Source organism: Ovis aries, chromosome 13 (genome assembly GCF_016772045.2).
Source record: "Ovis aries strain OAR_USU_Benz2616 breed Rambouillet chromosome 13, ARS-UI_Ramb_v3.0, whole genome shotgun sequence".
Classification (NCBI taxonomy): domain Eukaryota; kingdom Metazoa; phylum Chordata; class Mammalia; order Artiodactyla; family Bovidae; genus Ovis; species Ovis aries.
Window position 1 is genome coordinate 63,230,730 of NC_056066.1, and position 71,167 is coordinate 63,301,896.

The 71,167-nt window shown below is 47.0% G+C and overlaps 1 protein-coding gene and 1 long non-coding RNA gene across 2 annotated transcripts; one reads left to right on the forward strand and one right to left on the reverse strand.

Annotated features, from left to right (window-relative positions):
* Positions 1–1,384: 1,384 nt before the first annotated feature.
* On the reverse strand, positions 1,385–8,052 carry LOC105606908 (uncharacterized). Its single transcript, XR_001044681.4, has 3 exons — positions 7,858–8,052; positions 5,240–5,401; positions 1,385–2,011 (listed from the first exon to the last, which is right to left on the reverse strand). It is a non-coding gene; the product is annotated as an uncharacterized LOC105606908 (long non-coding RNA).
* CHMP4B (charged multivesicular body protein 4B) lies at positions 7,435–55,436 on the forward strand. Its single transcript, XM_004014502.4, has 5 exons — positions 7,435–7,762; positions 49,641–49,818; positions 51,437–51,551; positions 53,261–53,387; positions 54,567–55,436. The coding sequence occupies exons 1-5, from the start codon at positions 7,573–7,575 to the stop codon at positions 54,629–54,631; spliced, it is 675 nt and encodes a 224-aa protein (XP_004014551.1). The 5' UTR covers positions 7,435–7,572; the 3' UTR covers positions 54,632–55,436.
* The last annotated feature ends 15,731 nt before the right edge of the window (positions 55,437–71,167 follow it).

The window sequence follows — 71,167 nt, forward strand, 5'->3', positions numbered from 1 at the left end:
ACTGTTTCCACTGTTCCCCCATCTATTTGCCATGAAGTGATGGGACCAGATGCCATGATCTTCATTTTCTGAATGTTGAGCTTTAAGCCAGCTTTTTCACTCTCTTCCTTCACTTTCATCAAAAGGCTTTTTAGTTCCTCTTCACTTTCTGCCATAAGGGTGGTGTCATCTGCATATCTGCGGTTATTGATATTTCTCCTAGCAATCTTGATTTCAGCTTGTGCTTCTTCCAGTCCAGCGTTTCTCATGATGTACTCTGCATATGAGTTAAATAAGCAGAGTGACAACTCTCTGATTGGTGGTGGCTTATTCTGTGTTCCTTACCAGGATCTCCTGTCGTAAAACAACTCATGTAAATGGTTACTATGGTGCCTGGCGATGGCAGGTGGTTTCAGTCAGTGTGCTTCCCCTAACAGTTTCTGCCTCGGGGCCTTTGCACTTACCCCCTTTCTAGAATGCTCTTTCCCCAGATTTTCCTATAGCTGGCTCCTTCCCTCTATTCACTATTGTCCAAAAGTCTGCAGAGAGGTCTTCCCTGGCCAATCTGTTTAAAATAAACCCCACCCACTCCCATTATTCTCTAGTCTCTTACCCTGCTTCATTTTTATTCATCTTTGACATTATATTAGACATTTCCTTATTGTCTGTTCCCCTCATTAGAAGCCCACAAGTTCAAGGACTTTTGTCTGTTTTGTTTACTGGTATATCTACAGTGCCCAGAACTTCCCTGGAATTGCTCGATCAATATTTGTTGAGATAATCTGGGAAACAAGGTCCCCTCCACAATCCCCTCCTCCCACCTCACAGAGGCCAAGTTTCCCCAGTAAGAATCTTCCATGTAGGCTGAGAGAGAGCTGGGAAGTAATGTCTGATATGAAGGGCTCTTTCCTTTGTCTTAAAAGGGAGCTGAGAATATCTGGGACAAATGAAAAGGCGGTGGCTTGGAAGTCTCAGCTGACAGAGCAGGTGTCCTGCCTGGCCCAGGAGAACTGGTTGGACCCATTTTATCACCCCTGGGGAGGAGGGAGAGACAGCGGCAGTTGCAGATGCTCCCAGTCCCCAGGGTTGCCAGCATGTGCCCTGCGGGTTCTCAGGACCTGGAGGGGGTTGGTGTCACGGAGTTAACAATTCTACATCAGGGTTGGGGGTGACTCCCTCTACTGGCCAAGGGTCGCTGGCATATGGTTCGTCACAGAAGCTGAGGCAGGAGGTCAAGGCCCAACTTCACTGTGTTGAATCAGAGAGTGAACTGAAGCCCGGAGAGGGGAAGGGTCTTCTCAGGCTCACTGAGTTCAGATCCAGCTCTCCTGACCTGAAGGATCATAGTGACTCTGGCGAACCTGAGGTTCTTTGTTGGGAAAGAATTCAGAGACAAGCAGAGAAGTTAAGAAAGTAAGTGAAAGTTTATTTAAGCAAAGATATATTCTCAGAGGCAGAGGGGGGCAGACAGGTGAAGAACTGCTGCCCTAGGCCTCTTTGGCAATCTGGTTAGGAGGGGCCTACAAGTAAAGGGGTGGAATATTCACTGGGGAAGGAGGAGTTTGGGGGTCGGCTTCCCTGACTTTCATGGTTGGTGATGCCATCCAACCATCTCATACTCTGTGACCTCCTTCTCATCCTGCCTTCAGTCTTTCCCAGCATTAGGGTCTTTTTAATGAGTTGGCTGTTCACAGCAGGTGGCCAAAGTATTGGAGCTTCAGCTTCAGCACCAGTCCTTCCAATTCAGGACTGATTTCCTTTAGGATTGACTGGTTTGATCTCCTTGCAGTCCAAGGGACTCTCAAGAGTCTTCTTCAGCACCACAATTCAAAGGCATCAAGTCTTCGGTGCTCCATCTTCTTTATGGTCCAACTCTCACATCCATACATGACTACTGGGAAAAACATAACTTTGACCAGACGGATCTTTGTCAGCAAAGTGATGTCTCTGCTTTTCAATACACAGTCTAGGTTCGTCATAGCTTTTCTTCTAAGGAGCAATAATCTTTTAATTTCATGGCTGCAGTCACCATCTGCATATATGTCACCATACATGGTTACAAATTGTTTTTTTTTCTTGTGCTGAAGATATTTTCAAAAAGCAATCCCAGACCCCCTCCCCGCCAAAAAAAAAAAACCCTGACCTGAATCTGACTCCCTCACATTGTTATTCATGGGCACCTAGTCCCCGTGAACCACCTGAAACCATGCTGGTGGCTCACTGTAGAGACCGCTTGACTCCCACTCTGAATTGAGAAATGTACACTTGAACTTTAAAACAGATTCTCTTTGGGAAGGAGAGCCACAGGGCAAGCTGCTTGGCAGAGTGGCTGCCAGGGCGTCGTTCGGAGTGCATATTAATGACCCGAGAGCTGCCACTGGTCATGGGACGTTTGGGAGCTTCAGGAGCATTGAGGGCCAGCACAGGTCTCCCTCGTGAACAGGCATCCAGAACATGGGACTAAAAGGTGGGCTCCCAGGCTGAAAGCAGAGACCCTCAGGAAGACAATGTCACCAGCACGAGGCATGGGAATGAGTGTCCCTCTGGTCTGTGAGATCCAGGGGGTTATGCAACAGACACACAATGTCACAGTAGGTCAGAGGTTCCAACAAAGGAGCCCAGAGAGGGGCATGGAAGGAAGATGGCTCTATCTCTGGTGGCCATCTTGAAAAGGCCAAGTGTAGGTTTTGAAGCAAAACCAAAGGTCTGTGTCTCCCATCAGAATGATGCCTACAAGGTACCAAATATATGGCAGGGTGTCTTTAACCACACGACCTTGGGTGATTTCTACTTTGGTCGTTCTCAGTTTTCTCAACTGTAACATGGAAATGGTATAGTCATGCTTCTTTCATGGGGCTTTGGTGGATAGAGATGAGATTTTTGATTGCAAGATATTTGGTAAACAAATCAAAACTTTGTATGCTTCTATTGTTGTTTTTACTAGGGACATTTTTTAAACTTCAATGTAACATGTTTAGTTAAGTGTATAAAGTATGCAAAGGACACTGATCTTAAGTATAAAAATATATATTTGTATACACCCATGTGAACACCACTGAATCTGGATATAGAACCTGTCAGCACACCCACCATGGTAATTTTGCCTGGTATATACTATCCCAGGAAGTAACTACTATTCTGACTTCTGTCACCATTGATTATGCATGCTTTGCCTGTTTTTCTACTTTGTGTAAATGGAATCACACAGGCTTGTGTGTCTAATTTCTTTCAGTTAGCATATTGAATAGCAAGCTATTCAAGTTATTGCAAGCCATGGTAGCCCATTCTTTTCACATAGTTTTTAATGAGCTAATACTGAGGTAGGAGGTAGATGGGCCCCTGGGCTGGACAGTTGGTGTTTGTTAAGCGGAGTTAAATTCAAAGTTTGTTCTCACCCAGACACACTCCAAGGACAAAGCTAGTGTCAGAAGCTGAGCTTTGCTAAAGTAGAGATAGAGTGCCCACTCCTGAGGTCAAAGAAGACTTCCCTATCTGCACGTGTGCAAGAAGGCTTTTTGGGGGTTGAAAAGGGAGGCAATCCCACCCATAATAAATGTGGGTACGTGCCCAAAGTGTTTTGAGGTAGGATACATCTTAGAGAAAATTTGCATATGCATCTAGGGGAGGGTACGTCGACCAGTTAGGTGTGAAGAAAGAAACAAGATAATTGGCCAAATGTAGAGAAAGACCTTGAAGCACTGTCTTATATAAGTGACTTGAATATTTATTTATTTGGCTGTGCCGGGTCTTCACTGTGGCATGCCATGATCTTTAGTTACGGCATGCGTACTATTAGTTGTGGCAATGTGGGATCTAGTTCCCTGATCAGGGATCCAACCTGTGCTCCCTACATTCGGAGCACAGAATTTAGCCACTGGACCACTAGGGACCTTCCCTATATGAGTGATTTAAATGACCTTTTTACTGTGCTCCCCGTTCCGGACACCCGTACACCTCACTGGGTGTGTGTACCTGCCTAGCTTCTGACTTACCATGCTCCTCCTCTTTGGAGAGGAGGCCCATATCCTTTCTCTCTGGGTACATATTTCTGCCTTGCTTCTGTCTTAAACAAACTGTTTCTCTGGGCGCTCTCCTACATGTTATGCTATGTCTCTAATAATAAACTTTCCTATTTTCACAGTTTTTTGCCTCCTTGAAATATTCTTGCTTTCAAGCTTGGTAAAGAATCAGGGCCCTTTGCTTCTGGCCTCTAGCCCCTGGTGGTCTAATGGATAGGATTCCTGGGTTTTCATCCAGGTTACCCAGTTCAATTTCTGGGCAGGGAACTAAGATCTCTCTTCAGGAATGCTCACTGCTCTCCCTCTGAGATCAGTAACAGTTGGCCTCAGTTTGAAAAAGCTATGCATTTGCCCAAGAGACCAGAGCCCAGAAAAAATGAAGACTAGGGAAGCCCAGTATTGCCCTGAGAATCCCTACCAAGGCAGCTGAATCCTCAGTCATGATGGCAGCTACCTTGCCCATATGTCACCACCTCCCATCTCACACACACTAGGCAGACATCATGAATTGATCTCAGCATATTTTTACAAAATGTCCTGATGCAGACTCAGACTTCTTCTCAACCCAATAATCTGAGTGACCCACACCAACTGATTGTGGTTGGTATCAAAGATTAAGTGTTCTGCTATCATATCCCCAAGATGTTTTTCTGGGCTCCCAGAGTTATGACATGAGGGGCTCTGATAGCATCCATGGTTTTCCCCACAGTAATACGAGACTGGTGGTGGTGAGGTCTACAGAGTCTGGTCATTCAAATATTCTTTGGGTCATGGCTCAAACCGAGCAAGTGTTTGTTACCTGTGTGTCTGGTTGCAGCATGACTTAGCTAAGAGGGGAGAGGCTGATTGCTTAGATATGGAGGGGTTGTTCTACCCATTAGATGACTTGACGGAAACCTCCTTGTTTCTGTTTTTTATTTTGATAAAAATATTGTCATTGTTGTTTAGTCGCTCAATAGTGTCTGACTCTTTTGTGACCTGATGGACTGTAGCCCACTAGGCTCTTCGTCCCTGGGGTTTCCCAGGCCAGAATACTCGAGTGCGTTGCCATTTCCTTCTGCAGGGGATCTTCCAGACCCACAGATCAAACCCAAGTCACCTGCATTGCTGGCGGATTCTTTACGACTGGCAAAGCTTGTTAAAATACTGCAATGTCTCAATTACAAAACAAACTCAAGTCTGGCTTATGTTTCACAATTTATGTTGCTGAGAATTCTTGACAATTCTAGCATGTCTCTTACCTTTGAAAAAGTGTTTCCAACCTAGAAAGCTGGGTGAGACAGACTCTTTCATCCTCTGGAAATAGTTACCTGTAGGTGCAGGCTGGGGTTGTGGCAGATTACAGCAACAAAACATCAAGGATCACATTTAAAGCTTGTATTTGTCTATATGTAGATAATAGTCTGGGGAGGAGACAAGATTCATATATGTGAAATAATAGAGGAGAAGTTCCATTAAGCTCTCATTTATCTGAAACTCTGTTCCTAGGCAACAGAGTCCAGGAAGTGATAAAAAAAAAAAAAAAAGAAGAAGTTAAGTTTTTCTTCATAGGTAAGCACTTCAGCTCCTCATTCAGAACAGGTTTACTCAGAACTGGTTTACTAATGCAAAAGACTGGAAGCAACAAATTAGATTGGTGGGCTTGAGGGAAATATTGGCTACTAGACTCACTGCTAATAGACAGAGAAGTGATTCTTGACAGCAAAAGACAAAGGAAAATAATGATATGTGAACCCATAACATAGTTGGCCTTTGTAATGAACGGGCAAAAAAATAAAATAAAAACAACCCTCAATACTTCTGCTACTTTTGAAAGTTTTGAGTCTTCTCCTGGTTTAATTGCTATTGTGCATAATAATGACCTAGAATAAAATACACATTTCTGAGCACCTACTGTGCGAGGCCTATAACTCCCTATCTTACACAAGCTCAGAGGTGGTCCTGTTATCTCCAGTTAACAGTTTTGGAAAGGGACGCACACAGAGGAAGGGAGGTAACGTGTCCAAGTAAGTATTCAAGGAGGGTTCTGAACCTTTGCAGTCCAGCTTTGCTGTTAGCCTCTGCTAGGTTTCAAAGAATCAGTTAGGTGAATAAAGCACAGAAAGGCATTGCAGGTAGAGGAACAGCATATGTGAAGACATGGCTAGTAAGTTAAGCTAGTCAGTCACTCAATTTCTGAGTCTTGGTTGTTACTGTTCAGTTGCTAAGTTGTACCCAAAGTTTTGCGAACCCCTTGGACCGTAGCCCACCAGGATCCTCTGTCCATGGGATTCTCCAGGCAAGAATGCTGGAGTAGGCTGCCATTTCCTCCTCCAGGGGATCTTCTCTAACTAGTGATCAGCCTGTGTCTCTTGTTTAGCAGGTGGATTCTTTACTACTGAGCCACCAGGGAAACCTGAGTCTTGCTGCTGCTGCTGCTGCTGCTGCTGCTGCTGCTGCTGCTGCTGCTGCTGCTGCTGCTAAGTCGCTTCAGTTGTGTCCAACTCTGTGTGACCCCATAGATGGCAGCCCACCAGGTTCCACCGTCCCTGGGATTCTCGGGGCAAGAACACTGGAGTGGGTTGCCATTTCCTTCTCCAACGCATGAAAGTGAAAAGTGAAAGTGAAGTTGCTCAGTCCAGTCCGACTCTTCCCGACCCCATGGACCGCAGCCTACCAGGCTCCTCAGTCCATGGGATTTTCCAGGCAAGAGTACTGGAGTGGGATGCCATCGCTGTTACCTACAAAATAGTAAGTCCTAAAGGAGATCAGTCCTAGGTGTTCATTGGAGGGACTGATGTTGAAGCTGAAACCCCAATACTTTGGCCACCTGATGCGGAGAGCTGACTCATTTGAAAAGACCCTGATGCTGGGAAAGATTGAGGGCAGGAGGAGGGGACGACAGAGGATGAGATGGTTGGATGGCATGACCGACACAATGGACATGGGTTTGGGTGGCCTCCGGGAGTTGGTGATGGACAGGGAGGCCTGGCGTGCTGCAGTTCATGGTGTCACAAAGAGTCGGACACGACTAAGCTACTGAACTGAACTGAACTGAACTGAAAATAGTAAGAGTATTATTTCACACAAGCTTATGATAAGTAAATGTGATAATGCAAGTAAAGCACTTCACAATGTTTGGATCACAGAAACTGCATAACGTTAATTACTGTTTTATAAAATATTCTTACTTCTCTTCCTGTTTTTCCACCCCCGCCCCGACAAAACTAGTTCCAAGGAGACTACATTTCCCAGCATGCCACCCCGCCCTTTGATCCTAGCTAGACCAAAAAGACGCGCCGCCGAGTGTCTTCAGCCGGAAGACTATAGTCTCCCGGCATGCAGCGCGCCTCCTTCCATTAGCTTTGAAGCACGGCCGGCGCGTTGCCTACCGGGAGTTGTAGTCAGCGGCGTGTTTCCCTGACGCCTGCCGGGCCGGGCGTGGGGGCCTGTGGGAGGTGGCGCGGCCGGGCCCAGCTGCGGGGCGGAGGTGAGGAGAGGCCTGCGACGGCAGGGAGCGGCGGGGAGAGGAGCGGGCGCCCGAGCCGAGCCGAGCCGGAGCGGACGGCGTAGGCCGGCGCGGCTAGCAGCAACCATGTCGGTGTTCGGGAAGCTGTTCGGGGCTGGAGGGGGTAAGGCCGGCAAGGGCGGCCCGACCCCCCAGGAGGCCATCCAGAGGCTTCGGGACACGGAGGAGATGCTAAGTAAGAAGCAGGAATTCCTGGAGAAGAAGATCGAGCAGGAGCTGACGGCTGCCAAGAAGCACGGCACTAAAAACAAGCGCGGTGAGTCGGCCGGGCCCCCTCAGACTCCCTTGGCCGGACTCCACCTTCGTCAGACTTGCTCCAGTGTTTGCTCGGGACCTGAAACTCTTTCTTACCTTGTCAGACTCCCTTCCTTGCCTTTCTGGGTCCGGGACCCCTCCCCATCCGACTGCCTTCAGTGTCTCCCGGAGCCTTGGACCCCTGCATCGTCACACTGTCATCCCAGCCCTCTCGTCTCAGGCTCTCCGCTCTCTGCCAGGCCCCTTCAGACCCTAATTTCACAGCACTTCTCCCTCTTCCGCCTTCACTCTGTTCTTTTTCTTCCGCCTTTTCCTCCTCCCTCTTGCCTGCCCTCCCCCCCCCCCCCCCCCCCCTCAGATACTGCCGTCGCCTCCTTGGCTCATTTCAGCCCTCCATCCCAACACTTGTGTCCTTCCTGGTCCCACCCCTGCCCTCTCCCGATTCCTCTGTGAAGTCCATGAACTGTCCCTGGCCTCTCCCCATCTCCTGTTTCAGAATTCTCCTTGAGAAGCCTAGATGGAGAGGAAAGGGAACTAGGGGAGAGGAAACTCCCTGGTTCCAGCTCTGTTCACTTGCTGAGTGAACTTGAGCAAGTTACTAATCTTCTTGAGCCTCATTTCCCCCATCCATCAGCCAGGGTTTGTCCTCTGTAGGCCTAAAGTGCCTTCCAGCTCTTGTGATTCACTTCTTGTTGCTTTATCAGAGTTTCACGTAGCTCAAGCCTTCACCCGGTGACTCACCGCTTCGCGATCCCTGTGTACCAGAAATAAGGATTCCTTGCCTCCATTGGCCCTGACTCCTCCCCCAGTCCCCACTACTGTGGTTCTGGGCGGGGCTGTTGAGCTCTGAGGCACTTTACTTACTGTTGTGTGGCTTTCTGGGCAAGCGATTTGTATTCCTCTTAAGTCAGGTGAATGTAAAAATGCTTTAATAACTATAAAGCAATTTAGAAATATTTGATTTTTCTCGTTGTTATGGCAATAGGAGGGTGAACCGTAGCATGACAACCCTTCCCCTGAGAAGCAGGAAAGGTGAGACGGGTTTAGGAGCTTGACAAACAAGTATTTAACTGAGAAATCTGCAAGTCACTAGCTGTGTGACCTTGAGCTAGTGAATTTACCTCTGAAGGGAAGATGGTGGATTTACAGTGCCCAGAATATAGTAGGGGTTAATTCGATGTTTTCATCATTCTAACAAAGGAGCAGAATAACCCACCCTGAGGATGCTCCTTTGCTGATGATAGTCAACAGATACTCTGGAAATTCTTTTGGGTGGCTTACTACGTGCATGGTATTCAGAGGGTGAACAGAACACAGCTTCCACCCTCATGAGGGAGAAGACAGGAATATAGATGAAGAAAATATTGTCTAGTGGTGGAAAGTGCTAAAAAAAAAAAAACCAAAACGGGTTGGGAGTGATGGGGTAGGAAGGGGTGCCACTTTAGATAAGGTGGTCAGGGAAGTCCTCTTGAAAAAGGTCAAGTTTGAACTGAACCTTGAGAAGTTATTAGTTCTGTAGAAATCTAGGGGAGAATCCTTCCAGGCAAGCAGACAGCAGTGGAAAAGGCCCAGAGATTGGCCTCTTTTAAGAAACAGAAGACCTCTGTTTATGGAATACAGTGACTGAAGAGGAGAGAGGTGTAATGCAAGTGGGTGTGGAGTGGACTTTGAACTTCCTGGTGAAGAGTTTAGATTTTATTCCAAGTGGATGGAAAACTGTTGGAGGATAATTATGGCTGTCCTGATCATTCACATTGTTTTAAAAACACATTGGGCCTCTCTTTGGAAAACAGACTTGTGGGGGTGAGAATGGGAATGGGGGGTGCGAATGGGAGAGGGGAGACGGGTGAGGACCAAGGCAGCTGGGCATTTGCGGCTTGGACTCCAGTTGTAGTTCCGGAGCTGGAAAGCAGGGTTAGATTTTGCTGTCTTTAGCATTTTTCTTTCATGACTCTCCCTCAATCAGGATCCTCTGTTGTTCACAGAGGTAGTGACAGTCGGTGTTTTGACCAGTCTGCATTTGGGGAGGGCTTTGCCCATTGCTGGACGGAGGAGGGCATCAGTTTACATCATCTCCCATCTGAGAGGGCAGGTCTCCTGTGGTCTTTTGGTCTGGAGCTAGTTTTGTTTCTGCAGTTCTAGAGGTGATTGAATTGTCAGAGAGATTGCCAGCCAGCTATGAGACTACCAGGCTCAGCTACCTGTGAGAACATTTTGGAAAGCAGTCTGTTTTCTTGAGTTTACCTGAGAGGACAGGAGCCACCTCCCCTTCTTTTTAGTGTCCTCCAGGGGAAAAGTTGTATTTGCTTATAGGGACAGTGCTATGAGGTGTTAACACCACAACCTATCATTCATTTAGTCACTGATTGACTCGAACTGTGCTGGGACTTGGAAGAGATGAAAATACACTGTGCCTGCCCTCCTTTTGGAAGTGTGTGTGTGTGTTGTTTTTTTTTTAGCTTGTGTGTAAGAGCTTGAAGAGGAGAGAGGAGGAAGAGTGGGAAAGGAAGGAGGAAACACCAGTCAGTGCTGAGATATGAGTGTGTGTGTTTACATGGGGCTCAGGCTGCCGAGAAGAAGACTCTTGTCTGGAGGGCAAAGGGCAAAAGCAGCTTGGCTGAGGAGGGAGATGTGAAGTGGTCAACAAGGGTACTGGGGAGCCCCGAGTGACAGCATCCCCTGGTGGGAGTCTGTTGGGCAGGAGAGCAGGTGGGTAACCCTAGGGAGTGACCTGTAGCCTTGAGACTTTGACCTGGAGATGGTGAGGAGCATTGGCTATCTTAAAGCAGGAGAGATCCGTCAGCTTGGATTTCTGAAAGCACTGCAGCTGTTTCAATGAAGGAGTGTCAGCTGACCAGGAAGGGACTGGGAGCAGGAGTCCAGTAAAGGGTCAGGGTGGAATCTCATGGACAGTGTGTTTGAGCTAGCTTCGTCATGAACCATGTCTCGGGCAGGTCACTCTGTACCTCAGATTCCTCCTCTTATCAGTAGGGGTACTAGTGTCTACCTTATCGGATTAACTTATGATATGCATGTAAAGCTCTTAGTAGAATGCCTGGCATACAGTGACCAATCAATGGTGGCCATTATCATTATTACAGAGAGACTCCAGGTGGGAACAAAGGGCCTAGAGAAGCATGGAAGACCTGACAGGAAGTAATAAACATCAGAGGCTTTTCTGAAGGAGAATCAGAAGGCTGGTGGTTGATCACAACTGTGGGCACGATGAAGGAGAGGGAGGAGTTGAAGGTGATTCCTAAGCTGATAGCTCAGACAGTGGGTGGATAGCGATGCCATTAATCAAGTTTGGAAACACAGAGGCGGGGCAGGACTTCATAACTGTGAGTCCTTTGACATTTGTGAAACTCCTTTTTTCTCATGAGTCTCATGATATTTCCTTGAGACTGAGCCCCATGAGACAGGATATGTTAGTCATGTTCATTACTGTGTCTACTGGACTTGGCACAGTGCTTGCATGTAGTATTTATGCTCAGTAAGTATCTGTTAAACGCATGCAAACAGTCTGGGGGGTATGTTCTGTCATTCCTGTTGTCTGGAGAGGAAACCGAGGCTGGAGAGAGGAGGTATCTCGACTCAGAGACCAGGTCTTCCGGTGGCCATGGGCATCTTGTGTTCTGTTTACTCCTGTGCTGGCTGTAGGCCTCATCATGACCTTTGTCATCGCTTAGCTCATTAAACACCCACCTGTGCAAGGTGTGGTGCTGAATCGGGGAAAAGAAGTGAGACAGGACTAGGCCCTGCCCTGTGAAGTGTGTAACCAAACGTGGATGTTATTTTTGTGATATACATGTTAGAAAGATGACAACTGGTTCTTTGAAACAAACCTCTGCAGTTCAAGTCAATTATTTGCATCAGGCAAGTATGTTCCAATAAGTGGTTTTAGTTAGGGGCCTAGAACAAAGTTTGGATTACATTTTTTTTTCCCCAAATTTCTTTTCGTTTTCTTTAGTTATATATTCATTCTTAGGCATGTGGCAGGCTCTTAAACTGTGCCTTAGGTCCCATGCTTAACATGAGGAGCTTAGTACTGGGAATATAGAGAAAACAGATACATCCAAGGCACTTAAATATTGTCATTTTTACTTTTCTATCAAGTGGAAATAGTATTCATCTTACATGACTATGGTGTGGACTAGCTAAGATAATATAAGAAAGAGTGTGGCACACTGTAAATATTGAGTAAGTAAACTGTCCTTTACTGATAAAGTTGTTATTGATCAAAACTTTTTAAAAATTTTATTTTTAATTGGAGGATAATTGCTTTACAGTGTTGTGTTGGTTTCTGCCATACATCAATCTGAATCAGCCATAGGTACACATATGTCCGCTCCTTCTTGAACCTCCCTCCCATCTCCCACCCCATCCAACCCCTTGAGCAAACTTCTTGGGTTCAGTTGTCAAGTGGAAAAGTTCTTTCTCTGAGAACTGGATGGGAACCAGAGTTGCGGTGTAGGTGAACTGACAAAAATCTCCCCAGCTTAGGTCTTTTTTGGGATCTTTCTAAACAGTGCCTGGTTGGTTTTCTCCTTAAGAAAGATGATCATATAGCAAACATTGTTTTCTTCTTAAGGCATTGTAACTAGTTATGAAATAAGCTACCCTATGTGGCTCAGATTTATCTGTTTTCCCATTTTAATAAAAATGAAAGCTGACTGTTGAAATATTTTTAGTTTAACAAGAGACTTACATGAGTTTGAGAAATACAGGTTGGATACCTCCCCCTACACTGGTACATTTCTCTTGGATTTATGGATGCAAATCAGTTCATTTTTAGGTTCATTTGGGTTCAGTTGAAAATGTCTGATGGAGGCAGATAGGCCAGACGCTCATGGGAAATAAATCTTCATTAAGTCCTGTTCATTGCTGGAGCCAAGGTGGCTTTCTCATGTTTAATAAAGTTGCTCTAAAATGTTAGCATGTGGGAAGACATCTTCATAAGTTAAATTTATAGTGATCTTGGCTTTTTGGTCCTCTGTAATCAAGATGTCAGGTTGAAAAGGACAGCGTCTTAATGGTACATGTGCCAGCAGGAGCGCCTGTCCCCGAGGCCCAGGGACGGAAAACCTGAAACCCACCCAGGGAACTGAGCAATGGCGATTGCCCCTGGTGCTGCTTAAGTTTCTTGCTTAAAGAGATGGTTGGCCAGATTGGCTTTGGTTTATCTCTTAAGACAGATGGAGTGTCAGAGAGGCCTTATGTGTTGGCTCTCCAAACATGCTAGCGCCTTTGATTCAAGTTACCAAAAAAAAAAATTTTTTTTTCCTATTGGGTGGGAAGATTAAACATTTTTAAAGTGCCTGCCAGTGGGTTTCTAGTGTGATTTGAAATTCAAGATAGATTTTGTTTGGAAGTTTAGCTAAACGTGAGGACCTTTGAGCTGGAGTATTTTGCTCAAGGAAGTTCTGAGTTGTTCTGAGTTGGGTTTGAGTGTAGAGAGCTAGGTTCTGGAGAAGAGCTTGTGAAGATGTGTTTGAACCATATACTTCTGGGGCAGAAAGCCAGGGCCTGATGTTTACAGTGGTCCAGAGTCCTGAGATGGAGTTCTGGCCTGCTGGGAGGAGACTGGGGTTCTTGAGGCCTTGAGAGATTCCTTTGCATAGGAAAAGTTTGTGAAAACTTGATCCTCTTACCCAGAGTTGTTTTGTACTCTGCCACTGTCTTTAAAAAAAGTGAGAAAGAGGATATCCAAAAATTGACAACTTTATATTGGTCACTTTGAGGATTTGTTGCTTAGTCACCCAAGTCGTGTCCGACTCTTCTGTAACCCCATGGATTGAGATTTTCCAGGCAAGAATACTGGAGTGGGTTGCCATTTCCTTTCCTCCTTTGAGGATGGATGGTTATAATTAGAAGGAAAATTTGAGCATAGCAACAGGAAACAACAAGAGGCCTAGCTGGATATAGTACTGGGCTGTTTTTAAGGTGTCTGGCTCAAGTCAGCAGACGTTTGTTGAGTTCCTTTTAGGAGGAAAGTAGCACGAAGGTGTAGGTAGAAGATTTCCAAACTGAGTGCCAGTTCACCACTCACCAGCAATACCTTGGCAGTTATCCTCTCTGAGTCTGTTTCCCCATCTATAAACACAGAGTAAGAACAATACTTCTTAGGGTTCTTGTGAGGCTGTAGAATAAAGCGACACGTGTAAAGTGCCTAGCAGAGTGCCCAGCACAGAGGAGGCGCGTACGTTTCCCTGGGTTCCCAGTACAGTCTCAGGCACACTAAGAGGTGGAAAGATGGATGAGACGCTACAAGGGCACACAGTTAGTGAAGATGACATGCACACGTACGAGTAACTGATAAAAGGCAAACCATGTACAAATGAAGTGTTAGAGGAAAATCCAGCAGGAAGAGATGAATTCATTTCTGAGGGTTGGCAGGTTCATCTCACACAGCCACGCATCCAGTACCCAGATTCCCTTCGCAATGTTCCTGCTGAGCGATTAGCCTCTGATTGAACCTCTCTGCCGACAGGATTTGTATTAGGTGCCTTGTCCTCTCATGCTACTGCGTAGTCTGCCTTTGGACGGCTCTGACTATAAATCCACCTTTCTTATTTGAAACTGAGATCCATCTTCCTGTAGTGCCGACCTCCGGTACAGGCTGGGGTGGTGGCTCCTCAGGGAAGCAGCTTGAGCTGGTGGAAAGAATGTGGGATCTGGAGTTAGAAGGTTTAGGGGCGAATGCCACCCCTGACACTAGACAATGGTGAACTGTTTGCTTCAGCTGGAAAAACAGGTGGTGAATTCTGCCTCGGAAAACAGGTCTAATCCCCCTTTGGGAAGATAGATCAAGGCAGATGGGGCTTAAGTCTCAACCTGCACCTCTCTTGGACAGATATTCTGTGTTCCATTGACTGTTCCTGGCCTGGTGTTTTTCTTCTTTCCTTGTTACCCTCCTGTAGGTGGGCTCCTGTTCATCAGTGTCGCTCTTAAGGTGTGAAGTGGGCAGAGCTGACCACTCTATAAATGTGCCAGCTGAGGTCTGAGCACTGCAGCCCAGAACACGCAGGACTGGCTGTTTGTTAGGAATTAATTTAGTTCTGTGTGCTGTATGGCCCTGATAATTTCCATATCACTGAGAATTTTTCTTGTTGTTGTTGTTGTTTTACACTTGATTGATTACACTTTCCTGTGGCCTTTCATTAGTGAAGGAGCAAGCATCTAGGAGCCCCTAAAATTTGTTCCAGGTGGCACAGTGGTAAAGAATCCCAAGAGATACTGGTTTGATCTCTGGGTCAGAAAGATCTGCTGGAGGAGGAGATGGAACCCATGCCAGTATTCTTTTTTTTTTTTTTTTAATATTTATTGTTTTTATTTATTTGGCTGCACTGGGTCTTAGTTGCAGCGTCGGAATCTTCCATGTTCATTGCAGCATGCAGGATCTTTAGTTGTGGCGTGTGAACTCTTAGTTGCAGCATATGGGATCTAGATTCCCCACCAGGGATCGAACCAGGGCCACCTGCGTTAGGAGTACAGAGTCTTAGCCCCTGAACTGCCAGGGAAGTCCCCTCCAGTATTCTTGCCTGGGAAACTCCATGGAGAGAGGAGCTTGGTGGGCTATGGTCCATGGGTTCGCGAAGAGTAGGACACAACTGAACATGTGAGACACACGCACAGAGTTTGTTTGATCCTTCTTAAGGAGCCTTAGCTGAAGGATTGAATGATTTAAGTTCTTAACACGAGCATCTGGCTGGCTTGATTCTCCCATAGCTTCTATTTCTAGCTTTCCCTCCTCCCTCTACGTTACATGGCAGAGCTAGTGGGAGGGCTAACTTGAGGGATGCAGGAAAGCTATATGTCTTCATGGTCCTGGATGTTTAGCTCAGGAGGATATGGTCTAGTAAAAAAAGCTCTAAGTTTGGGATCGGGCGACCTGAATTCACATTCCACCTCTGCTTGCTGGTAAAAGTCTCCTCCTGTCTCTGACCATCAGCTTCTTCAGCTGCAAACACAGGATACAATATTTACTATACAACTTTGCTTCTCATGCAGAGAATAAACAGGTGGTTGCTGGAGGAGGACAGGAGTGTGTGGATGTGAATGACATAGGTGAGCGAGATGAAGAGGTACAGACTTTCAGTTATAAAAATAAATGAGTTAGACTTCCCCGGTGGTCCAGAGTTAGGAACCCCCCTGCCAATGCAGGGGACACGGGTTTGATTCCTGGCCTGGGAAGGTTCCATGTGCCACAGGACAGCCAGGCCTGTGCCACCACTACTGAGCCCACACGCGGCAATGACTGAAGCCTGCGCTCCTAGAGCCTGTGCTCCACAACAAGAGAAGCCACCGCCATGGGAAGCCTGCCCAGCACGACTAGAGAAAGCCCGAGCACAGCGTCAAAGGCCCAGTGAAGCCCAAAATAAAACAATGTTAAAAAAAAAAGTCAGAGGACACGTGCACAGCATGGGGAATTTAGTCAGTAATATTGTAATAACTTTGTATAGTGACAGATGATAGCTCGGCTTATCAGGGTGCTTGTTTTGTATAGAAATGTTGAGTCACTGTGTGGGCACCTGAAACTAACAGAGTGCTGTAGGTCAATTATACTTCAGTTAAAACAAAAGACACCAGTGTTGTAAGTTGACTTCAGTTTTTAAAAAATTGAAAACAGCAGCAATAACAACAGAACTTTGCTGCTGGAAGTGTGGTCTGTGGGAACACTGTGAAATGGTTAGACATGCGGACGCCCAGTGAAGCTGAACCTGCACTTTTGTGAGATCTTCAGGTGGTTTGTATGCACGTAAAAGAGACGCCTCTCTATAGTTACATAGCTTTCCCTCTTCCTTCTTGCTTACGTTGTAGGGATTACGTGAGAATGCTGGGCGTTTTTCACATGTCCATGCCAGTATTCTTTCTTTTCCTAGACACTCGGGAATTCTGTGTACCTGGCTAATTTGCTCACTCATTTTGCGGCTTAATGATTGAACTCTTATCCAGCTCAGCCTATCCCAGCTACCTTCAGAGTTCTGATGAGGCCACAGAATAGTTGGAGATTTCAGTGAAAGGCTGCCTTCCTTCCCTTGAAAAAGAACTGGAACACGTGTCCTGCTGATGGGGTAGCAGCCTTCTTCATGAAAGAAGCCTGCCATCTAGATAACTGACATGTATTCAGTAAAGCGGTTGGTCATGAAGGCCCACTGACTGGCAGGCGCCAGCAACCCCAGCTGGTGTTGCTCATAAGTTAGAGGTAGTTGCTAATACGTTAACGGTAGTTCCCTTCCTCAGTGAGCATCACTGCCTGGTGGGAGGACCAGGGGGTAAAGAAAGAACTTTCTTTTGCCCAGTGAGCTTGTGTAGAGCACCAGAAGGACCCCAGGTGCAGAGATAACTCCACCTGGAGTGGGCTAGGAAGTGAGTTTTTTAAAGTCATATTTTTTTTCCACCAGAAATTTTTTTCAGTGAGTTCTGATTTCTTGGTTCAGTGGCTTTATGACTGTTTCCTATTCTGTTCATCTGGCACTGATACTGTTCTGGTCCACCAGTTTTCTGCATCAGGAGGAACAGATGTTCTCCGAGTGCCTGTTCTGTGTTGGGAGCCGTCTGAGATGCCGTGTGGATTTCCAGGCAGTGAAAAAGACACAGCTTGGACCAGTGGATCCTACCATTGGACAGATCTGTGGCTTTCTCAGAGAAAGAAGTTATCACAACTAAATAGCGCATACGTTTTCTGACTGGAGTCTTAGAACCATCCTAGGTAAAGTATCTCTTTCAGGAGTTTTTGGATAAAGTAAAGCTAGAAAAATCCAAGGAGTTTCTCAGCTAGGCAAGAGGGAGTGAGGTGGGATGATGAAACAGGGAATTCCACCATTAAACTTGCCCTATTTGATTCTGTAAAATGACATCTTTTGTGGATTTTAAGGTGTTAGTGAGTTTTTGAGCAGGGATTCCTGATTGGGTTTAAAATCCAGCAAAAAGCTTTGTCATCTCTTTTTCACCCTCAAAATAAAACAACAACAACAACATATTAAAAAATACAACACAATAAAACAGAAAGCCGCAGCATCAAGCATCAGGTTGCTTAGGAGTCTTGGCCTGGAGCTTGGCACAGCCTGCTGAAGTCAGTTTTCTCCCATTGAACAATCAGGGCGGTTGGGTTTGCTCAGTGCCAGGAGGCTCTGTGGTCCCAAAGCAGGAGTTCAGGCCTTCACCCAGTCAGGGTTTCCAGCTGAAATGTGGGGCCCTGCCTTACAGTCCTGCTCCCGGGAGGCCCAACTCCTGGTGAAGGGATAAACCCTGGACAGCAGTAATTAAAGTCCAAAATTGGCCATGGGTGCCACCCATGAGAACACCCTAAATGCAGCTCGGTGGAGATTTGAGTTTGGGAGATTGGCCTCAGTTTAGGATTGGGGATGGCAATGTGATCTTTTGCATTAGGCTGATGACTCAGACGGTAAAGAATCCTCCTGCAATGTGGGAGACCTGGGTTTGATCCCTGGGTTGGGCAGATACCCTGGAGAAGGGAACAGTTACCCACTCCAGTATTCTGGGCTAGAGAATTCCATTTACTGTATAGTCCATGGGGTCAAAAAGAGTTGGACATGACTGAGCGACTTGCGCTATAAAGGAGTAGGTAGCTGCGAGGTGGGGCAGGGTGAGATGGGGGTTGGGTGTAAGCCTTTCATTTTTGGTATATGACACCACCTCAGCTCTAGTTACAATGGGGAGAACTTTTGCTTTCATCTGGCTCTTTGAGGAGAGTGTGTTTGAGGAAGGGGTTTGAAATGAATTTAGAGATTGTGCACTGTTTCGGGACTCTGCTGTTGAGATCCCAAATCTTTTCTGTCTTCATTCTGCATAGGTAAGACATTTGCGTTTTGTTTTTTGTTTCAGATGGTCCATTTTATTTTTTAAAAATTGTTTTTATTTATTTACTGATTGTACCACATGGCAGGCATGTGGATCTTAGTTCCCTGACCAGGGATCACATCTGTATCCCTTGCATTGGCAGTGTGGAGTCTTAACTGGACTGCCAGGGAAGTTCTGAGATAGTCCATTTTGAAAGAAGGTTGCTAGAAACTTTTGTTTCATTCATGTGCCCATTTGATAAATATATGTGAACTTGAGCTGTGTGCCAGATACTGTCCTAGTTTACTGGGTAAGTGCAGATGGAGTCAGGTCATTGCCAGTGAGGTGCTCACAGTCTAGCCAGAGTGACAGACAAGTAAACAGATGTAATCAAGGTACAGTGTGATCTGTTCTAGAAGCACATTTAGATTTCACGGTACAGGATATGCTGTGAGGGAGTCAAAACAGCTCTGTGTGTGTGTGTTACTTGAATCTGTGTTTTATTAAATAGTTATTTTGGAGAGTAGTAGAATGTTAAAGCAAGTAGGGAATTCAAAACGTATGAGTGCTTGAAACTTTGAATTAATAGGAAAAGTTTTGAGAAAGGAAAACCAGGAGCATAGTAATATAATGTGCCATGTGCTCAGTCGTGTCCAGCTCTTTGTGACCCCAGGGACTGTAGCCCACTAGGCTCTGTCCATGGGATTTTCCAGGCAAGAGCACTGGAGTGGGTTGCCATTTCCTCTTCCAGGGGATCTTTCTGACCCAGGGACTGAACCCGTATCTCCTGTGGCTCCTGCATTGCAGGTGGATTCTTTACCCACTGAGCCATCAGGGAAGCCCTATGGTAATATATGTAGTACTTTGAAAACATACCTTATTTGAATCAGAAGCCCCTTTGGCGGGGAGGTAAGAATGGATAAATGTTTAACTTGGTTGGGTGATAAAAATAATTAGCTTTAGAATATTGAAGTGTAGCTTATTCTTCCTATAAAAAGAAATAGTAACTAATAAACCTGAGGAGTAGCTTCTTTACTGTCTGCTAAAGCAGGAACTGTAAGTTCTTTGTAATCTGTGTAGATTTGATAGTTGTAAAAGCAAACAGACTTGTACACATGAGTAGCCTGGCTGCTGCTCTCTGCAGAGGCTTGCAGAGGAGTTGCCACTCAGATGAAGCCATCTGAAAGGCTCCCCATTTGGGTGAGGAGTTTGATTAGCTCTGTGTCCCCAGAGTTCATGAGACTAGTTTCTTAATTTTCTGTTAGCTGGATCAGTTGCTTTCACCTCTCCAGAGCATTTTCTCCTTTTAGAATCTTGCTCAAGGGTAGTCAGTGGTTGTAGATTGCTTGGCAGGTCTGGAGTTAAAAGATTTAGGTGTTGAGTTGTAGTGGATGCTGATAGCCCTGTGTGGCCATGTCCCAGGGGGGAGTTGGTATCAACCTGGCATTCCCCTTGTTGCTCTTAGGAGTCAGGGCTGCAGGGCTTGCGGCTACGAGAACCCCCACCCCCCCACCCCACCCCTTTCTTTTGGCCACATCATCGGCATGCGGGATCCTAGTTCTCAACCAGGGATCCAGACTATGTCCACTGCAGTGGAAGTGTGGCGTTTTAACCACTGGACCACCAGGGAAGTCCCTGACCACTCTTCTTATGTTTAGATTTTAGAGGTAATTTCAGAGGTATAAAGGACAAATAACACTATAAAAACACCTTAAGTTATTTTTATCATTCTAAAAAAAATTTTTTTGAAGCAAAAAATTATTTTTTCAGGGGAAAAATCTTCAGAAAATGAAAATATTCCCCCCATCTTTGGGAAATGGCAAGGACTCTACAAACTTGATCACATTTGACCTTTTCAACAACGTTGTATATGAAGTGGTATTACACTTTTAGAGATGAGAAAGCCAAGGTTCAGATTACTTGAATCACTGGGCTGACCCAGGAAGCTTGGGCATCCTGAGATGGGCTGCATCATGGTGGGCTCTGGTATCTTTGGTGTTCCATAGGACCAGGACTCTATAACCTTGAGTGCTTATAACATACCAGTGGATAAAGTCTTGTCATTGGAAATTAATTTTTACAATATTCCCTCTAGAGTATGAGCACCGGTTACTCTGCAGGAGAGTGCTTCACATTTGTGCTGGGTCTGTGGCTTCCAAAACCCTTTCCACATCCATGATCTTATTTTGAAACCCAGAGAAAGTTCTGTAAGGCAGGCGGGACAAAGTGATGTTAACCCATTTTGCAGAGAGAGAAACTGAAAGCTCAAAGCAATTAAGTGGTTTCCCTAGGGCCTGAGCCAAGGCTAGCCTTCCTGAGGCCCCAGGTCTCTCCTGCCCCATCCTGCGCCATCCTGACTCCCTCTCATTTACGCTCAGTCTCGAAAGGCTGTGTCAGTAATGGGCTGGGTCAGATTGAGGAGGAGCAAGGCTGTGGGTTCTTAGAGTGACTGAATCATCTTAACACAGTGGGACTAGTGCCAGAGAGAAGATGGACAGGAGATTGTTCTTACATGTCTGGAATGGTTTGAGAGCTTTTCTTATTCACTGTATTCATTCATTCCCAGTCTGCTACATCAGCATTGTGCACTTCCCAGCCTGGTTCCATTTCTTCTACACCAGTAAGCTCCTTCTCTCAGTGGCCTCTAGAGCAGTGTTTCTCTGCCTCAGCACTGTGGACATTTTGGGTTGGATGGGGAGTGGTCCTGTGCATTGCAGGCTGGTTAGCAGCACCCTTGGCTTCTGCTCACTAGATGTCCACAGCACACCCCCACCCCAAACTGTGGCCACCAAAAATGTCTGCAAACACTGCTGAGGGTCCTAGGAGACAAAAGCTCCTGGAGTTGAGGACCACTATTCTAGGACTGGTGAAGCCACACAGGTATAGCTCGAAAGCTTCAGAGGTTGGCCTAAGGGGGAGGGATCTTAAGGAGCAGAGCCAGGAACACCTGTTAGAGTGTTTTTTAATTTTTAAATTTATTTTGTTGAAGTATAGTTGATTTACAGTGTTTATTAGCTTTTGCTGTACAGTAGAGTGATTGGTACCTATATGCATTCCTTTTCATATTCTTTTCCATTATGCTTTATCACAGGGTGTTGAATGAAGGGAGGGCCTCCCAGGTGTCTCAGTGGGTAAAGAATCTGCCTTCAATGAAGGAGTCACAGGAGACATGGGCAGCTTCAGTCCCTGGTTGGGAACATCCCCTGGAGAAGGAAATGCCAACCCACTCCAAGATTCTTGCCTAGAAAATCCCATGGATAGAGGAGCATGGTGGGCTACAGTCTGTGGGGTCACAAAGAGTTGGTTTGTGATAGTTGATTTACAGTGTTTATTAGTTTCTACAGTACAAAGTGATTGATACATTTGTACATACATTCTTTTTTATACTCTTTTCCATTATGTCTTATCACAGGCTATTGGATATCATTTCCTGTGCGATACAGTAGGATCTTGTTTATGCATCCTGTATGCAGTAGTTTGCATCCACTAATTCCAAACTCCCAGCCCTTCCCTCCCCTCCCCTGCACTGTTTTGGCAACCGTAAGTCTGTTCCCTAGGTCTGCAAGTGTTTTTTTTGTCTCATAGATAAGTTCATCTGTGTCGTGTTTTAGATCCCACATATGAGTGATACTGCGTGGTGTTTGTCTTCGTCCTGCTTCCTTTAGTATGATAATGTCTAGGTCTATCCGTGTTGCTGTATGTATGTATATACCACATCTTTACCATTCATCTGTTGACAGACCTTTAGGTTGCATCCTTGTCTTGGCTGTTGTAAATAGTGCTGCGTGAACACAGGGGTGCGTGTGTCTTTTTGGATTATAGTTTTGTCTGGATATATACCCAGGAGTGGGATTCTTGGGTCATATGGCCCCTCTATTTTTAGTTTTTCGAGAAACAACCGAACCGTTTGCCTCAGTAGCTGCACCATTTACATTCCCACCAACAGTGTAGAAGGCGTTCCTTTTCTCCACATTCTCTCCAGCATTTGTTATTTGTAGGTGTGTGTGTCTGTGTAGATTTTTAATGATGGTCATTCTGACCAGTGTGAGGTGGTACCTCATTGTAGTTTTCGTTTGCCTTTCCTGTTAGACTATCTTTGTTGTTGTTCTGCTGAGGAAATCAAGGTTTGGAGATAGCTCAGGGCCTCCTGGCTCTGCTTTCTGGGAGTGTAGTTAGTATCAGGATCTGGACCTGAATCCTTCCCCACCAGGACTCTTTCATCATCCCAGAGACCCTCGGTCTTTTCAGGTTGGAGGATCCTTACCTAGTTCCAAAAAATATTTGGTACGGTCGTGTGGTAATAGTTGTGCTTTTAGTACCCGTTAATTAAGAAGGTACATTATTCCCTTCAACCAGTATTTATTGAATACCGACTATTTTGTGTCTCTGTCCTAGGAGTGTGTCTGAGATGAATGGTGGAAGGTGGCGAGGTGGTGGTGGTTTTAGTTATTGTGTGACATATCCATCACTCAGTGTGCAGAGAGTGCTGGGTCGGTGCATTCAGAGAGCAGCGGAGTGATAACTGTCCCCGTGGGCCCACATCCATAGGCCGGGAACCAATTGACGCATTATACTATGCGATTTGAGAGAACAGCAGGCCTCAAACTCCAGGCTCTTCTTGAAACCATGAATTGATAGCCACACTCGAGATGGAAATCTCCACACTCTGTGGAAATAAAAAGCCAGCAGGCTACCCAGTGTCCTCAGGGCAGCCCTCTCATCAGCTCTACACTGGGGCATTTGTGATACAAGAAGAGGCATTTGGCTGGAAACAAGCTTTAAGTTCTTAGCATTAGTTGGTCAATGGGGCGTGGGCCTAAGGGGAGTTGAAAATAATGACCTTGTACTTGGAATGTGTGTTCCCAAAGCCTCTCATCTCAGACAATCAGCTTCTCTGACAAGAACTATTGCTCTTATTTCAGAGATAAGAGGCAGAGAGGCCAGGCCACACAAATGGTCCCTACTCCCAAGTTTAGGAGCTGGCACTCTAGTTGGCATCCCAGGATGTAGCTGTTTGTTTCTGTCAGATGATGATGGAAAAGGGTGGTTAGATTAAGTTCCACCCAATTTGGCCAACATTTTGAGTGTTCTGTGAAAGACTCCATGTGAAGGGACTGTACAGGACCCAGCTGAATGGGGCACAGATGAAGGGATTGGGGACAGGGAGGGGGTTAGGGTCATTCCAGGCAGAGGGGATTGTGGGAGCCAAGGTCCTATGCCTTGTGTACATGGCAGGGGTGCGAGGATTATGGGGTATGGGTGGGGGTGGGGGTGGCCCCAGGTGGAGTAAGAGTTGGAAAGGTAAGCTGTGGCTTCCCTGAGGAGGCCCTGGATGCCAAGCTGAGGAATCTGTGTTATCGATTTTAGTGGGGCACATGCCCGAGAGACACATTCTATCTGGAGAGCAGTTTGGTGGGGCCTAGCAGTCTGTGGGGAGAAGGCAATGGCACCCCACTCCAGTACTCTTGCCTGGAAAATCCCATGGATGGAGGAGCCTGGTAGGCTGCAGTCCATGGGGTCGCTGAGAGTTGGACACGACTGAGCGACTTCACTTTCACTTTCATGCATTGGAGAGGGAAATGGCAACCCACTCCAGTGTTCTTGCCTGGAGAATCCCAGGGACGGTGGAGCCTGGTGGGCTGCCGTCTATGGGGTCACACAGAGTCGGACATGACTGAAGCGACTTAGCAGCAGCAGCAGCAGCAGTCCGTGGGGTTGCAAAGAGTTGGACGCGACTGAACAACTGAACTGAGAGCTGAGTGGCCATGTTTCTCCAGCACCTGGTGAGGTTTCCCACCGGTAGACTTTCTACCCATTATTACTTGAGAGAATGAGGCGGGTAGAGGGGCTGTTGCCTTATAACAGCGGACACATGGCTCACCACCCTTTTTCTCCGTTACTTCTTCCTGCTTCCCCTTCTGCTTTTTCCGAAGCCCAGCACACCCTAGGCAGCTGGATAGAGGCAGAACAGCAACTTTTTTTTCCACTCTGAGAGAATCTCAGGTTACATGCCGAAGGTAAGCAGGCTCATAAATATTTCCTGCCTAAACTAGCTCAACCCAGCCTCCTTTATTTAATCAGGTCGTTTGGTGCTTCATATAGTGCATTTCACCCCAGCTGCCTGGCTGGCTCACTCAGTTAGTTGTGATTTTTGCTATTATTTAATTGTCTCTTAATATTTATCTTTGAGCCAAAAGAGAGCTGGTGACTCCCTTGGCTGATGCCAAGGGCCTCTGTTCACGAGGCCGTATACTTCAAGTTCGGCCTGGACTCTTCTCTCCTAGTCACAAAAATCTGAGAACTGACTCTTTTTTTCCCCCTTTTGTTTGCTGAGCTCCTGGACTCCTGTTAGTTTTCCTGTTCCCTGGGTGCTGCCTCCACGCAGGATGGTCGAACCGAGCCTTAGGACTTACAGCAGCCTGGTTCTGGTTTTGACTCTGTCAGCTGGTATCTTTGGGCGGGTGCCTGCCCAACTCTGGGCCTTTGTTTTCTCGACAATAAAACGAGAAGGACGGATTAAACGAATGCTAAGGTTCCTTCCTGCTCTAACATTCTCTGAGTCAACAAGTGCCATATTACAGCAATCCTCCAGAGAACCAGATGTTGTTCCAAGCAGTTTTGCTGTGTAAAAAGATGGAGTAGCTCAGCATTCATTTCATGTGTTAACAGCGTGTGTTCGTCCCTGCTCATTGTAAAAGTTGGGGAAGCTACAGACTATTTTGTAAAAGGTCATTTTCCATTTCAGTTCTCTGGTTCAGAGGCCAGAGCTGCATAATGGCATTTAGCTGCTCCCCTGAGGCTCCATCCAGGCAACAGCGCAGACGCTGGAGGACATCTCTCCTCATCTGGATCAGTAGCCTGCCTCTGACTAGACTGCCAGCCTTTTGGCAAATCAGACCCACAGGTTTCTGCTGGGGCTCGAGCAGGTTCAAGCTTGGCTGGACAAAAACTCGGCGCTGACCAGTTAAGCATATTGAGAGTGCTCCCCTGCAGTAGGACTTGACTTCCTCACTGACCCAGCTTTGAGGCCATGGAATGTAGGGGACTTATCTCCTGTGTGAGGGGAGTGGAGAAAAGAACCAGCTACCAAGACTGGCCTGACTTGACTCACTTAAATTAAATCTGCTCTTGAGGATTACAGTAGTAGATGATGCTGGGGGTCTTGGGAAGAGCCATGGCCTTCTCTGCAAAGGCGTTCTGCGCTTAGTGTAAATCTGCTACCACCACAAGCAGCTACATCTCTTAGGAATATGGAAGACATTTACTTACCTGGTTCTAAATTAAGGCCTTCAAAACCTCAAGTTTCTACTAGTGCCCATTAAAAGAGTTCTCTCCCTTTTATTAACTTCCACACTACATTCCTGTCTCCTAAACAGCTCTGGAGGATCACACAACTTTAGAACTCTTCTGTCTTGTATACAGAGGGGTGTCCCAGGCCCAGAGAGTTTGGTGACCAATTGAAAGTGACATTACTCATGAAAGCCAACCTGGGACTGAAATCCACAGCTCCTGTCTCCTCGTTTCAGTGAGTTGTGCCTCACTACTTCTCAACAAATGCTGTGGTGGCATGTTCCCAGCCCTGCCAGAATGATCTTGAAAATAAAATTGCCATGCAAGGAAGCCCGCTAACAGGCGAGGTGGAGCAGACAGCTGCTATTTTGAAGGGTTTTTTTCTTTTGAGTTATAACTGGCTGTTGGTGGTTTTGTGGGCTGCCTAGAGGATCCAGACCTCAGGGTCTTGTTGCTGCACTCCTGACACTCTGTGTAACCCAGCCGTCTTTCTGTGCCTCTCAGGATCCTCCTGTGCAAGGGATCTGAACAGTCCCTACCTCTGGCCCATTTTGCAGGACGCCGGAGGACTAGGAAGTCTATAAAGAGACCTAGGAAAGAGTTGGCATATAAATAGCAATATTTGGTGCTTCTTGATTTTTTTTCTTTTTATTGAGATATAATTTATTTATGGTGAAGCGACAGGTCTGAAGTGGACTGCTTAGTGAATTTTTACAAATGTATGTACCCATGTAACCACCACCCCAGATCAAGATATTGAATACATCAGCACTCCAGCAGCCTTGCTTTCTTAGGATCCCAGGACCTGAGAAGAGAGTGGTGTTTGTTTACTTTCAGGAATCTCGGAGGCCATTCTGTCTTCGTTCTGTTGCTCACTCAGCGTCTGTTTTCCTAAACACCTAGTGGTGCAGGGTTCTGTGCTGGGAGTATAGAAAGCAGTAAGTGTTGTCCTGTCTCGGCTCACAACCCATCAGGGATGATAGAATCCAAGGGACAAAGAGAAAGGCTGTGAGAGACAGCGTGGAGGAGGGAGGCTGACGCTTGCTGGGAGGGGAGAGGATGTGTGTATTCTGTAGACGCAGATTTTTACCCGCTTCCCTTACTATCTAGGAAAGGGGCCAGATTATAGACTTTCAGTCTCTTCTCAGCCAGTTGTTTACATTCTCAGGCCATGCTGGGAACTTGGAGAGGTGCAGGCCCAGGTGAAAATCCCCGTCTGTGGGGTTTGCTCAGCTTTTCCTTCTCTGCTGAGAAGCAGGGGAGAGTTCAGCAGTGTGGAAGAAAGCAAAACCAAGAGGGACCCCCACCCCTGCCCCCCGACTTCTTTGACCCTAGGCTGTTTAGGAGCTGACTTCCCTTCTCTCTTCAGTTTTTTTTTTTTTTTTTTTTTAGTTTTTATTTTTTAAATTTTAAAACTTTAATTCTTACATGTATTCCCAAACATGAACTCCCCTCCCACCTCCCTCCCCATAACATCTTTCTGGGTCATCCCCATGCACCAGCCCCAAGCATGCTGCATCCTGCGTCAGACATAGACTGGCGATTCAATTCTCTCTTCAGTTTTAAGACTCGTAAGGCCACAAGTCTAACGTGAGTTAATGTTGATTTTGACCTGAATTTCTCTGTCCACTTCGGTTGAATAGTTAAACATTTTCTGTCTCTTAAACAGACTTTTCTGATCTTTTTTCATGTGTGAACAATAAGTTTTTGTTCTGTTTTGATTATTAATAAAGGCGTATGTATGGCTCTGGTTGACAGGAGGGCAGAAGGTCATTCCAAAGTAGACAAAGGTCATTCTTTTCTTTAAAGAGTTCCTGAAGCAGTGAAGACCAACACCTGAGACACGGTCATCATGACGAGATAACACGTTACGACATCTGCATGTGACGCGACTGTATCTTGGACCATGTGTAGCCAGGGAAGAAGGAGGGGCAGAAGCCTTAGTCTGACTGATACTTGTTCAGGTTCTGATGAATTACTGTGTCTTGGAAATATGAGAGACTTGGATCAGGGGTCCCAGCCCCCAGGCCGTGGATCTGGTACCTGTCCGAGGCCTGTTAGGAACTAGGCTGCACAGCGGGAGGAGAGCAAGCAAACGAAGCTCCATCTGTATATACAGCCACTCCCCATCGCTTGCATTACCGCCTAAGCTCTGCCTCTGGTCAGATCAGTGTCGTGGGCATTGGATTCTCATCGAAGCACAAACCCTACTGTACTTGAATCATCCCAAAACCACCCCACCCTACTGGCCATGGGAAAATTGCCTTCCATGAAACCAGTTCCTGGTGCCAAAAAGGTTAGGAACCTCTGACTTAGATCATCTGTGTCTTTTCTGCACCCTCATTTTAAAGACGGAGAAACTAAGACTTTGATTTGACTAGAGCTGGAACTAGAGCCGGGTTTCCTATCTGGTGGCATATGAAGATGTTCTCGAGGAGTGAGTGTTCACCAGGACTTGAAAGAAAGCTTGGCTGAAAGAGGGTGGCGGTGATGCAGTAAACAGAGTGGCAGGAGCGTGGGGTGGTTCCCCACATTTGGAGTCAGAGAACCAAAGTGCCGAGGCCGATGGGAGGTAAGAGTGGAGAGGCAGCCAGCCATCTCTGGGGAGGCCCAGGAGCCCCACAGCAAGGGGACTTGGGGCTGTGGTGGTCGTGATTAAGGATATTAATTGGCTGGAGAATCTTTAGTGTTTCTCCTTCTTATCTTTTTGTTTTCTGGTTGACTACTTGGGGACACTAGAGGTACATACTGCTTTCCTTGACAGGAAGCTTGCTTTCTGACGTTGCTTTCTTTGCATTGTTTTCTAAATAATCAGACTATAATCTAGAACTGTTGTATATTTTTCAGAGAATAGAGATGATCTGCAGGTTCTGCTAATTCTGTGCACTTTAGAGTAGATACTCCAGTTTTATTATTCTCAGTCACATGTATGGTTACAAGCTACAGTGTTCAAGAGAGAAGTGAAGTTGCTCAGTCTCTTTGCGACTCTTTGCGACCCTATGGACTGTAGCCTACCAGGCTCCTCTGTCCATGGGATTTTCCAGGCAATAGTACTGGAGTGGATTGCCATTTCCTTCTCCAGGGGATCTTCCCGACCCAGGGATCAAACCCAGGTCTTCCATATTTAAACAGACGCTTTACCGTCTGAGCCACTCAAGAGAGAAGACCAGATAGCAAACCCATGAACCTATCTGGGTTTTTTTTTTTTGGTGGTAAATTATACGTAACATAAAATTTACCATGTAGACCATTTTCAGGTGTACTGATTTGTGGCATTAAGTACATTCACTTTGCTGCGGCAGGTCTGTTTTTACTTTTCAAATTTTGGTGGGCCAGGATTAACCATTCAGCAGAAAGGTACTCAAATTTGATGTCTGCCGTTAAGAGAAGCTCTCTGAGTGTCTGTGTCCTTATCTATAAAATGGAAGGAATAATGATAGTAATAAGAACTTTGGAGTCAGACAAACTGGGTTTCAATTCAGGCTTCATTACTGTCTTTGTTTTTTTTTTTTTAATACGTCTATTTGTGTATTTTTGGCTCTGCTGGGTCTTCATTGCTGTGCAGGCTTTTCTCTGTTTTCAGAGAGTGGGGGCTGCTCTCTACCTGCAGTACTCGGCTTTTCATTTCATGTTATGTTCAGAACATGAGCTCTAAGGCTCATAGACGTCAGTAGATGCAGCCCCGTGGGCTCGTAGTTGTGACGCGGGGGCCCAGTTGCTCTGTGGCATGTGGGATCCTCCTGGAACGGGGATCGAGTCTGTGTCCCCTGCATTGACAGGTGGACTCAACCCTTGGACCACCAAGGAAGCCTTCAGGTTCCGTTACTTTCTAATTGCAATCTTGGGGAAGTTACTTAGCTTTCTGAGTCTCTTGTTTCCACTCTGTCCATTTTGAAGGGGAAAGGAAGGAAGATTTACTGAACATCCACTATAAAGTATCATGCTACACAAGTATCTTGTATGTGCTGCCTTGGTGCCCAGTGAGATGCTGATGTTATTATTCTCATTTGACACATATGGACTGTGAACCTCAGAGAGGTTAAGTGACTTGCCCAAGGTCACCTGCTTAATCAGTCTTAGGAAGAGCCTTTTAGAAGTGACTGTCATGGTACTTTCTGAAATGGAATTTTTTTTCCTCATACAGATTCTGATTCAGTTCATTTTTGCTGAGTCTGTCTCAGGTGATAGGCATGGTTGGTTCATGCCAGGATTATTTCATTGTCTTATTATCATTTTATAAATGAGGAAATGAAGGCTCACCTAGGGTCACCCAGACTGTGAATGATAGAGCCATGCCTGACTCCTACCTCTAGCCCATGGGCCACATCTACTGAAGTCTATGCACTCTAGAGCCTTTGCTCTACAAAAGAAGCCACTACAATGAAAAGCTGGAGTACTGCAAGTAGAGAATAGCCCCCGACTCTCTGAAAAGTCCACACAGCAATGAGGACCAGGCACAGCCAAAAATAAATAAATAAGTATGTCTTTAACAAAAAGAGCGAGAGAGAAAGTAATGAAGCCTGTACCTCAGGATGGTCTGATTGTGGCCCAGTTGTTTCAAGCAGTTGTTGATAAAAGTGAATTTCATTCCAGCGTTAGAAATTGGCTAGTCCCAAGAAGTTAATTGCAATGAGATTTGACTTGAGTCACAAAATAATAAAAGGTATTGGAGTGGGGCTGGGGATAATAAGGAAGAGGCCTTCTCAGCCATTATTAGCATGTCTGTTCAGAAGCTTTGCAAAGAACAGAAATAGAGAAGCTATCATTCTTTGTCTTATATTCTCAGGAGGTTGGAACTAGAGACAGATTCCTTCTTTCCTCTCTCCCTGACCTTGGGAGGTAAACCTATGGGGGTCTGGCAAGGATAAAATTCTTATTAGAGCTTGCTCCCAAAGTTTTCAAGATCTCAGGTTGTTGTTGGGGGTTTTAGGGCTTCCCTTTTGACTCAGCTGGTAAAGAATCCACCTGCAGTGCGGGAGACCTGGGTTCAATCCCCAGTTGGGCAAATCCCCTGGAGAAGGGAAAGGCTACCCACTCCAGTGTTCTGGGCTGGAGAATTCCATGGACTCTATAGTCCATGGGGTCACAATGAGTTGGACGTGACTGAGTGACTTTCACTTCACTTCACTTATTCCTTTGAGGTAGTTCTCAATTTTTTTTTAAGCAACATCATTCAAATTAACTCTTATGGAGAAGCAATGATGGCAGGTCCTTGGGCAGTTTAAATCCTGGCTTGGTAGAAAATGTTTGGTTGTTTGACAAGCTTCTAAAACATTTTCCTTAAGCCCAGGGGTCCTAGAAAACCACTGACAGAGGCAGAGTAACTGCCCAGACTGTAGGCATTGCTTCCTCGTCATTCATTCAAATGACACGTAGGCTCGAATACCTCACCTATGCCAGGGACTGTGCCCAGGAGGTTCACTGGGCTGTCAAAGGGCATGCCAGCTATAGCACAGTGTTAGGGCTTTTGAGCAGCCTTCAGCAAGAGTCTGTGCAGGAGCATGCAGGGGAAGGGTCGTAGCCTGGCTGGGGCAAGGGCACGAGGGCAATGGTGGTTGGGTGATAAAGAAACTGGTGCCTGGGGGCTTCCCTGTTGGCTCAGTGGTAAAGAATCCGCCTGCCAACGCAGGAGACATGGGTTTGATCCCTGGTCCGGGAAGATCCCACATGCTGCAGAGCAGCTAAGCGCATGCGCCGCAACTACTGAGCCTGCGCCCTAGAGCCCGGGAGCCACAACTGCTGGAGCCCATGCGCCCTAAAGCCCGTGCTCTGCAACAAGAGCAGCCGCCGCAATGAGAAGCCTGCGCGCCACAGCTAGAGAGGAGCTCCTGTTCACTGTGACCGAAGGAAAGCCCACAGAGCAATGAAGACCCCGTGCAGCCAAAAATAAAAAAATTAATTAATTTTTTTAAAAAAGAAGCTGCTGCTGCTTGGACAGTCCTGTAAGACCAGTGGAGGATAGCCAGATGATGCATGAGAAGAGCAGCTGGGGAGAACTGGAAGCCTAAGGAGGCTGCAGAGAATGAAAGTCAGTATCATGTTTTCTTGGCAGGGGAGTGAAATGTTACAGTCTGTGTTTGGAAAGACCACTGGTGACAGGTGATGAAGGGACCAGTGGGGGGCGTGGCCTGGCAACCCCTAATCCCACAGGGTCCTGCCCGGGACACAGTACTCTTGCTCTTGGGCCTTCATTGCTCCAGCTACTGGGGACGGGGCTGGGGGTGAGGGCCTTCCCTAGGTGTGCTGAGGAGCTAGGAGCTGCGGCTTAGGCCGATGATCTGTGTGTGGGCAGAGGGGCTTTCTGAACCCCTAAGGAGGGAGAAGCTGAAGTTGTCTTCTGTGTTCTGGCCTTGATTCAGGTTGGCTAGAATTGGGAGGGGTGGCAAGTGACTATGGGAGAGGAGGTGGGGATTGCTGACCAGCTAACTTCTTAGTTAGGCAGAGTGAGTTAGAAATAAGAGGCAGGAGACAGGTCTTTAATCAAAGTCCAGCCATATCCCTGTGACCCAGGTGGCTGGCAGGGTGCATGTAGGGGAAGAAGTGGCCCTGTCTTCTTGAGATGCACCTAACTCCACTTCCCTTTTGCCCTGAGATCCTCAGAATCTTCATTGTATGTTTCTCCCCACCATAGGACAGGATCTGTGATTGAAAGAAAAGAGAAGAGGGAGGTTTTCATCCTGGAAAGTAAAGTGAATGTGAAGTCGCTCAGTCGTGTCCGACTCTTTGCGACCCCATGGAGAGCGGAGCCTGCCAGGCTCCGCCATCCATGGAATTTTCCAGGCAAGAATGCTGGAGTGGGCTGACCTTATATCATCCAAACAGAACACTTAGAGAGTGGAAGGGGATGCCATTAATATTTACTCTGGTACAACAGATATAAACTGGGACTGTCCCAGGAAAGCCAGAAACTTATGATAATCTAGTTCTCTGTCTCTCTCTCTCTCACACACAGACACACACATGTTCCTGAGGGCAGAGGAGAGCTAGAAGAAAATGTCAGTTCTGTAGTTATCTTTATGGAGGCAATAAGATCTGTGCAGAGGCTATTGCAGTGGTAAAGGCATGGAGGAAATTCAGGGCAGCAGGGCTGGGAGATGAAATAGTAAGGAAGTTGACCTACAGAACTTGGTGGACCAGGGGTTCTGCTTTGGGAATGTCTGTCTCCTTTTGTTCTAGCTCCCTCATATTTAACTCTTTGGGAGTCATGGGTTCTTTCAAAAATATAGTAAGTGCCTCAGAAAACTGCACATACAATATACATGGGAAATTTTGCATGTTGTGTTAGGGATTCTGGAATCCAGGTTGAGAATCCTTGCTCCAGCTTCTCTCCCCTTGCTTTTTTTCTGTTCTACTTCATTTCTTGAATGGGCCAGTCAGTTTTTAGTTGCTGGTGAGGGGGAACTTGTTGAGTCATGACTGTAGGGAAGGGCAGGATGGACCTGGTCTCTTTCTGCTGATTATTGATTTACTGACTGATTTTCTGTGAATCTGGGCCATGGCTGAAGGCTGCTCTGGCTTATCTCTTTGGATCCTGGGTGTAAAAGAATCTATACCTGCATTCTTCCCTTGTTTCTCTCCTTTGGAATCTCTTAGCAGATTTTTGGAGAAGGAATCTGATTGGCTGCTTGGGTCATGTGCTTATGACTAGATCAATCTCTGTTTTGGAGGCCAGGGCTGTTCTGCAGCCCAGCTTGCATCACAAACCTACTCCACGCCTATGGCCAGGGAGGCAGGGTCTGTTTGCAAAGGTTTGGAGTTTGAGGGGTTTGGTCTTTAGGAAAATAACCACACCTGCACTTTTCTCACCATCCCTGGTAGAGCTCACTGCTGGTCCTCATCCATTTTTCCCCCAGCCCCAGTAGGGCTTGTGGAGGACAAAACCTGGGTTCTGGTCCTAGGCCCGCCCCTGCACCAGGCTTGGGCAGTAGGGGTTTACTAAGTACTTACTCTGTGCCTAAATATCCCTTGGCCTTAGTTTCCTCCTCTGTGCAAGCAAGGTCGGATTTATTCCCCAAGAATGTGTTTGTCCAGCCATTAGTCCCTCACTGAGCACCTATTGTGTACCAAGAATACTGAGGTGAAGAGAGACAGTCCCTCCTCCCAGGAGGTCACATTCTAGTTGAATAACAGGTAGTATGAGGGACTTCCTTGGTGGTTCAGAGGTTGAGAATCTGCCCTCCAATGCAGGGGACTTGGGGTCGATCCCTGCTTGGAGAACTAAGATCCCACAGGCCTCAGGGCAACTAAGCCTGGGTACCGCAACTAGAGAAGGCCTGCATGTCACAAGGAAGAGCCTGCATGCCACAATGAAGACCCAGTGCAAAAAAAAAAAAAGACCCAGTGCAGCTCCCTCCCCCCCCCCCCAAAAAAAAAATTACAGGGAACATAAAAAGGGAGATATTTTCATAGGGTTCCAGGACTCTGAGATTCTGTGCCCCTGAGATTGTCTTTTTCCAGAAAGGCATCAGCTTCCTGTGGCTCCCCTTGCCCTCCATCCCTTGCTGCCATTTGGGTAAGAAAGGTGGTTTGTCTTTATAACCCTCTCATGTGCCTCTGATTCTAAAAGGAGAAAAAGCTGGTTTGGTGTTCTCTCTTGCTTGGGAGAAACCCTGAAAAGTGATTTTCTGTTGGCATTCCCTCCCTCCCTACACAGCCCCCTCACTTCCCCACTAAAGCCCCCAGCCCTCTGTTGTCATCTCAGTTGCCAGGGTGTCATCATGCTTGCTCCAGCAGAAGGGGCTCTTGTTGGCATGGGTTCAACTGGAAGCAGAGGAAGAAAAGCCAGCTGGAAAAGAAACATTTCATTCTAGCCTGGGAAAGGAAACCAAGGGCAGGCTCTGCTTCCCCTCTGTCCCAGCCAGGAACCTGGTCCACCTGAATAAGCCCACCTGGACCTGGGAGATACTGGGAGGAGCTCCACGGTGAGTGCCTTCACGCCACTGACTGGACCAGACCACCGTGGCAGTGCTGGGCATCATGAAGTTGTTCTTAGTAAATGTCTACTAATTTAAATACGACAGCCTTTCCACATCTGCGAAGAGGGAACTAGCCATTTTATTTAAGTTACTTCTTTTTGTTTATTTTGATTAGACAGTCATGTAAATGGTACGTAGTTTTTAAAGTGCATCCTCTGCTTCAGCCATGCAGTGCCCCTCCATGAGGCAACCGATTAAAAAAAAGCCCAGAAATAGTCTGGGCAAATTACAAGCGTATACCTGTATTTATAATTTTCCTGACACATATGCACAAATGGTAGCAATTCAGGTTACCTTGGAATCCTGTGCTCTTTACAATTTTGTAAGAAATAATTTAGATTTGACCCACCCAGGAGTCCCTGAACTTTTTTCTTTTCATCATAAGGATTTAGAGAATGTTATTCAAATTTCAGGTGCTAACTTGAATTTAAATTCATATCTCCACAGAAAGGCTTACTGAGAATGATCCTTCCCTTCCTGCCTCATCTTCTCTTCCCTGAGTCACTAGATTCCCTGAGAAATGGTATCTGAGTCACCTGGTTGCCCCTGCTAGGAGCCTGAAAGTTGTTCCTGACTCCTTCTCCAAGTCCTTCCCCTGTACATTCAAACAAGTGATATAGGCCCATGGAGTCTTCCTTCCTGTCATCTCTCAGGTTCATCCTCTCCTAGTCAGTCCCTCAGCTGTGGCCTTAGTTCAGGCCCTGAAATCCAAACCCTCTACATTATTATAGTGGGTTGCTAGTCCTTTTTCCCCTAGCAGCCAGGGCTGGTCTCTCTGAAATGCAAATCTGATCACGTTCCTGGTCTGCTTTGAATCTTTCAGTGGCTTTCCTCTAACTCTGGATAAAGTCCAGCAATTCCTTAATAAGACATAAAGCCTGTTCTTGAGTTTCTCTCTTGGGTATTTCTCTTCCTCCCTCATTCTCTCCAGCCCTCCCTTCCTCTTGCCTGGCTGGGATATGTCCCTCTTGGCTATCTCTTATCATTCTTTAAGATTCAATAACTCCAAAGGTTGGGTTCTCTTCCCTGGGGCTCCCACAGTGCTTATTTCTTGTCATATCACATTGTCCATCTGTCTGTTGGTTTGTGAGTGCCCTCAGCCTTGGGGCGATATCATTTTTGTCCCTGCTTTCAGAGCAAAGCGTCATTTACAAAGAGTAATTCCTGGCATAGTAGAAGGAGCGTAGATTTGGGTTGTACAAGGTATTTGTCATTCTGAGCTGTCAAAATTATTGGCATGAATTTGTTCATATTCCCTTCTTTTCCTTTTAATATCTGGGGAATCTATAGTGATGTTACATCTGTCACTCCTGATGTTGGTAACTTTTTTTTCCCTAGTCAGTCTGGCTAGAAGTTCAGTTTTATTCATCTCAAAGAGCCAAGTTTTTTTTCATTGATATATAGTGTTTCTCATTTATTTAATTTTTAATTGAGATGTAACTGGCATATAACATTGCATTAGTTTTAGGTGTACAGCATACTGATTGGTGTGTATATATAATCAACATTATAAGTGGTGACCCAATAAATAATCACTATACCAAGTCTTCCCAGGGTGGAGCTAGTGGTAACGAACCTGCCTGTCAATGCAGGAGACCTAAGACAGGTGGGTTTGATCCCTGAGTTGGGAAGATCCCCTGGAGACGGTCATGATAACCCACTCCAGCATTCTTGCCTGGAGAATCCCGTGGACAGAGAAGCCTGGTGGGCTACAGTCCATAGGGTCGCAAAGAGTCCGACATGACTAAGCAACTTAGCACTGCTGCTGCTGCTGCTAAGTCGCTTCAGTCGTGTCCAACTCTGTGTGACCCCATAGACGGCAGCCCACCAGGCTCTGCCGTCCCTGGGATTTTCCAGGCAAGAACACTGGAGTGGGTTGCCATTTCCTTCTCCAATGCATGAAAGTGAAAAGTGAAGGTGAAGTCGCTCAGTTGTGTCCGACTCTTAACGACCCCATGGACTGCGGCCCACCAGGCTCCTCCGTCCAGTTAGCACAGTATGCAGCAAATACTAGTCTAGATAACATCTATTTTCTATTTTAGTGATTTTCACTCTCTTTTTTCTACTTTCTTTGGGTTTTCACATGTTCCTTGGTTTCTGATTTCTTAAAGTTGAAGATGAGGTAGCTGATTGGAGGTCTTTCTTCTCTTCTAACATAGGCATTTAGTGCTATAAAATTTCCCCTAAGTACTGCTTTCATGGCATCCCATGAATCTTGATATGTTGTGTTTTCATTTTCATTCAGTTCAAAATACTTTGTAATTTCTCGTTTTATTTCTTTTTTGACCCATGGGTTATTTAGCAATAGTTATTTAGTTTCCAGTCCCAAAGAAAGGCAGTGCCAAAAGACTGTTCAAACCACCATACAATTGCACTCATTTCATATGCTAGTAAGGTTATGCTCAAAATTCTTCAAGCTAGGCTTCAACAGTATGTGAACTGAGAACTTCCAGATTATAAGGTGGATTTAGAAAAGGCAGAGGAACCAGAGATCAAATTGCCAACATCCATTTGATCATGGAAAAAGCAAGAGAATCCCAGAAAAGTATCTATTTCTGCTTCATTGACTACACTAACGCCTTAGTCTGTGAGGATCACAACAAACTGGAAAATTCTTCAAGAGATGGGAATACCAGGCCACCTTACCTGCCTCCTGAGAAACTTGTACACAGGTCAAGAAGCAGCAGTTAGAACTGGACATAGAACAACAAACTGGTTCAAGATTGGGAAAGGAAGTACATCAAGGCTGTAAATTGTCACCCTGCTTATTTAACTTATATGCAGAGTACATCATGTGACGAGCTGGATGAATCCCAAGCTGAAATCAAGATTGCTGGGTGATGGGGAGGGAGACAGGAGAGAGATTCAAGATGGAGGGGATATATGTACACCTATGGCTGATTCATGTTGACGTTTAACAGAAAACAACAAAATTCTGTAAAGCATTTATCCTTCAATTAAAAAACAAATAGATTTAACTTAAAAAAAAAGATTGCTGGGAGAAATATCTATAACCTTAGATATGCAGATGACACCATCCTTATGGCAGAAAGCAAAGAGGAACTAGAGCCTCTTGATGAAAACGAAAAAGGAGAGTGAAAAGGCTGGCTTAAAACTCAATATTTGAAACACTAAGATCATGGCAACCGGTCCCATCACTTCATGGCAGATAGATGGGAAAACATGGAAACAGTGACAGACTTTATTTTCTTGGGCTCCAGAATCACTGCAGATGGTGACTGCAGCCATGAAATTAAAAGACACTTAACTCCTTGGAAGAAAAGCTATGACCCACCTAAACAGCATATGAAAAAGCATAGACATTACTTTGCCAACAAAGGTCCATCTAGTCAAAGCTCTGTTTTTTCCAGTAGTCATGTATGGATGTGAGAGTTGGATTATAAAGAAAGCTGAGCACCGAAGAGTTGATGCTTTTGAACTGTGGTTTTGGAGAAGACTCTTGAGAGTCCCTGGGACTGCAAGGAGATCCAACCAGTCCATCCTAAAGGAAATTAATCCTGAACATTCATTGGAAGGACTGATCCTGAAACTGAAACTCCAGTACTTTGGCCACCTGATTTGAAGAACTGACTCATTTGCAAAGACCCTGATGCCAGGAAAGATTGAAGGCAGGAGGAGAAGGGAATGACAGAGGATGAGATGGTTAGATGGTGTCACCAACTTGATGGACATGAATTTGAGCAAGCTGCATGAGTTGGGGTGATGGACAGGGAAGCCTGGTGTGCTGCAGTCCATGGAATCGTATAGAGTCGGACACAACTGAGCAACTGAACTGACTGACATTTTCAAGATCGCATAGGGTCAATCAGAAAAAAACCTGGATTTGTTTCTACCAGTTACCAGAAATCTTAGTATATAGGCTCATATAGTGTTAGAGCTGAAGGAAGACCTTAGGAGGGAACCGATCCATTCTTCTCATATCCTTGATGAGGAGTCTGAGGCCCTAAAAAAGGAAGGTCCTTGGTAAGTGACGTAACTTGGTCTTGGCAGAGTTAGATCACAGGACCCAGGTTGTAGTTCTGCCTAATTAGGAGTTTTCCTAGCAGAAGTTGAAGGGGCATGGTCCAAGAGTAGGGCACCTGGCTTCCTTTCCTGTTACCTCTAACCACGTGACCTTGAGCAGTTTTGAACCTTTGCGACTTCCATTGCCTGTCTTCAAATTTTGTGTGGTCAGTCACTCAGTTGTGTCCGACTCTTTGTGATCCCATGAACTGAAGCCCTCCAGCCTCCTCTGTCCATGGGATTCTCCAGGCAAGAATACTGGAGCCGGTTGCCCTCCTCTGGGGGGTCTTCCTGACTCAGGGATTAAATCCACATCTCCTATATCTCCTGCACTGGCAGCTGGATTCGTTACCATTGGTGCCACCTGGCCGAAGGCAACAGATTGTCCTCCAGAACTAAGATATTACGGTGTGGTCAGGTGTAAGGTGGTGCGTCGTGGTGGGTTCTGAGGTCAGTATGTGCCCCTTCTAAAAGGACGGCTGCTGCTTGGCTCCACTCGATTGTTGCCAGACAGCAGTGTGGGCTGTGTTGCCAGATAATCTACATTTTCAAAAGGAAGCCAGAAATCGGGACTTTTGTGTGAAATGTGCATTCAAATCAGATTTACGCATTAAGACATGGTACAACTAAGACAAATCTGTGGGCTGTGTGTGTGTGCAATTTTAGCCTCTGATAATTGTTTAAAGGAAGTTCTGTGACCTGGTGCCATACAGGAAAGAGTCTGGCCTTAAATCCCAGAACATAGGTTATCTGACTGTGGCCCTCAGTAACCAAGGGCAGATCACTTTCCTTCCTGGGATCCTAGGGCCTCAGCCTGGCCTTGAGTTCCCTTATCACAAAGAGGTAATTCCTAGATGCCTGCTGTTTGTGGGAAGTGAAACATCTCTTCTTCCTTCCCGAGTTGAACCCAGCTTAAGCAGAACCAGGCGAAGCCATCATCTGCCCTTTAGGGAACAAGAGGACAGAGCCACACAGGCCTTTGCACTATTCCCCTGGGTGAGCCCGAGTCCCCTTGGCCATTTCCTTTTCCTCCTAGGGCCCTGGCTGCTCAGAGTGGCCCACTCTGGAATAATCTGCTGTTAACTGTTATTCTCTGTTCTCTGTCACTTCCTTATATAGTCACAAGGAGGTCCTAGGCTCATTGTCCCTTAAATAAGCCCCAGATCCCATGGGTGTGTGTGTGTGTGTGTGTGTGTGTGTGTGTGTGTGTGTGTGTGTGTGTGTGTCTGTGTCTGTGTGTGTGTGTGTGTGTGTGTCTGTGTGTGTGTGTGTCTGTGTGTGTGTCTCTGTGTGTGTGTCTCTGTGTGTGTGTCTCTGTGTGTGTGTCTCTGTGTGTGTGTGTCTGTGTCTTATGTCTGTGTCTCTGTGTGTGTGTGTGTGTGTGTGTGTGTGTGTGTGTGTATGTTTCTTCAGCCATGCCACGTGGCATGTGGGATCTTAGTTCCCCAACCAGGGATTGACCTCAGCCAGGGATTACAGTGAAAGCACAGAGTCTTAATGACTGCCAGAGAAGTCCTGGACCCTTTGATTTTGGAAATAAAAGCAAAAATAAACAAATGGGATCTAATTAAAATTAAAAGCTTCTGCACAACAAAGGAAAATATAAGCAAGGTGAAAAGACAGCCATCTGAATGGGAGAAAATAATAGCAAATGAAGCAACTGACAAACAACTAATCTCAAAAATATACAAGCAACTTCTGCAGCTCAACTCCAGAAAAATAAACGACCCAATCAAAAAATGGGCCAAAGAACTAAATAGACATTTCTCCAAAGAAGACATACGGATGGCTAACAAACACATGAAAAGATGCTCAACATCACTCATTATTAGAGAAATGCAAATCAAAACCACAATGAGGTACCACTTCACACCAGTCAGAATGGCTGCGATCCAAAAATCTGCAAGCAATAAATGCTGGAGAGGGTGTGGAGAAAAGGGAACCCTCCTACACTGTTGGTGGGAATGCAAACTAGTACAGCCACTATGGAGAACAGTGTGGAGATTCCTTAAAAATTGCAAATAGAACTACCTTATGACCCAGCAATCCCACTTCTGGGCATACACACCGAGAAACCAGAATTGAAAGAGACACATGTACCCCAATGTTCATCGCAGCACTGTTTATAATAGCCAGGACATGGAAACAACCTAGATGTCCATCAGCAGATGAATGGATAAGAAAGCTGTGGTACATATACACAATGGAGTATTACTCAGCCGTTAAAAGAATTCATTTGAATCAGTTCTGATGAGATGGATGAAACTGGAGCCGATTATACAGAGTGAAGTAAGCCAGAAAGAAAAACACCAATACAGTATACTAACACATATATATGGAATTTAGGAAGATGGCAATGACGACCCTGTATGCAAGACAGGGAAAGAGACACAGATGTGTATAACGGACTTTTGGACACAGAGGGAGAGGGAGAGGGTGGGATGATTTGGGAGAATGACATTCTAACATGTATACTATCATGTGAATTGAATCGCCAGTCTATGTCTGCCGCAGGATGCAGCATGCTTGGGGCTGGTGCATGGGGATGACCCAGAAAGATGTTATGGGGAGGGAGGTGGGAGGGGGTTCATGTTTGGGAATGCATGTAAGAATTAAAGATTTTAAAATTTAAAAAATTAAAAAAAAAAAAATAAAGTTCTAGGCATTCCAATGGGGATTAGTTAACATGGACAAGAAAAGTGGGCAAGTGACAGGAATTTGAGAAGCCTTACCAAGTTCTTATAGCTGTGGCCTCTGGGTCTTCTAGCAAAAGAGGGAAGGTCATTTTAGGTCTTGGAAAAGATCTAGAGGCCATTACAGAGTGAGAAGACAGAGGGCTCAGCCCACTGGCCTCAGAAGAAATGACTGGGCATTTTGGAGTGCCCCCTGCTCCCTTTATCTCAGTGTTGTTATGGCCTCAGAGATGCAGATTCCACCCTTGAGAACCTTGTGGTCTAGCAAAGAGATAGGGCAGGCACAAGGAGAGAAGGCGTTTATTCTTTAACTACAAACTCCCTAACTATGTAGAACTGTCATCCTAAATGCAGAGGGGCCGACTAAATGGTTGTGTTTTATCACGTGTACGTCTAGCCAATTTAAAATCCACTAGAAAATTTTTTTTCTTTTTTATTTTAGTCAGAGGCTTTTACTGCCTGCTTGCATGGATTACCAATTAGTCGAGAGTTTCTGGGCAGACTGAGCTGCCCCTTGGTGCCAGACTGCTGGCTTGGAGCCTCAGTTGGGTGAGGAGGCACAGAGGCGCTCAGATCCCCAGACTCAGGCAGGAACAGGCCAGCTGGAGCAGGGTCGACTTTCCTCCTTGGAGTAAAAACATGCCCTGTGCAGATAGGCTGCCTGGCTCTGATCCCATGCTTGCCACTGCTTAACTATAACTCCAGCAGGCGATAAACTCTTTGAGCCTCAATTCCTGATCCTGAGATGGGACACTGCTGTACCTACCACATAGCGGAAGTTTTTTTGGGGGGAGGCCAGTCAACACATAAAGCATAAGCCATGGTGCCTGGCAGCCAAGAAACCTCTCATAAGTGTTAGCTGCTGTTACGTCTCTCTCTCCACTGGGCCACAGCTGTATGCTCTTTCTCAAAGAGACATGCTGGGCCGGGGGAAGGACACGAAGATACAGAGCTCCTCAGAGAGAATTCAGGACACAGGCAAGGAGAGAGGGGAGCCGATGAGGGAAAAATGGGCAAGATGGAGAGAATGCTCACATTTGTCAAGCATTTCCTTTTCTTTTTTTAAAAAATGTTTATTTGTTTGCACCAGATCTTAGTTGCAGCACGGGGGATATTCCACCTTTCTTGCACCACATTAACTCGTAATTGTTGCACGTGGGATCTAGTTCCCTGACCAGGGATTGAATCCAGACCCCTGTGTGGGGAGCGAGGAGTCTTAGCCACTGGACCACCAGGGAGGTCCCTCGAGTAGTTTCAGAGGGATTTATCTTTCTTACCTGTCCTTCGGGTAGCCATATTGCTCCTGTTTATTACTGTTTGATGAAGAGGTGAAATAAGTTACCCACGGCCAGGATTCTGACACCAAGCCCCGTGCTCTGTGCCTCGGTGCTAGTACGAGTCAACCAAGGTTGTTGATGTTTGTGTTGGCTACATCATCAAGGTGGCTTGAAACTTTTTTTCCCAAGCTGTGTTTGGGGCAGAGGGCAGGGAGTCATAATGGTATTGATTCTTTTTCTACTCAGATAGGCTCTGAGAAGTCCTGCAGTTAGTAATACCAGCGACCAACATGGACTCAACATGTACACGTCTGGCCCAGTGCCAGGAGCTTCACAAACGTGTCTCATTTTCATCCTCACAGTTAACTGTGAGGTGAGTTTATTATTATCTGAGGATTAATGAGGTTAAGTGATTTGCTTAGGGTTTTCTTGATAGTGGAGCTGAAACTCACAGCTGGACTACTGGGACTCCCTTAGTGACCATTGTAATTGGATGTGACCTTGCATTTCCTGGGCTTATATGAGCTTGTCTTATCTTGCCTTCGCTTTCCTTTTACAGAACATACATCCTGTGTGTTGTTTAAATGATTTTGGAGCAGTTTGTCATTCTGTTAGATTGTTAATTGAGTGGGGGCTTATTTCTTTCAGCTTCGTCCATGTTAACAGACAAGGGGCTTTTTTTTCTTTCTCTCTAGCATTTTCCCTCATGAGGAGTGCTATACTCCCTGTGTGTTTGCTGATGAAGTCAGCAGGGTTTCAGATTCTGCTTTCCTGGTCATACACAAGTACTTATTTTACCATCGCTAAATGGAGTGCATTAGCTCCAGGCCACGGAGAGCAAATTGGGGGAACTGGGAGATAGATCACAGAGAAGGAGGCTGCTCTGAAAAATGCCATCTGCACCTCCAGCCTGAACGCTCCAGCTGTGGGGGGGTAAACATGGCCCATCAGGGACTGCGTTCCAAGGCTGTGGCGGGATGAAGCCCTCTCTTCTGCAGGTGAGCCTGGGACGCTGAGTAACGGTGAGCACAAGTCCAACTGTCTGGGCTTAAAGGTGCTTTTTGGTTTGGAAGCCCTTTCTGTAGGTTCCTGCCACCTTTATACAAAATAGAGAACTGAGAGCCCAGCCCACCCCTGCCTTCTGAAGCTGCGGGCACCTGTTCTAGGGAATGTCCTCTGGAAAAACAGCACCTCTTTTCCATTCGTTTTTCTTTTTCTTCCATCTGGGGACTTAGGAAAGCATATTGGGTAGCTTCCTGGTTCTTTTATGCATTAGTGTGAGCTTTTAATGGTGTTTGCAAAAGAGAGAGTTTGAGATTGGCTGAAAGAGCATTAGGAGACTGTTTTCCTAATGGCAAGTGAACTGCTGGTTTATTTATAATGACTTACTTTGGAGATAACAGAGTTGAGGTGGTATAAAGAGCCCTGGGCTGCAGACCTGGCTTCTAGTCCTGATTCTTCCTCTGACTCACTGTGGGGTCCTGGCAGGCTATGTCACCTTTTCTGGGCATCGTTTTTTCTCAGTTTCTAATGAAATAGATTGGACTTTAGGGTCTCTGAGAGTCCTTCAGGCCCCCTCAGCCTTTGATGCTAAGATTGTAACTCTTACTTGGTCAGGATTTGGTGGACATCCAGTGCCATGGATGTGTACAAATAAACATCCCTCCAGGAGGATGGTTTCTTTGACATTGGTGATCTTGTAGTTTTGACTTGGGTCTTTTCTTGCCCTCATACCCAGGGCAGATGACAGGTAACCCCAGCAAAGCAGCTAGTGGCTTGAGGGCCGGGTGTGCTTCTCTTGGCTGAGGGTACCTTGAACATATGAGGTTTACTTACGGCCAAAAAGAGCAGGGAGTGAGCATCCGACTAATTGCTGGAGGTGGGCAAGGCAGGGTTTCTGCAGCTTCACCAGCTCGCTGCCCACCAGTAGCCCTGCCATGACTGAGCTGCTGAGGGTTCTTCAGAATTCTCACTTAGCATTATGTGTGTAGCTAACGTTTTATGTTTGTGTTTTCTGTGTAGTTCCTGCTGAGAGTGGGCAAGGACCAGCCCTCTCCTCCTCTCCCAGCTCCTGGACCTTCTGCTGCATGAATTCAGTTGTAGAATCTTGAGTCTTTGAAAGGACTCTAAACATCATCATTCATTCAGTGAGAGGATGTCACCATACCCTCCTTCTCCCCAATGCCTGAATCTCAGTGTACTAATCTCAGTCATTAGTATACAGTTATGACATCTTAGCATCTGTTGAGATACCAGGGGCTAATGGCCCCTGTTCTGAATGCCCCCAGATCAGGGCAGACAGACTTTCCCTCCTCGGCAGCTCTTCAAAGAGAAGTTGTGTCTGCCTTTGTTGAGGAGAAAGGAGCATCCCACCTGGTAGTTGTGTTGAACTGATGTGTTCTTTGAAAGTGGTTTCTGTCCAGTCACTAACAGATACCTTGCAGAAGGACTTTCTTGTCCTGGGTGAATGCCTTTTCCACTGATCTGTGCTTCTTTGGGTATCTCTTCTGTATTTTTTCTTCAAATAGCTGTCTTTAGAGTGTCTAATGAAGCAACTGTCTGGAGACCAATGTTTATTTCAACATGGTTGGAGTTGTTTTTGCTTCAGCTTTCAGAGCCAATAAAGCTGGTTATTAGATTCTGTAATTGCTGCTGTAATTACTCTCTTGGAACCAGCAAAGGCATAATTAAATATGGAGATTCCAAGGACTATTTTTTTCCAGCTAAAAGCAGCCTTTTAAACTTCTGTTGGCCTGGGTTAGATTTCAGTCATTAAAGCATCGTGTTTATAAATGACATGGGGTGGGGGTTCTTTGGCAGAAAAGGGGTCTATTTGGACACCTCTTCTTTGAATATTTGGTTTGGATGTTAACCTTAACAACTCCCCGTACTTGTTTTTATCCTTTTTTCCCCTTTTACCCCAGTTTTATTGAGATACAATTGACATATAACATTGTTATTTTTAGGTGCACAACCTAATGGTTTAATATATGTGTATATTGTGAAATAATTATCAAAATACACTTAGTTAATGTGCATTACCTCACATGATTACATTTTTTAAAACCTCATAATGAGAACTCAGTACTTGTTTTTTTAACTCAGGAATTTTGGAGAAGTGTAAGTAAGGCAAGACATATGTAAAACATTGAGTCTGACCCTTTAGGCTTTTGCTCTATAGAAGCAAATTTTTGTGGTCAGCAATAAGCTTGGAGTGGAGAATGCTTACTTGAAGTGGAGCGGTGTGCAGGAAGTGTGGCATGCTACTCATTTATTTTGCCCTGAGTTATACTTCATCACCGTGCCACACGTTTAGACATGGGGTAGATGGTGAAGGAGGGCTGGGTCAAGTGCTGTGAATATTTATGTTTACACATAGTCTTGCAGCCCAAAGACTGGCCCCATGTCTCATTTCAAGGTTACTCTGCTGGTGAACCACGTATGGAGGGGGAAATTAATCACATACCCTTTCTTTTTAGGGTTCTCAACTAGTTGAGAAATGGAACAGGAGTTAGGTTAGGGTGAAAAAATGGACTGTCTCTGCCAGAAACCATTTTGGAGATTTCTGTGCAAAGAGGCGAAGAGATCCTGCGAACGCTGCAGGTTTGAGGGGGAGCCCTAGAGGCTTCTAGCTCAGAACCGTTTCCTCCTTTCAGGGCACACCTCTTGGCAAAGACAGAAGGGTTAGGGCAGGCACTTGCCAAAGTTCCTGTTTCATGGGTCAGGACAAATGCAGGAAAGAATCCTGCCAGATGACTGTTTTAGCCACTGTTTCAGTGAGATGTTATCTTTTCTCTGTTCAGTCAGAGGTTCACAGGAGATAAAATACGGGTGTACCCCACATGAGGAACCCTGCAGAGAATATATGAAGAACTTAAAATAGATGAAATTGGAGATTCAGTTTAATATAATTAAGCAGTGTGTGCACCAGGCATTATGCTGGATGATGGCTTGTAAAGATGCATAATACAAACATTATTTCATTCGTGGGGGTCTCTGGCTTACCCCCCTGATATGTTTGGGTATTTGCTTCCAGATAATTTATTGCCTAGGAGATTTTAGCAGTGGGGTGCAGATCAGAGAAATGGAAGACTGGCTTGCAAGGAGTCCCTGCCAATTGAAAATGTATTAGAGAAAAAGGTAAAGCAGTTCTAAATATGCTGTGATGTTAACAGGGAAAGAATAAATTTGGTTTTAAAAGTCAGAACGCAGCTGACTGTAAAATCACGGCTCCTACTGTACTCAGGACACTGAGAAGCAGGGCAGATGTCATCTCGCTGTTTGTTCTTAAGATCTGTCCCTGTATCACTTAGCATCGTCCGGAGGCTGTGTGGGAAGCAGGGGCCTGGGGGTTCCCACAGGCCAGTAGTTGAGCCCTCTGCTCCTCTCATACCAGCCGGCTGACGCGGTTGAGCCACTCCACCTTTCTGATCTGTCTGATCTGTGCCCCAGGACTTTGCGGGAGGATTAAATGAGGAAGCGGATGGTATTACGCAGCAGGCGCTCAGAACACCTGTTAAATCTCAACTGATGAACAAGTTCTAGGCTGGGCTATGCGAGGGTAGTGAGGGCGGCTGAGGAGGGCCTGGGAAGGGGGCGCGTGTGGAGTGTTGACCTGAGAAGGTTCAAGAATCGCTTGTTGATTGGGGTGTGTCTGAATCAGTTTCAGCACCGGGGAGTCAGGAGGAAGCAACGCCAGGCCCTGACCACTTGTACAACAGGACTCTCCTCGGGTATCATCCCTGTGCCTCGATGGTCAGTGGCAAAGGGATCCGAACTTGGGGCTGGGGCTTCCAGAACCTGGTTCAAGGCGAGCATCCAAGTCCATTGCCGGCCTCGTTAAACCACTCAGAGGCTTTGTCCTGCGGGCAGAGGGAGCGGTTGAGGGTTCTTAAGCAAAGGAATGACATGACTGGGTTTGTGTTCCTTCTTCTGTGATCCTACAGTTCCCTTGACACTCCCTACTAGACTGGACTGTGCCTCCGTGGCAAGATCCTGCCTGGTTTGTTCAGTTGGGGGGGCATAGCAGTTAGCGTGGGAGCCCATGACTGTGGAGTTCCATACCTGGCTTAATCTACTCTCTGCCGACTACCACCTGGTAACCCTGAATTACCTCTCTGAACCTGTCTCCTCCTCTGATAAACAGTGGTCATTTCTACTTTAGAGGGTTGCTGTTGTGAGATAATTACTTGGCAGGCATGGCTTAGTACTAGCAGAAGGTGCAGGTGCTCAGTAAAGGGTCTTGGGGACGCCTAGATGTGACTGCAGGTTGAATTTCTTGATGTCATAGGCCGTTCTGACAATTTACACCAGGATTAGAGAAGTAACAAGTGGAATGGCTTTTCAGCTTTTAATGAGGCACATTTCATTGTTCTTTGGATTTTTTGCAGTGTTTCTTTAGCCTGCTTTATCCTTTGGCTCGAGGAATTTTCCTGGGGGATTTGTCTGCTGCTTTTGGAAGAACTGTGAACTTAAGGATTGCTTACATGCAAGCCAAGGCTCTTTTCCCTTGGCAGATGGTTTTCAGGGGGCAGTCCTAGGCTCACAGAGCACTTTAGTGGAAGGAGTACAGGACCAATTCAGGTGACATGTGGAGAAACCATGGCCCTGTTGGGGAGGAGATTGGCCGTGGCCAACAGCCTGCAGGGGGTGGCTCTGGTGCAGAGCTTGGGGACACAGTGGGCACGAGTGCACGAGTGTGTCTGTGCTACATATCTGTGTGAGGCTAGTGCTGTCCAGGCCAAGGCAGGCGCCAGGCAGCTCCCCGACCCGTCATTCCTTCTGCTTGAGTCTGTGCAGAGCCTCCTTCCTGGGCTTTATGCTCAGCTGACACTCTGCAGTGGAAAGAGGGAATCTAAGATAGTGAGGAGAGGGAAACCTGGGCTTTGAGTAGGGAGATGTGGTTTGGGCCTTGCTCTGTTACCAGTTCACCTTGATCAAAGTGCTCACCCTGACTGGATCTTAAAACAAGGTGATTGCTGCAGCCTTAACACGCTGGGAGGCCAAGAGAGGTGGTGGCATTGATTTGACCCAGTGGTCAGACTCTAGATGAGGCCCTGACAGGGAATTCTGTCTTTATTTCAGTTGCTCAGTCCTTTCTGTGATAGAGAATGCTGTAGTTACCATCTTCAGGCATGGGGCCTTTGCTCTTATTGAATACATTTCCAGAAGGAAATTACTGGGTCAGAGGGCAGGAACAACATTATGGCTGTTGCTATGTGTTGCCATGTTACTTTTCAGAAGCACTATAACAATTTACAGTGTGGGCTGTGTGTGAGATAGCATTTTAACCCCAAATGATCCAGTATTTGCTATAGTCATTATTTAGTATTTTGTAATTTAGTTGACATAAAATGATACTTTAAAGCTGCTTTGTAATAATTAGAGGGGTTTTGGGGGTGCCCACTATGTTAAATGTTGTGCTAAGTGTTTGCATATATGTTATCTCATTCATATCAACCTATCAGGGAGGCTCAGCAGCTCACTGAGGCTGAGAGCTGGGGTTTCAACCTAAGGCAGTTTGACTTCAAAGCAGTCTCTTGTTTGGGGTGCCTTCCATGCTTTGATTTATGCGTGTGGTTACCAGAGAGTGTGAACTTTGGCTTAGTGCCTGGCTGCATTTTGAAGAATGTGAATTTTGTATAGTTTTCTCAGAATATTGAATATGCTGTTTGTGGAGAAGAGAGTATTGGCCCTCTGTTGTAGTGAAAGCAGAAACTGAAGCGCATCCATCCCAATTAGGAAGACGACTCAGTGAACTCTAGGACACTACCCTGTGTCCAGGCTCTCTGAAACCGTGTTTTCTTCCCCTCATGCAGCAGCACTCCAGGCCCTGAAGCGCAAGAAGAGATATGAAAAGCAGCTGGCACAGATCGACGGCACGCTGTCAACAATCGAGTTCCAGCGAGAGGCCCTGGAGAATGCCAACACCAACACCGAGGTGCTCAAGAACATGGGCTATGCCGCCAAGGCCATGAAGGCAGCCCATGACAACATGTACGTGGCGCCCGCTGGTGGAGGGGGGCACACGCGGAAGGGCGGTGCTGGCCATGCAAGCCTCAGCTCCAGACCCCTTGACTCGTCCATTCAGGCACCCAAGTTTGTTCTGATTTGTCCCAGGGAGGGACTTGCCCTGGGTTATGGGGGAACTTGGATAGAACTGGGATTAGAATCAGTTCCCGTGACTTTCTCCTGAAGCTGTCAGGGGCCCTGAAAGGTGTGGTACGTTTGAGGGCTTTAGCTCTTTCTCTTCCTGGGTCTGTTTTTGATGGAATTTTCCCTCCCCATCACTCTTGGGCTTTGGCTCTCATATTGACAAGTGTTCTTGACCTCCGCCTTCCTTCCTTTATGTGGCTACTTCTCACATTCTGTGGCCGAAGAAACCAGATAACTGAGCTGTTACATTTGTAATTAAAGGCCAGGTTAACATTAAGCCCCAAATGAGGACTTCTCCCAAACAGAACAGAATCCTGCGTTTGTTTTAGTGCTTGAACTTGGCATCATATATGTGGGGGTGCTGGGAGCCCCTTTTTGCTTCCTTTTGGGTCCTCAGCCATGCTCTAAAACAGGGGTTGGCAGAATGTGGCCTGTGGGCCCCAGGCAAGTCCCCTGCTGCCAATTTCTGTAAATAAAATTTTACTGAAGCACAGTTGTGTCCCTTAATACATACCGTCTGTGCCTGCTTTTATGGCACACGGCAGGCTTGAATTTTTGCAACAGAGATTGTGTGGCCCACCGATTCTAAAACATTTATTACTCTTTGGCCCTTTACGGGGAAAGCTTGCTGATCCCTGCCCTAGAAGTGTGGGATTGCGGGAAAAGTAGCCTTCAGATGATTGAGCTACTGTCTGAGGGGATGTTCGTCAGACTGAGCTTCCTGAGTGAGGTGCGTGTCCCCTTCATGGCCGTGTTCTCCACAGCACCTCTTAGTGAATACCGTGCTTGGAGATACACGTGTATATGTGATATTGACTGACTGTAAGTCTGTTGGCGTTAGTGACAGCGCATAGGGAATAATCTGCGTTGTTTGCCCTTCCTTTGGGGCCTCGTGCAGGAGCCATAGTAGATTTGTGTAGATGGGAAGGGCTGGTCACGTTGCATGGTTCTGTTGTAGGATCTGTGATTTTACCTATCACTGTGCAGAGTTGCCCTTGAACTTGAAGAGCTATTGATCCAGGAGTTCCCAAGTCCCACGGTCTCATCTAATGTGTTTACCAGCTTGTATAAGAGACTCTCACGATGGCATCTAACTTTGCCAGCTTTATTTCCTCGGGGTGTTAGACTGGGTGATGTCTAAGGATGCTTTTGTCCTCTTGATTCTGTGATTCTCTAGTTTAAAAGAGGGGGAAGAAGACAAAGACAAAAAAGGAATTCCGCAACACTTCCCTGGTGGTCCAATGGTTAAGACTCCGTGCTTCCACTGCAGGGGGCTTGGGTTCAATACCTGGTCAGGGAACTAAGATTCCACATGCCACTCAGCACAGCCAAAAAAAAAAAAAAAAAAAGGAATTCCTCAGAAGGAGTGATTGTAGGGCTGGGGCCGGGCAGCAGATCCTTGTTTCTGCCTCACAGACCCTCTGTACATAGACTAACACAATGCTTGTTTCATTTAAAGGGACATTGATAAAGTTGATGAGTTAATGCAGGACATTGCTGACCAGCAGGAACTTGCAGAAGAGATTTCAACAGCTATTTCAAAACCTGTAGGGTTTGGAGAAGAGTTTGATGAGGTGAGTGGTTTTGTGCTGACCACACCGGCTTCTCAGCTGGTGCCCGGGCTGCCTCTGATGTGCACTTGAGTCCTCTCCAGCGGGGGGTATGTGGTCTGGAAATCACCAGGTCTCCTCCCTCCAGAAACCTGAACATAGACACAAGGTGTGGCATGCACCCTCCCGAATTCTGGGTTTTGAGAGATGCTTTCAGTTTTGGGGGAGCGAAGGTGGAGTAAAGGAACCTTTGTCAGGACATCTCAGCAGACTTCAGGTCAATACTGGTTTCAGCAAGCAATGACCCTGCACCCTTCCGTGGTGGGCCCCTGAGCTCAGAGCAGGGGCAGCCGAGGTCACCATGCCCTGAGGAATTTATGAGGTTCGCCCTCAGACAGCTCTGCTGGGAGATAAAGGTGAAACCAAGGAAGGAATGTTTGCATCTGATCCCTGAAGGATTCATCTAGAACTTGGTCACCTACCAATTTCTGCCATAGCAATTGGAACCTTGAAGCTCTTCAGTTCAGTTCAGTCGCTCGGTTGTGTCCAACTCTTTACGACCCCATGAATCGCAGCACGCCAGGCCTCCCTGTCCATCACCAACTCCTGGAGTTCACTCAGACTCACGGCCATCGAGTCCGTGATGCCATCCAGCCATCTCATCCTCGGTCATCCCCTTCTCCTCCTGCCCTCAATCCCTCCCAGCATCAGGGTGTTTTCCAATGAATCAACTCTTCGCATGAGGTGGCCAAAGTACTGGAGCTTCAGCTTTAGCATCATTTCTTCCAAAGAAATCCCAGGGTTGATCTCCTTCAGAATGGACTGCTTGGATCTCCTTGCAGTCCAAGGGACTCTCAAGAGTCTTCTCCAACACCACACTTCAAAAGCATCAATTCTTCGGCACTCAGCCTTCTTCACAGTCCAACTCTCACATCCATACATGACCACAGGAAAAACCATAGCCTTGACTAGATGGATCTTAGTCGGCAAAGTAATGTCTCTGCTTTTGAATATGCTATCTAGGTTGGTCATAACTTTTCTTCCAAGGAGTAAGCGTCTTTTAATTTCATGGCTGCAGTCACCATCTGCAGTGATTTTGGAGCCCCAAAAAATAAAGTCTGACACTGTTTCTACTGTTTCCCATCTATTTCCCATGAAGTGATGGGACCAGATGCCATGATCTTGGTTTTCTGAATGTTGAAGCTCTTAGGTTTTTAAAATACAGTTACAGGCTCTGTACCTCATTCTGCCTTAGATTTGAGTCCACCGAAGGTCAGGGCCTCTCCACTGAACCTAATTCTTTGTCCTGATTGCCGCCGTATAGCTGAAAAAGCAGGCTGTAGCTCTTACCTTTGGCTCCCGGCGCCAGGGTTTCCATGTTTTCGACTGGAGTTCGATGGATTAGTCAAGTTCATTTCAACTCAGCAGACATTCCTGAACATTCACTCAGTGCACCCAGTTCTGAGAGAGAGAGATGAAAACATACGATCCCTTTTCTCAAGATGCTCCCTGCCTGGTGCAGGGACCCCACGTAGACGTCAGTAATTGCTCGGTATGTGCTCTGTTCACCAGTGGAAGTGTGTTCAGGATGAGTCACAGAGTGTGCACTTGGAGTCCATCTGCCCTGACCTCAGAAGGGATGTGTGGCCCCTGAGCCGTTGGGTAGGAGGCACCCCAGGAGGGGCTGGGGTTCCTCAGGGTGTCACTCTTATTTTTGTGTTTGCTTTTCCCAGGATGAGCTCATGGCAGAATTAGAAGAACTAGAACAGGAGGAACTAGACAAGAATTTGCTGGAAATCAGTGGACCGGAAACAGTTCCTCTACCGAATGTTCCCTCTATATCCCTACCATCAAAACCCGGTGAGTGCTTCTTATCCACGGTCATGACACAGCCACGACCCGTGGGGTCGGTGATCCTGTGGTCGGCTGGCTTGTGTGGGTCCTGAGTGGCCCAGAGTTGAGAGCCAGGTGGCATCTGTTGTGACAGCCCTGAAAACAGTGCCACCCGCTCTTTCCTTGTCTCCTAACCTTGGCGCTGTTGACACAGCCAAGCCATTCTTTTAGTGGGGACTGGGAGGGGGCCTGTGCTGTGCCCTCTGGATGGTGAGCAGCACCCATGGCCTCTGCCCTCTAGATGCCAGTGGCATCCGCCTCCCCAGGTTTTGACAACCAAACATGTCACCCGATTTTCCAAGATGTCTGGGGGCTGTGGGGGTGGGGGAGGGGAGACATCTCATCCAGTTGAGAACCACTATTCTAGAATTGCTGTCCCTGTTGTCACCAAACAAGGTGAGAGTTTACGTCCAGGACAGCTCTTTCTTCCCGTCTGGTATCTTGTGCAGTGCACAGCTGGGGCTTATAGGTAGCCGAAACAGCTTTGGGTTTTTTAGAGACCTCGTTCTATAAAACCTTCATTTCCTTCTTTGAGCCCCTCCTCCCCCGTTATTTTACCTTTGGGTAGAAGTATTCCACCCAGAACTTCTAGGAAAGGTGAAGCAGCTTGATTTGGCATGGAGAGAGAACCCAGGGAGCAGGGTGTGACCAAGCTCTGTCCTCTCATCCTCCCATAGGTCAAGGGGAAGTGGCGCCTCTGGTTGAGTCAGCTGCCAGGGGTGGGGTGCAGGTCTAAAAGCTGTCCAGCCAACTGCCTGTGGTGGAGAGGCGGCTTAGGCCCTTGAGGTGGAGAGGAGTGGCTTATACTAGAGCTCTTCTGGGTTCTTCCCACTCTCCCCCACGTTAGATGCTCTGGCCGGAGGCCACGCGTGGATCCTGATGGACTCAGTGTTGAATCCTCCCTATTTCGTCTCGCTCTGGCGTTGGGGAGGGGAGGTGCTGGAGAAGCTCTGCCTGGTTATCTGGAGTTCTGCGTTGCAGCTTTTAGGCACAGAGAGGCAGTCTGCTGATAGCCTGGAGATGTGGCGGGCTGCACGGGCAGGGCCGTTTTGTAGACACGGGGTAGCGCAGCCCTGGCATCCAGCCAGAATGTGTGGAGAACACAGCGACCAGCCTTCTTAAACAGCCTTTTCTGTCCTCATACAGCCAAGAAGAAGGAAGAGGAAGACGACGACATGAAGGAATTGGAGACCTGGGCTGGAACCATTTAACCAGTCCAGTGCGGGCTGGGCCCAGACAGACTCTGGTGGCCTGCGCGGTGGGCAGGCACGTGCGTGTGCGGGGCAGGCCGGACGTGGTGCAGGCAGGTTCCATCGCTCTCAAATCTCCCTCCAAAGCAGTAGGGCTGCATCACTGCTCACTCCGCATAGCATGGTCTGCACCCAGCGGGACAGGTGGGGGGGAGGGGGTGGGGAGGGGTGGGTGGGAGGTGCCTGCTGTTTATAATGTTGAATTTCTGTAAAATAAACTGTATTTGCAAATCCAACATTGAGCTTCTGGACTACGCTAACTCCACTGCTGAACCTCAATGGCAAGGGTCGACCGTTTGCAGTCAAAATGACCTGAAAATGTAGCCTCTGTCCTTTTAAGTCAGCTGACTTGTCGCACATCTCTTTGTAAGACGTGTATGGTACTGGCAGAAGAGTCGTTTTTTAAAAGCCATAGGCTTTTCCTTGTCCTTAGCTGTAATAATGCATCTATTTTGGTTTCCTCGAGAGCTGTATTTCTGTCCATCACCTGTGTACTGGCCCCTGTGTTCCCCACTCTGGCCCACTCCTCACTCCCTCTCCCCTGGTCTTTCTGGAGTTTGTGACACTGATTTGAAATGGGTGGTGTTCTCTTGAGAGTGTGTGAGATTGAGTTAAATTCCAGCTATACATTTTTCTAACATAGCTCTAAGGTCCTTGTTGCTGTTTGTGATAACTGATAGATAACCCATTGGAAACATGTGCATACATTTATATTCAGATGAAATTATGGTTTGCACTGTCTATTAAATATCTCGATTAATTTTCATACTTTGCCTTTGTGTTTAATCAATCTATCATTGGCTTTGGGAGGTGACCTTTTCCAGGCCAGTGTGGTGTCCAGGGGAGTCTGGAAACATGGAAGACCCAAGCATGATGTGTATCAACAGTCAACCAAGAGCAGAGTGTGTCTTACTGGAAACATGTTTAGGTTCCAGAAGCCCTCACCTTGTTTGGGGAACCCCTGGGCACAGTTCAGGAGTAGTTGGTGCTTGTGGGGCTCCAGGATCTTCTCTAGTTCTTCTCTGTCAGCATCCATGGGCAGTGCCCACAGAACCACAGCCCCTCCACCTGTTGGAAGCATTGGTGTGCCCACTGACGAGGCCCATCTGTGTATTGAAGGAAACAGCCTTTCCTGTGGGGTGGAAGGTGTAGGGCAGTGACCGAGAATTGAGGGCACAGATGCTCGTCTCGGGTCCGCTGTGACCTGCCCTGTGATTTTGGCCCGGCCTCTTCCACTGTCTCTGGTTTTCTGTAGTCTTACACTGCCTTAAGAATCTGATGAAGGGTTTCCCTGATGGCTCAGTGGTAAAGAATCCACCTGCCAGTGCAGGAAACACGGGTTCGATCTTTGGTCCAGGGAAATCCCACATGCTGCGGAGCAGCTAAGCCCGTGCACCACAACTATTGAGTGTGCTCTAGAGCCCGGGCTCCGCAACGAGGGAAGCCACCGCAGTGAGAAGTCTGCACACCGCAGCTAGAGAGTAGCCCCCCGCTCGCCCCAGCTAGAGGAAAGCCCATGCAGCAATGAAGACCCAGCCCAGCCAAAAATCAATCAATCGAAAAAGAACCTGGTAAACACTGGACCCTCTCCTTCAAAAAAGTTGACCTATGCACATTAATCCTTTATTCTGCATGCAAATTGGCAGAATCGAGGATCCCCTTCCAGTGCCCATCCCTACACCTTTTGAGATTAAAACCAACGTGATAAACGAGGTCCTACGTATAGCACAGGGATCTCTGCATGGCATATACTGTATAGCACGTGCAGTGTATATATGTATAGGATATACTGGATAGCACAGTATCCTGGGGGTAAACTATAATGGAATATAAAGAAATGTATATATATGTGTGAATGAATCACTTTACAGCAGAAATTTACACAACATTGTAAATCAACTATACTTAAATTAAAAAATTAAAAAGTCATAAAAAACACCCAACCTGAGTTCACAGTTAAACATGCTATTGCTCACTGGGTGCCCTGTGGCAAGCTGCCCACCTGCCCTGAATGTCATTTTCCCACCTGTGAACAGCCAGGCCGGACCAGATCATTTCAGATATCCCGTCTGCAAAGCTATTCCTGCCCTGCTCCTCCACCCAAGCTGCCACACACAGAATTGGGACTTCACCGTGGTGGCTTGAGGATTTATGGCTCGAGTGGATGTTGCGTGCGGTGTTCTCAGAAGTTCTTTCCACCTTCAGAAGAATCTAATGGCAGTGATTGCTGCCAGATGCCCCCCTTCTCAGCCTGCAGCTGGTGTTTGGCAGGCATCATCTGATGTGGGAAATGCACAGTGGACATTACACTTTTCTCATCAGCTGCTTCAGGGGCGTCTCACCCTGGGATTTGGAGAGGGGAGCTGGCAGACCCAAGCATCCAGCTCCGGTAGGCCCGAAGCTAATTCCTGGGCAGTGTCTGGGGCCCCTGTGAGAAACTCATTCCTACTTATTCCTACTTGATGTGGGCTTTGTGCCAGGCCTGTGGGATGCTGTGTTCAGTAATGCCCAGTCCCCTTCCTGCTCTCTGGATGTTCTCAGGATGGAGAGAGAAATGACTGTGTCAGGATTCCTTGGCTATAAGCTACAGAAGATTTCAACTGGTACAAACAGTAAAGACATTGACTTAACCATTCAAAACTTACTCAACAAATATTTATTGAGTGCACAGTTACTTTAAAACTATAGAAATTTATTCTCTTACAGTTCAAGAGGTCATAAGTACAAAATCGAGGTATCAGCAGGGCCACACTCCAGAGGCCTAGTAGGGAGGATCCTTCCTTGCCTCTTCTATCCTCAGGGAGCTCCTAGTAGGGGAGGACCCTTCCTTGCCTCTTCTATCCTCAGGGACCTCCTAGCATTCCTTGGCTTGTAGCTCCATCACTTCAGTCTCTACCTCCATCTTCACATGACCTTCTTCCCTGTCTGTGTGTCCTTTTCTGTCACTTATAAAGACACCTCTCATTATGTGTTAGGGTACCTAATTCAATGTGATTTCATCTTGATCCTTAATTACATCTGCAACGGCCCGCATTTCCAAGCAAAGTGACATTGTAGAGTTGTTCCCGGTGGACATTAGTTCGGGGGACACTATTCAGCACACAATGGTGCCTCACACAGCTGTGAAGTCAAAGGCCTGCAAAGAACCCATCAGGGCTTTGGCAGCTCTGTGAGGTGGGTAGAGGTGGGAAGAACAGGTTATTGTGAGCCCCATTTGCTAGAAATGAAATCTATGGCTTAGAGAAGCTTCTGGTTCCATGCTAATAAGCGACAGAAGCAGTTAATGAGTTTCTTGTCCTATGAAGGCCATTTACCCAACATCTGTATTTCGGGCAGCTTTGTGCCAGCTCTCACAAGGCTCTTGGTGAGGAAATTAGGCCATTGCCATCCTCCTCCTCATCATTATTGCTACCACAGGCTGGATAATCAATACAGTGAAACCAGTTAAGAAGGAGACAGGACTTTGGCAGTCCAGTGGTTAAGACACTACCTTCCAATGCAGGGGGCATGGGTTCAATCCCTAGTCAGGGAACTAAGGTCCCATGTGCCCTGGGATATGGTCAGAATTTTTAAAAAAGGAGGCATCCGACCGAGGAGGGCTTGTGGGAAGAAGTGCTCTCTCAACCAAGATTGAGGGGTGCTAAGGACGCAGCAAGGGAAAAGTTGTGAAAGACTTGGAACTAGGAGGATAATTTTCAACAGCACATGCAAAGGCCTGGAGGCCATCTTGGGCTTGCTTGTGGGTCTGAGCGGGACAATGACACAGAATCAATAGACCTTTGATAAGTATTTATTCAATGAATGACAGATAAGGAAACTGAGGTGCCAAGGTACGTCAATTCCCATAGTAAGTACAGGCCGAGCTTGAGTCCCTGTCTCCCCAACCAGATCTCTTCCCGTCTGCCCTGGGTACCCACCTTGCAGAAAGAGCTTCCCTCCTTCCTGCTAAGCTGCATTCAGACCTTACCTAGTAAACAGAGGAAGCAGATGGAGCTGGGAGAGACAAATAAACCTTTCGGTCCTGCAGCCCAGGCTCTGCACCAAGCCCAGGCTAGATTTCTGTGAGGCTCTGGCTAACCTGGGCCCAAATTCCCACAGGGCAATATAGGCCACAGCAGGGGAAAGTAGCGGTGTGTACTCTTGCTCACAGTGATGTTACTTGCCTGGACTTTTGGTTTTCAACAAGCACAGTCTCAAAAGAATGGCAAACGTTAAGGGAGAATTTACTAAGACCAGGCACTTAATCTGCCTTCATCTCATCTCATTTAATTCACACAAGAACTGTTTCAGGGGTGAACCACTCACTGCCCTATTTTACAGCTGAGAAAACAGGTTCAGAGGGATAAAGTGACTGGGGGCCCAGGTCACTGAGCTGGTGAGCAGCAGAGCCACGAGAATCCAGCCCCAAGCCCTTCCCTGCTGTGGTGGTGGGGGAGGGCTAGGTTCACAGACTCCTGTCTCCCTTAGAAGGTGCCAACTCTGAATGTGATCAAGTGCTGAGGCCCAAAGAGGAGGCCAACTCTCTTGGAAATCCTGCTAAGAGTAGAAAGGCCACAGGGAACAGGATCTGGAATCATCCAGCTGACCTGGAATGGAGCTGTGGGTCAGAGTCATACAGTGGAGTTGGGCTCCTCACTCCTTCCCCAATGGGCTTTTTTAAAATTAATTTTTATTGGAGTATAGCTGCTTTACAATGCTGTGTTAGTTTCTACTGCCCAGCAAAGTGAATCAGCTGTACGAATACACATATCCTTTCTTTTTTGAGTGGATTTCCTTCCCACGTAGGTCACCACAGAGCAGTAGTAGAGTTCCTTGAGCCACAAAGTAGGTTTCCACAGGGGCTTTGAAGATGGGACTCCTTCGGGGCTGGTTTCCCCTTCCCACCCAAAGGCCCGACCTTTTTCCCCACAACCATCTCACGGGTACTACCTCGGTTTCCTTCTCTCCCTCCTCTGCTTGGGCAGCTACATGGGGGCACTTGGTTCCTCCGCAGAAAGCGTGGACAAAGACACTATGGTATACACTATGGCGGTTCCGCTTACCTATTGCTTCACATAAACCACCCTGAAACTTAATTGTGAAATGCAACTATTTCCTTATGCTCACAGATTCTGTGTTCAGAAACTCAGAAAGGACCCAGAGGGTATGACTTCTCTCTGTTCCATGGTAATTAGCGCCTCCCCTGCCAAGCCCCAGAAGGCTGGTGACGTCAGCAGTTGGAACATATGGAGACCTCTTCAGTTGCGTGGTATGTGTGGCTATGGGTGCGGGTTGTGGGCTAGGACCTCCCCTGGGGGCTCAGCAGGAACACATGGCTTCTCCATGTGGCTCGAGCCTCCTCACAGCATGCAGGCCTTGGTGTTGCCCAAGGTCAGGGCTCTAAAATTGATGGTCCCAGCCAGTATTGTTGATGGTGTATCTATCACCTTTATGACCCAGCCTTGGAAGTCATGTGAAGTCACGCTGCTGTGTTTTACTGGTTATATGAGTTGCAGACTCATCCAGGTTCAAGGGGAGGGGAATTGGACTCCACCTCCTGATGAGGGCAGGATTAGTTCTAATAGAGCACCGGATGTGGGGAAGGATAAATTGGGAGATTGGGACTGACATATACACACTAGAGAAGGGATGGCAAGCCACTTGAGCATTCTTGCATTGAGAAGCCCATGAACAGTATGAAAAGGCAAAATGATAGGATACCGAAAGAGGAACTCCCCAGGTCATTAGGTACCCAATATGCTATGGAGATCAGTGGAGAAATAACTCCAGAAAGAATGAAGGGATGGAGCCAAAGCAAAAACAATACCCAGTTGTGGATGTGGCTGGTGATAGAAGCAAGATCCGATGCTGTAAAGAGCAATATTGCATAGGAACCTGGAATGTCAGGTCCATGAATCAAGGCAAATTGGAAGTGGTCAAACAAGAGATGGAAAGGGTGAACGTTGACATTCTAGGAATCAGCGAACTAAAATGGACTGGAATGGGGGAATTTAACTCAGATGACCATTATATCTACTACTGCGGGCAGGAATCCCTCAGAAGAAATGGAGTAGCCATCATGGTCAACAAGAGAGTCCGAAAATCAGTACTTGGATGCAATCTCAAAAATGACAGAATGATCTCTGTTCGTCTCCAAGGCAAACCATTCAATATCACAGTTATCCAAGTCTATGCCCCAACCAGAAACCCTGAAGAAACTGAAGTTGAATGGTTTTATGAAGGCCTACAAGACCTTTTAGAACTAACACCCAAAAAAAGATGTCCTTTTCATTATAGGGGACTGGAATGCAAAAGTAGGAAGCCAAGAAACACCTGGAGTAACAGGCAAATTTGGCCTTTGAATGTGGAATGAAGCAGGGCAAAAACTAATAGAGTTTTGCCAAGAAAATGCACTGGTCATAGCAAACACCCTCTTCCAACAACACAGGAGAAGACTCTACACATGGACATCACCAGATAGTCAACACCGAAATCAGATTGATTATATTCTTTTCAGCCAAAAATGGAGAAGCTCTATACAGTCAACAAAAACAAGACCAGGAGCTGACTGTGGCTCAGATCATGAACTCCTTATTGCCAATTCAGACTTAAATTGAAGAAAGTAGGGAAAACCGCTAGACCATTCAGGTATGACCTAAATCAAATCCCTTATGATTATACAGTGGAAGTGAGAAATAGATTTAAGGGTCTAGATCTGATCGATAGAGTGCCTGATGAACTATGGAATGAGGTTCGTGACATTGTACAGGAGACAGAGATCAAGACCATCCCCATGGAAAAAAAATGCAAAAAGCAAAATGGCTGTCTGGGGAGGCCTTACAAATAGCTGTGAAAAGAAGAGAGGTGAAAAGCAAAGGAGAAAAGGAAAGATATAAGCATCTGAATGCAGAGTTCCAAAGAATAGCAAGAAGAGATAAGAAAGCCTTCTTCAGCGATCAGTGCAAAGAAATAGAGGAAAACAACAGAATGGGAAAGACTAGAGAGCTCAAGAAAATTAGAGATACCGAGGGAACATTTCATGCAAACATGGGCTCGATAAAGGACAGAAATGGTATGGACATAACAGAAGAAGAAGATATTAAGAAGAGGTGGCAAGAATACACGGAAGAACTGTACAAAAAAGATCTTCACGACCCAGATAAACATGATGATGTGATCACTAATCTAGAGCCAGACATCTTGGAATGTGAACTCAAGTGGGCCTTAGAAAGCATCACCACGAACAAAGCTAGTGGAGGTGATGGAATTCCAGTTGAGCTGTTTCAAATCCTGAAAGATGACACCGTGAAAGTGCTGCACTCAATATGCCAGCAAGTTTGGAAAACTCAGCAGTGGCCACAGGACTGGAAAAGGTCAGTTTTCATTCCAATTCCAAAGAAAGGAAATGCCCAAAAATGCTCAAACTACCGCACAATTGCACTCATCTCACATGCTATTCAAGTCATGCTCAAAATTCTCCAAGCCAGGCTTCAGCAATACGTGAACTCCCTGATGTTCAAGCTGGTTTTAGAAAAGGCATAGGAACCAGAGATCAAATTGCCAACATCTGCTGGATCATGGAAAGCGCAAGAGAGTTCCAGAAAAACATCTATTTCTGCTTTACTGACTATGCCAAAGCCTTTGACTGTGTGGATCACAATAAACTGTGGAAAATTCTGAAAGAGATGGGAATACAGACCACCTGACCTGCCTCTTGAGAAATGTGTATGCAGGTCAGGAAGCAACAGTTAGAACTGGACATGGAACAACAGACTGGTTCCAAATAGGAAAAGGAGTACGTCAAGGCTGTATATTGTTACCCTGCTTATTTAACTTCTATGCAGAGTACATCATGAGATACGCTGGGCTGGAAGAAACACAAGCTGGAATCAAGATTGCCGGGAGAAATATCAATAACCTCAGATATGCAGATGACACCACCCTTATGGCAGAAGGTGAAGAGGAACTAAAAAGCCTCTTGATGAAAGTGAAAGAGGAGAGTGAAAAAGTTGGCTTAAAGCTCAACATTCAGAAAATGAAGATCATGGCATCCGGTCCCATCACTTCATGGCAAGTAGATGGGGAAACAGTGGAAACAGTGTCAGACGTTATCTTTTTGGGCTCCAAAATCACTGCAGATGGTGACTGCAGCCATGAAATTAAAAGACGCTTACTCCTTGGAAGAAAATTGCCGACTAAGGTCCATCTAGTCAAGGCTATGGTTTTTCCTGTGGTCATGTATGGATGTGAGAGTTGGACTGTGAAGAAGGCTGAGTGCCGAAGAATTGATGCGTTTGAACTGTGTTGTTGGAGAAGACTCTTGAGGGTCCCTTGGACTGCAAGGAGATCCAAACAGTCCATTGTGAAGGAGATCAGCCCTGGGATTTCTTTTGGAAGGAATGATGCTAAAGCTGAAGCTCCAGTACTTTTGACACCTCATGCAAAGAGTTGACTCATTGGAAAGTACTCTGATGCTGGGAGGGACTGGGGGCAGGAGGAGAAGGGGATGACCGAGGATGAGATGGCTGGATGGTATCACGGACTCGATGGCCGTGAGTCTGAGTGAACTCTAGGAGATGGTGATGGACAGGGAGGCCTGGCGTGCTGCGATTCATAGGGTCACAAATAGTCGGACTACTGAGCAACTGAACTGAACTGATAGACACTTTCATGCATTGAAGAAGGAAATGGCAACCCACTCCAGTATTCTTGCCTGGAGGATTCCAGGGATGGCGGAGCCTGGTGGGCTGCGGTCTATGGGGTCGCTGAAGCGACTTAGCAGCAGCAGCATAGACATATAGTGGGCTCACCATTGGCTAAGCAGGTGAGGAATCCACCCGCAAGGCAGGAGACACAGGAGACATGGGTTTGATCCCTGGGTCGGGAATATCCCCTGGAGGAGGACATGGCAATCCACTCCAGCAATCTTGCTTGGAAAATCCTATGGACAGAGGAGCTTGGCGGGTTACAGTCTATGGGGTCTCAAAGAGTTGGATATGACTGAGCGACTAATACTCACTCATAGACATAAAGTAGACACATGCACATTACTATATAAAATAGATAACAAATAAGGACCTACTGAATAGCACAGGGAACTCGACTCAATACTCCCTAATGACCTATATGGGAAAAGAATCTAAAAAAAGAGTAGATATATGTGTATGTATAACTGATTCACTTTGCCATACACCTGAAACTAATACAACACTCAAATCAACTGTAGTCCAATGAAGTTTTTTAAAAAGAAAAGAAAAAAGAGCATGGGGGACAGGCGATATCATTTGGGCTATATTTGGGAGGCACAATCTGCTGTGAGAGCTGACACAGGATGCTTAGTATGTGCCAGGTATTGAATTAACTCATCCGGTCTCTGATACACCATCCAGGGAAATTTTCTGAATCCATGCCACATCTATATCTGAATCTGTATCTCTACCATCTGTATATCTATATATACACACTCACACAGAGTGGTATATTGTGTACATAATACGTACACAACCCCTTGAAGTTTTAAAACGCCGGGATAAGAATATAATCAGCAATTCTAATCTATTCTTCTTGTGTTCGAAAGGAGGCAAAAGATTTACCTCTGAAATCTGTCCCCCTTTCCTCCCCTCCACTTGGTCCGGGACACCACTGAATCTCATCTGGGCAACTTCAGCAGTTACCTCTCTGAGGTCGTTGCCACTACCATGATGGACCCTTACCCACCCTCTCTTCATAGGAGCCAGAGCCAGCGTGATCATTCTAAAAAGCTGTCGCTCTTCCATGGCTTGCTGCACGGCATACAGCAAGCTCCCATGGCTTCCATTTGGTTTCCCAGGTGACTCAGTGGTAAAGAATTTGCCTGTGAGGCAGGAGATGCAGAAGACGGGTTTGATCTCTGGGTTGGGAAGATGCCCTAGAGGGGGAAATGGCAACCCACTCCAGTATTCTTGCCTAGAAAATTCCATGGACAGAGGAGCCTGGCTGGCCACATGCAGTCCATGGGGTCGCAAAGAGTCGGACACCACTGAAGCAACGGAGCACACACACAGCTTCCACTGGCTTCTGTACAGTCACCGTGTCCATGTCCAAGGTGTGCTCTGGCAGGCCGCCACCAGCTTTCCCAGCTTCCCGGAGGCTCATTCCTTCGCAGTGTTTCCCACGCTGGGGTAGGTAGAACGTCTGCATCAGAATCTCTGATTCTGACTGAACATGCATGGATCAGGATTTCTTGGAGTTCTGGATTTTTCATTTTAAACATGCCTCCAAATGTTTCTCTTTTCATGAAAAGTTTGAAAATTCCACCAAGCCTTTGAAATAATCTCTTCTAACAGACTGGTTCCAAATAGGAAAAGGAGTACATCAAGGCTGTATATTGTCACCCTGCTTATTTAACTTCTAAGCAGAGTACATCATGAGAAACGCTGGACTGGAAGAAACACAAGCTGGAATCAAGATTGCCAGGAGAAATATCAATAACCTCAGATATGCAGATGACACCACCCTTATGGCAGATAGTGAAGAGGAGCTAAAAAGCCTCTTGATGAAAGTGAAAGAGGAGAGTGAAAAAGTTGGCTTAAAGCTCAACATTCAGAAAACGAAGATCATTGTATCTGGTCCCATCACTTCATGGGAAATAGATGGGGAAACAGTAGAAACAGTGTCAGACTTTATTTTTTGGGGCTCCAAAATCACTGCAGATGGTGACTGCAGCCATGAAATTAAAAGACGCTTACTCCTTGGAAGAAAAGTTATGACCAACCTAGATAGTATATTCAAGAGCAGAGACATTACTTTGCCGACTAAGGTCCGTCTAGTCAAGGCTATGGTTTTTCCTGTGGTCATGTATGGATGTGAGAGTTGGACTGTGAAGAAGGCTGAGCGCCAAAGAATTGATGCTTTTGAACTGTGGTGTTGGAGAAGACTCTTGAGAGTCCCTTGGACTGCAAGGAGATCCAACCAGTCCATTCTGAAGGAGATCAGCCCTGGGATTTCTTTGGAAGAAATGATGCTAAAGCTGAAGCTCCAGTACTTTGGCCACCTCATGCGAAGAGTTGACTCATTGGAAAAGACTCTGATGCTGGGAGGGACTGGGGGCAGGAGGAGAAGGGGACGACCGAGGATGAGATGGCTGGATGGCATCACGGACTCGATGGCCGTGAGTCTGAGTGAACTCCAGGAGATGGTGATGGACAGGGAGGCCTGGCGTGCTGCGATTCATGGGGCGTAAAGAGTCGGACACGACTGAGCGACTGAACTGAACTGAACTGAACCCCCATGCTGCAGATGAGGAAACTGAGGCCTAGAAAGAATGACTTTCCCATGGCCTCAGCATTCATGTTCCGGCAACTGAAGGGTTAACTCAAGTCGGACTTCAGGGCAAATGTCCAGGGAGCATCTCCAGGGGGCGTTTTCCAAGCTTCTCATCTGCGTGTGTTGGTTCCACCGGACACTTGATGGGAAACGCGGTCCACCGCTCCATCCAGCAGGCGGGGTGACGCTGTGGACCAGGGCTGGAGCCCAGGCCCCGGGTGTGAGGAGCCGACGCCGCACGGCGCCCGGGTGCCTGAAGGTGGCGCCATTTCCCCGGAAGTGAGGCCCCGCGCTGCGCTGGAACCTCGGGGCGGGGAGTTGGGGGGCGGTGTGGGCTCTTCAGGAGGGTCTGCGCTCCAGAAGGGAAAGGCGAGAGGAGGCGAGGTGGGGAAGATGGGCTGGGAATGGGCTTAGAATCCCCACCCCCAGCCATCCCAACTTGCCTGCTTCCTGGGGTCTGATGAGACAGACCCGGGAGCGGGGACAGGGGGTTTGGGGCGGGATGAGATTTATGTATGTGTGGAGGTCCTGGCTCCTGCCAGAGTGGGGATGAGAGGTAAGGCTGTAACAGAAGGGAGGGAAGCCAGCCAGGAGGTGGGGCCATTATAGCCACAACATTCGTAATATAATAGTCATTATCTACTGAGCGCCAGGGGCCAGGCGGGCGAGGAGAGAGGGGCTGGTGTGGGCTGCTCCCGCGTGGTCTAGGAGGGCTCTGTATTGGTCCCGTCTTCGCCCCAGGAGTCTCGCCAAGTGGGCAACCTTGTGGGTGATGTCTCCCCCATGGGCTCAGCCTCCACGTGGGAGAGTGGGTTTGGGTCCCAGGCCCAGAACTTCCGTTTTTGACCCTAAGCGGGACGCCCCCACAGTCCCACTCCGCAAATCCGGTTTTCTCTAGCCCTCCCTCCTATGAAGCGTGTGGACGCACTGTGGTGGGCCCCAGCCTTCCTGCGCTGGCCCTGCAGCCTCAGGGGGCTTTGGCGTCACCTAGAAACTATATTTTTAGCACACTACCCAAGTGTGGCCTTGGACACACTCTGGGACATGTTGATGAATAAATGTCTTTGAAAAAATAAGACTGACTTGTAATGTTAGCTGATTTCCGTGGTGTAAGTACTCCCACCAAGGCCAATTTCAGGCTACTAACAAGACAACAAAATTCCTCAAAGTTGGCTCTCAGAGATGGTACAAGCTCTATTACAGCCACCGGTGCAAAAAGCTTTATGACTTTGAGTGTTTAAGAAAGATCCTTTCTCTGCTTTTGTCGGCCCTCTATGTAATTTATAGGGGCCAGGGCAACATGAACACACTGGGCCCCTTCTTAAAAAATTATTAGCAATTTCAAGACAGTGACAAGTATTAAACCAAGTGGGGGGCCCTTCTGGGTGAAGGCCCTGTATGGTTGCACACCCATGAACTTGCCTTGGCTCTGATTCAGGCCACCCTCATTCCTTGCTTGTCACGGCCTCCTCACTGGTTTCCCTGTCTCCCTGATCCCCTATAAACCATTCTCGACTCAGCTGCCAGGGGTACTTCTTGATATCTAGGCCAGGTGTTGTAGCTCCCCTGCCTGCCTTTTATCCTTAACAGCAGAGAGGCCCTTCTGCCTGGCTTGCTCTCCCATCCCTGACTCCCCAGCTCCATATTCTCATAGCTCCACGCATAGCCCTGTCTCATTCTCATCACCTTAGAGGCACTCCATTTCCTTGTCGGATGTCTTTCTCCCGGCCCTAAATTCCATGACAGCAGAGGCTATTGTATTCCTGTGCTCAGCACCCCTGTGTGCCTGCACTTAGTAGGCGCTCAGTACTTGCTAGCTGAAGAAATGAATTATTTGAGGAAAAGGATAATTTCATCAAATTATCCGTGGACATTTGCTTTCATCAAAACAGCCTGCAAGGAGGACCAGAGCCCTGACCTTGGACCCTATATGATCAAGTCTCTGCAGAACAATGATAATTCAATGGATCTGGTTTGGTGACAATGTTGTCACTTCCCTTTTCTTCCTGCATTTAACCTTAGCCAACCCTTCATGATTAACATTAAGGTTTGTTTATATTGGCCAGACTCTGAACTCGTAGCTGTCACATTGGTTATACATCTAGATGATGTTCCCATGAAGACAGAGAGGAAGTCACCGAGGCTGCCTCTTCTGAGCGCCTACTGCACACTGCCAGGAAAGATGGGCTGGTGTCAGCGGGGGGAGCCTGCCTTCTCCCTGTCCCTGGCCATGCAGACCCTCCTTGGCCACCTCTCAGCTCTCAGCACAGCGGCTGGGCTGTCATGAGCAGAGGACTGGGTGTCCTCTGGGGAGGATGCTCATGGTGAGCACAGGCTCACAGCCACAGCCCCATCTGTCAGGGGACCAGCCTGCCTTGGCCTACTATGCTGTCATCCTGGCCACACACTGGCCATAAAGTGACCTTCCATGGCCAGAGGCTGTGTGCTCCCTCTCTATGGCCTCTAAGCTCACCCTAACACCAGCTAGCACTTATTGAGTAGTCAGTGTACTGCTTAGGGCTTCGTGAGTTTTTTTCAACCATTATTCATTCATTTTCAACCATTATTCATTTTGTTTTGTTTTATATTATTTATTGGAGTGCTTTTGGGGGTTTTATTTCCATCAGTCCCCTCAATAACCCTAGGAGTGGCTGTTATTATGTCCCCCATTTCACAGATGAGAAGATGGAGTCTCAGAGGTAGGGAGTGACTTGGCCAAGGTCACACAGTGGGTGAATCAAACAATCTACCCACTCTGACCCAGGCTGCTGAGCCACAGACCAGCCCTTTATCACCTTCCTCTCCGCATGTATCATCTGTGGTCTCTTGTAAGACATTGGATTTACGGCCCACTTGGGTAATCTCGGATATCATCTTAAGGTCCTTCATTTAATTACACCAGCAAAGACCTTTTTCCCAAAGAAGGTCACATTCACAGGCTCTGGGGATTTGGATGTCGGTATATCTTTGGGGGAATCACCCTGCACCCCACTATGAGGGTCATCACAGTCAGCACACCTCACAGGCGCCTGGCCAGGAACACAAACATGGAGAGAAGAGGGTGTCTCTGATGGCAGTGCTGCTTGCAGCAAGCTCAATAAATGTGAACCCAAAGAAAACTCGACACGCAGGGAGGAAAAAAGCCATAGGGAGAGCCTTTCCCTTCAGCCTTGTCTCGGCAGGGGTCAAGCTTGTCTTCCTGGGCCAGGCTGGAGGTGCACCCGCAGCTCCAAGGCCTGTCTCCTGGCCAAGCCCCAGGCAGGGTGGGGCATCTCTGCACCCCATTCTGGCAGAGCACTACCCAGAAACATATTTTACCCGTAAACGGGCCAATTAAGAAGGCAAATGTTTTCAAACAGGAGGATTTATTGGCATAGAATGCGCCATCCCTCCAAGTGGGAGGAGTGGGTGTGTGTGCGGAGCCATCTGGAGGGGAGTTGTTTATCATATTTATTTAGTTACGAGTTGCTGGTTTGGAACTGGCAGGGCTTCATTAGGTGTGAGCATGGATCCCCGGGAGGGAGCCCAGAGTCGGGCGGCTGTGGGAATGTACGTGGGCCCGCGTCTGTGCAGACGCTATGTCTTTGTGCCTGAGGAGGTGTGTCCACATGCCTACGTGTGTGTTTGCATGCCCGCTTGTGTGTGCTTACTTCTTCATCACATTCTCCTTTGTGTGTGTGCATATGTGTCTCTTTGCCCTTGGACATCGGGTATCTTTTTTTGGTGGGATCCAACATTCCCCTGTTAACGGTTGCTCAGCAGCAAGTCGTAATTTTGGAGTTCTCGCAGGAGAAGATGAGTGCCTGTCCTTCCACTCCGCCATCTTGGAGGTGCGAGGGCAAAGGACGCTGCTGCTGCTAAGTCGCTTCAGTCGTGTCCGACTCTGTGCGACCCCATAGACGGCAGCCCACTAGGTTCCTCTGTCCCTGGGATTCTCCAGGCAAGAATACTGGAGCGGGTTGCCGTTTCCTTCTCCAATGCATGAAAGTGAAAAGTGAAAGTGAAGTCGCTCAGTCGTGCCCGACTCTTAGCAACCCCATGGACTGCAGCCCACCAGGCTCCTCCATCCATGGGATTTTCCAGGCAAGAGTACTGGAGTGGGGTGCCACTGAGCTCCAGTAAAATGGTAGAGGGTGGTGAAATCGCATTTAGAGTCAAACCCCATACCTACCAGAGATGCTCAGAGGGCTCAAACAAATCTTGTGTGCAAAAGGACCCTGAGACCCCAAAGAGACTGAGCCAGAACTGTGTTTGAGTGTCTCCTGTGGAGGCATGGGTCTATAATGGCCTGCTGCAGGGGCAGGGGCTCTGGGTACAGTAGACCTGGGTCTGGCATAAGCCCTCTTGGAGGAGGTTGCCATTAACCCCATCATAGAGCACCAGAACTTGCACAGGACTGGGGAAACAGACTCTTGGAGGACACAAACAAAGCCTTGTGCACACCAGGACCCAGGAGAAAGGAGCAGTGACCCCACAAGAGACTGACCCAGACCTGCCTGTGAGTGTCCAGGGGTCTCTGACAGAGCTGTGGGTCGGCAGCAGCCTGCTGCAGGGTTGGAAGCACTGAGTGCAGAAATGCCTGCTTGGGACCTTTTGAAGGAGGTCACCATTATCTTCACTACCTCCTCAGGTCAACCAACAAGGAGGGAACATAGCCCCGCCTATCAACAGAAAATTGGATTAAAGATTTACTGAGCATAGCCCCGCCCTTCAGAACAAGACGCATTTCCCCCCTCAGTCAGTCTCTCCCACCCAGAAGCTGATAAGCCTTTTATCCTTCTCCATCAGAGGGCAGACAGAATGAAAACCACAATCACAGAAAACTAACCAATCTGATCACATGCACCACTGCCTTGTCTAACTCAACGAAACTATGAGCCATGCTGTTAAGGCCACCCAAGATGATGGGTCATGGTGGGGAGTTCTGACAAAACTTGATCCACCGGAGAAGGGGATGCAAACCATTTCAGTATTCTTGCCTTGAGAACCCCATGAAAGCATGAAAAGGCAAAAAGACAGGACACTGAAAGATGAACTCACCAGGTCGGTAGGTGCCCAATATGCTACTGGAGATCAGTGGAGAAATAACTCCAGAAAGAATGAAGAGATGGAGGCAAAGAGAAAACAACACCCAGTTGTGGATGTGACTGGTGATAGAAGTAGTCCGATGCTGTAAAGAGCAATATTGCATGGGAACCTGGAATACATCGGAAC

Bases quoted from the DNA above. Each gene is read 5' to 3' on its own strand.
- CHMP4B (XM_004014502.4), top strand. From the start codon at position 7,573: ATGTCGGTGTTCGGGAAGCTGTTCGGGGCTGGAGGGGGTAAGGCCGGC. The intron at 7,763-49,640 runs GTGAGTCGGCCG...CCCCTCATGCAG, and splicing joins CGGCACTAAAAACAAGCGCG to CAGCACTCCAGGCCCTGAAG. The intron at 53,388-54,566 runs GTGAGTGCTTCT...GTCCTCATACAG, and splicing joins ATCCCTACCATCAAAACCCG to CCAAGAAGAAGGAAGAGGAA.